Raw genomic sequence first — 72089 nt, 5'->3', positions numbered from 1 at the left:
CTGTTTGGGTTTGTTCTTATTATACAATTTCACTGTAGAACCCCAAGTCCCTCTCAAACTGCCTCAAATAGTTCCTTTGTTCCACCCCCCATACACGCCGAGACCGGCTCAATCGGTGCCTCCAGTGATGCTATCTATTTCATTGTTACCCAACGCTTAGGTTTACCTCAACTGTACTCATATCCTTCCATATCCTTTTCTGTACATAATGCCCTGAATCTTTTCTACAACGCCCGGAGAACTGCCCCCTTTATTCTATGTACCCAACACACTAGAAGACCAGTTCTTAAAGCCTTTAGTCATATCCTTATTCTAGTACTCCTCTGTTCCTCTGGTGATGTAGAGGCTAACCCAGGCCCTGCAGCCCCCAGTATCACTCCTACTCCCCAGGAGCTATCATTTGTTGACTTCTGTAACCGTAAAAGCCTTGGTTTTCTGCACGTAAATATCAGAAGCCTCCTTCCTAAATTTGAGTTATTCACTGCGTTAGCACACTCCGCCAACCCTGATGTTCTAGCAGTGTCTGAATCCTGGCTTAGGAAGGCCACCAAAAATTCTGAAATGTCCATCCCCAACTATAACATTTTCCGTCTAGATAGAACTGCCAAAGGGGGTGGAGTTGCAATTTACTGTAGAGATAGCCTGCAGAGCTCTATCATACTATCCAGGTCTGTGCCCAAACAGTTTGAGCTTCTACTTCTAAAAATCCACCTTTCCAGAAATAAATCTCTCACTGTTGCCGCTTGCTACAGACCCCCCTCAGCCCCCAGCTGTGCCTGGACACCATATGTGAATTGATTGCCCCCATCTATCCTCAGAGTTCGTACTGCTTGGTGACCTAAATTGGGATATGCTTAACACCCCGGCCATCCTACAATCTAAACTAGATGCCCTCAATCTCACACAAATTATCAACGAACCTACCAGGTACAACCCTAAATCCGTAAACATGGGTACCCTCATATATATCATCCTGACTAACTTACCCTCTAAATACACCTCCGCTGTCTTCAACCAGGATCTCAGCGATCACTGCCTTATTGCCTGCGTCCGTAACGGGTCCGCGGTCAAACGACCACCCCTCATCACTGTCAAACGCTCCCAAAAACACTTCAGTGAGCAGGCCTTCCTAATTGACCTGGCCCAGGTATCCTGGATGGATATAGATCTCTTTCCGTCAGTAGAGGATGCCTGGTTGTTCTTTAAAAGTAATTTCCTCTCAATCTTAAATAAACATGCCCCATTCAAAAAATACAGAACTAAGAACAGATATAGCCCCTGGTTCTCCTCAGACTTGACTGCCCTTGACCAGCACAAAAACATCCTGTGGCGTACTGCATTAGCATCAAATAGCCCCCGCGATATGCAACTTTTCAGGGAAGTTAGGAACCAATATACACAAGCAGTTAGGAAAGCAAAGGCTAACTCTTTCAACAGAAATTTGCATCCTGTAGCACTAACTCCAAAAAGTTTTGGGACACTGTAAAGTCCATGGAGAATAAGAGCACTTCCTCCCAGCTGCCCACTGCACTGAGGCTAGGAAACACTATCACCACCGATAAATCTACAATAATCGAGAATTTCAACAAGCATTTTGCTACAGCTGGCCATGCTTTCCACCTGGCTACCACTACCCTGGCCACCAGCTCTGCAACCTCCGCTGCAACTTGCCCATGCCCCCCCGCTTCTCCTTCACACAAATCCAGAAAGCTGATGTTCTGAAAGAGCTGCAAAATCTGGACCCCTACAAATCATCTGGGCTATACAATCTGGACCCTTTCTTTCTAAAACTAGCCGCCGAAATTGTCGCAACCCCTATTACTAGCCTGTTCAATCTCTCTTTCGTAATGTCTGAGATCCCCAGAGATTGGAAAGCTGCCGCGGTCATCCCCCTCTTCAAAGGGGGTGACACTCTAGATCCAAACTGTTACAGACCCATATCCATCCTGTCCTGCCTTTCGAAAGTTTTTGAAAGCCAAGTTAACAAACAGATCACCGACCATTTCGAATCCCACCGTACCTTCTCCGCTATGCAATCCGGTTTCCGAGCTGGTCATGGGTGCACTTCAGCCACGCTCAAGGTCCTAAACGATATTATAACCGCGATCGATAATAGACAGTACTGTGCAGCCGTCTTCATCGACCTGTCCAAGGCTTTCGACTCTGTCAACCACCGCATTCTTATTGGCAGACTAAATAGCCTTGGTTTCTCAAATGACTGCCTCGCCTGGTTCACCAACTACTTCTCAGATAGAGTTCAATGTGTCAAATCGGAGGGCCTGTTGTCTGGACCTATGGCAGTCTCTATGGGGGTGCCACAGGGTTAAATTCTTGGGCCGACTCTTTTCTCCGTGTATATCAATGATGTCGCTCTTGCTGCAGGTGACTCTCAGATCCACCTCTACGCAGACGACACCATTTTGTATACATCTGGCCCTTCATTGGACACTGTGTTAACAAACCTCCAAACGAGCTTCAATGCCATACAACACTCCTTCAGTAGCCTCCAACTGCTCTTAAACACTAGTAAAACTAAATGCATGCTCTTCAACCGAACGCTGCTTGCACCTGCCCACCCGACTAGAATCACTACTCTCGACGGGTCTGACCTAGAGTATGTGGACAACTACAAATACCTAGGTGTCTGGTTAGACTGTAAACTCTCCTTCCAGACTCACATTAAGAATCTCCAATCCAAAGTTAAATCTAGAATCGGTTTCCTATTTCGCAACAAAGCCTCCTTCACTCATGCTGCCAAACATGCCCTTGTAAAACTGACTATCCTACCGATCCTTGACTTCGGCGATGTCATTTACAAAATAGCCTCCAACACTCTACTCAGCAAATTGGATGTAGTCTATCACAGTGCCATCCGTTTTGTCTCCAAAGCCCCATATACTACCCACCACTGTGACCTGTACGCTCTTGTTGGCTGGTCCTCACTACATATTCGTCGCCAAATATAGATCCTTTAAACACCCCCAAGCAGGGAAACAGATCCCAATCAAAGGTGTTATTACATGCTCCACTAAGGCAGTTATTTATCTTATGACTTGTTCTTGTGGTAAACATTATGTGGGTAAAACAAAGCGCGAATTAGAAGTACAAATCTCGAAACATCGTAGCACCATTAGGTGCAAAAACTCGACATACCCAGTCGCTGCTCACTTTTTGGAAGTGAACCACTCGATTTCGTCCCTACGTTATATCGGCATCGAACATGTCACCCTCCCATATTGTTAAAACTAGAGGCTGCCTGGATCTTTAATTTAAAGACCCTTGCTCCCTTCAGTCTCAACTTAGACTTTGATTTGAAGCCATTCTTGTGGTTATTGTGATTTTGCTATTCATTGTAAATGTTTGTGGGCCTATGTAGCCAAGTTGTATCTATGATCGTATGCTATCCATGTTTTTGTATGTGATGTTTATATGTGAATTAACCAATGCTATTAGGCCACACCCGGCAATGATAACAGACACCTGCGTGTGTCCTTTGACACTATATAAACTAGTGACCCGCATTGGTTGTCATTATACCCTGATGAAGACAGCTTGTCTGTCGAAACGTTGGTTATTAGGTTATTAAATTACTATATCTTAGAATGCCTTCTTTATAACTTGCAAAATACACACAGTGGAAAGCACACTGAGTGTACAAAACATTAGGCTCTTTCCATGAATCCAGGTGAAAGCTATGATCCCTTATTATTCAATCAGTGTAGATGAAGGGGAGGAGACAGGTTATAGATGGCGTAGCAGTGAGGTTGTGGTTTTATTCTGTGTCCTAGTGTAAATATCCAGTTTCTTGTTTTTTTGTCTATTTTGTATATATTTCTCAATTTTACTTTTCATTCTTTAACTAAATATACTTTCCTGCAACCCGCCTCACCCAACGTGGAAAGGATTCTATTATTTCTTTATAACTTTCATCAAGAACCTTAAGCTGAAACTAGTGTAGCTGCAACTGAATGGCTACTTGCTATTAGTCACCGTTAAGCGTCTTCACCATTGTCCGTGGCCTACACTATCCACCAGCCAGCTCTAGCTCTAGCCTGGACAATTCGTCGGCCAGTCTGCACAGCGTGCTATCGACCCAGGGCATATCGGACTTTCTGCCGGAATCACTGGACCCTAGCGCCCGGATCATTGCAACCAGCTAGCTGCAACCTGTTGTTGGCTAATTACCATTGCCCCATAGCAAGCACCAGCTAGCCTCAGGCCCATCTCCCGGCTATCTACCTCTCTGTCAACCGGACAGGACCTAGCCCCGGCCCGCTAGCACAGGCAAACTACAACTGTGCTCCCTGCTAGCTGTGCTGAAGCACCAATTTGAACTGCTCTCGGACTCACATATTGCTGTTCACTGGACCGTATGATCACTCAGCTGCACAGCTGATGCCTGCTGGACTGTTCCTTTACACGGTACCCTGTCCTGTTTATTCTGTTTAGCCTCAGCCCAAACTTTATCGCTATTACCAGTTGTTGTCTTAGCTCTCTCTAATAACACCTGTGATTGCTTTATGCCTCTCTCCCATGTCAATATGCCTTGCCTATTGCTGTTTGGGTTTGTTCTTATTATACAATTTCACTGTAGAACCCCAAGTCCCTCTCAAACTGCCTCAAATAGTTCCTTTGTTCCACCCCCCATACACGCCGAGACCGGCTCAATCGGTGCCTCCAGTGATGCTATCTATTTCATTGTTACCCAACGCTTAGGTTTACCTCAACTGTACTCATATCCTTCCATATCCTTTTCTGTACATAATGCCCTGAATCTTTTCTACAACGCCCGGAGAACTGCCCCCCTTTATTCTATGTACCCAACACACTAGAAGACCAGTTCTTAAAGCCTTTAGTCATATCCTTATTCTAGTACTCCTCTGTTCCTCTGGTGATGTAGAGGCTAACCCAGGCCCTGCAGCCCCCCAGTATCACTCCTACTCCCCAGGAGCTATCATTTGTTGACTTCTGTAACCGTAAAAGCCTTGGTTTTCTGCACGTAAATATCAGAAGCCTCCTTCCTAAATTTGAGTTATTCACTGCGTTAGCACACTCCGCCAACCCTGATGTTCTAGCAGTGTCTGAATCCTGGCTTAGGAAGGCCACCAAAAAATTCTGAAATGTCCATCCCCAACTATAACATTTTCCGTCTAGATAGAACTGCCAAAGGGGGTGGAGTTGCAATTTACTGTAGAGATAGCCTGCAGAGCTCTATCATACTATCCAGGTCTGTGCCCAAACAGTTTGAGCTTCTACTTCTAAAAATCCACCTTTCCAGAAATAAATCTCTCACTGTTGCCGCTTGCTACAGACCCCCCTCAGCCCCCAGCTGTGCCTGGACACCATATGTGAATTGATTGCCCCCCATCTATCCTCAGAGTTCGTACTGCTTGGTGACCTAAATTGGGATATGCTTAACACCCCGGCCATCCTACAATCTAAACTAGATGCCCTCAATCTCACACAAATTATCAACGAACCTACCAGGTACAACCCTAAATCCGTAAACATGGGTACCCTCATATATATCATCCTGACTAACTTACCCTCTAAATACACCTCCGCTGTCTTCAACCAGGATCTCAGCGATCACTGCCTTATTGCCTGCGTCCGTAACGGGTCCGCGGTCAAACGACCACCCCTCATCACTGTCAAACGCTCCCAAAAACACTTCAGTGAGCAGGCCTTCCTAATTGACCTGGCCCAGGTATCCTGGATGGATATAGATCTCTTTCCGTCAGTAGAGGATGCCTGGTTGTTCTTTAAAAGTAATTTCCTCTCAATCTTAAATAAACATGCCCCATTCAAAAAATACAGAACTAAGAACAGATATAGCCCCTGGTTCTCCTCAGACTTGACTGCCCTTGACCAGCACAAAAACATCCTGTGGCGTACTGCATTAGCATCAAATAGCCCCCGCGATATGCAACTTTTCAGGGAAGTTAGGAACCAATATACACAAGCAGTTAGGAAAGCAAAGGCTAACTCTTTCAACAGAAATTTGCATCCTGTAGCACTAACTCCAAAAAGTTTTGGGACACTGTAAAGTCCATGGAGAATAAGAGCACTTCCTCCCAGCTGCCCACTGCACTGAGGCTAGGAAACACTATCACCACCGATAAATCTACAATAATCGAGAATTTCAACAAGCATTTTGCTACAGCTGGCCATGCTTTCCACCTGGCTACCACTACCCTGGCCACCAGCTCTGCAACCTCCGCTGCAACTTGCCCATGCCCCCCCCCCCGCTTCTCCTTCACACAAATCCAGAAAGCTGATGTTCTGAAAGAGCTGCAAAATCTGGACCCCTACAAATCATCTGGGCTATACAATCTGGACCCTTTCTTTCTAAAACTAGCCGCCGAAATTGTCGCAACCCCTATTACTAGCCTGTTCAATCTCTCTTTCGTAATGTCTGAGATCCCCAGAGATTGGAAAGCTGCCGCGGTCATCCCCCTCTTCAAAGGGGGTGACACTCTAGATCCAAACTGTTACAGACCCATATCCATCCTGTCCTGCCTTTCGAAAGTTTTTGAAAGCCAAGTTAACAAACAGATCACCGACCATTTCGAATCCCACCGTACCTTCTCCGCTATGCAATCCGGTTTCCGAGCTGGTCATGGGTGCACTTCAGCCACGCTCAAGGTCCTAAACGATATTATAACCGCGATCGATAATAGACAGTACTGTGCAGCCGTCTTCATCGACCTGTCCAAGGCTTTCGACTCTGTCAACCACCGCATTCTTATTGGCAGACTAAATAGCCTTGGTTTCTCAAATGACTGCCTCGCCTGGTTCACCAACTACTTCTCAGATAGAGTTCAATGTGTCAAATCGGAGGGCCTGTTGTCTGGACCTATGGCAGTCTCTATGGGGGTGCCACAGGGTTAAATTCTTGGGCCGACTCTTTTCTCCGTGTATATCAATGATGTCGCTCTTGCTGCAGGTGACTCTCAGATCCACCTCTACGCAGACGACACCATTTTGTATACATCTGGCCCTTCATTGGACACTGTGTTAACAAACCTCCAAACGAGCTTCAATGCCATACAACACTCCTTCAGTAGCCTCCAACTGCTCTTAAACACTAGTAAAACTAAATGCATGCTCTTCAACCGAACGCTGCTTGCACCTGCCCACCCGACTAGAATCACTACTCTCGACGGGTCTGACCTAGAGTATGTGGACAACTACAAATACCTAGGTGTCTGGTTAGACTGTAAACTCTCCTTCCAGACTCACATTAAGAATCTCCAATCCAAAGTTAAATCTAGAATCGGTTTCCTATTTCGCAACAAAGCCTCCTTCACTCATGCTGCCAAACATGCCCTTGTAAAACTGACTATCCTACCGATCCTTGACTTCGGCGATGTCATTTACAAAATAGCCTCCAACACTCTACTCAGCAAATTGGATGTAGTCTATCACAGTGCCATCCGTTTTGTCTCCAAAGCCCCATATACTACCCACCACTGTGACCTGTACGCTCTTGTTGGCTGGTCCTCACTACATATTCGTCGCCAAACCCACTGGCTCCAGGCCATCTATAAATCACTGCTATGCAAATCGCCGCCTTATCTTAGCTCATTGGTCACCATAGCAACACCCACCCGTAGTATGCGCTCCAGCAGGTATATCTCACTGGTCATCCCCAAAGCCAACACCTCCTTTGGCCGCCATTCCTTCCAGTTCTCTGCTGCCAATGACTGGAACAAATTGCAAAAATCTCTGAAGCTGGAGACACTTATCTCCCTCACTAACTTTAAGCATCAGTTGTCAGAGCACCTTACCGATCACTGCACCTGTACACAGCCCATCTGAAATTAGCCCGCCCAACTACCTCATCCCTATATTGTTATTTATTTTGCTCATTTGTACCCCAGTATCTCTATTTGCACATCATCTCTTGCACATCTATCATTCCAGTGTTAATACTAATTGTAATTATTTTGCACTATAGCCTATTTATTACCTTACCTCCATAACTTGCTACATTTGCACACACTGTATATATACACTGCTCAAAAAAATAAAGGGAACACTTAAAAAACACAATGTAACTCCAAGTCAATCACACTTCTGTGAAATAAAACTGTCCACTTAGGAAGCAACACTGATTGACAATACATTTCACATGCTGTTGTGCAAATGGAATAGACAACAGGTGGAAATTATAGGCAATTAGCAAGACACCCCCAATAAAGAAGTGGTTCTGCAGGTGGTGACCACAGACCACTTCTCAGTTACTATGCTTCCTGGCTGATGTTTTGGTCACTTTTGAATGCTGGCGGTGCTTTCACTCTAGTGGTAGCATGAGACGGAGTCTACAACCCACACAAGTGGCCCAGGTAGTGCAGCTCATCCAGGATGGCACATCAATGCGAGCTGTGGAAAGAAGGTTTGCTGTGTCTGTCAGCGTAGTGTCCAGAGCATGGAGGCGCTACCAGGAGACAGGCCAGTACATCAGGAGACGTGGAGGAGGCCGTAGGAGGGCAACAACCTAGCAGCAGGACCGCTACCTCCGCCTTTGTGCAAGGAGGAGCAGGAGGAGCACTGCCAGAGCCCTGCAAAATGACTTCCAGCAGGCCACAAATGTGCATGTGTCTGCTCAAACGGTCAGAAACAGACTCCATGAGGGTGGTATGAGGGCCCGACGTCCACAGGTGGGGGTTGTGCTTACAGCCCAACACCGTGCAGGACGTTTGCCATTTGCCAGAGAACACCAAGATTGGCAAATTCGCCACTGGCGCCCTGTGCTCTTCACAGATGAAAGCAGGTTCACACTGAGCACGTGACAGACGTGACAGAGTCTGGAGACGCCGTGGAGAACGTTCTGCTGCCTGCAACATCCTCCAGCATGACCGGTTTGGCGGTGGGTCAGTCTTGGTGTGGGGTGGGGTGGCATTTCTTTGGGGGGCCGCACAGCCCTCCATGTGCTCGCCAGAGGTAGCCTGACTGCCATTAGGTACCGAGATGAGATCCTCAGACCCCTTGTGAGACCATATGCTGGTGCGGTTGGCCCTGGGTTCCTCCTAATGCAAGACAATGCTAGACCTCATGTGGCTGGAGTGTGTCAGCAGTTCCTGCAAGAGGAAGGCATTGATGCTATGGACTGGCCCGCCCGTTCCCCAGACCTGATGTTATGTGGGCAGCTTGTCTCTCCCTTTTCTGTTTCCCTTCCTCCTTGTTTTGTCCCCTCTGTGTCTGTTGTATCTGTATGTGTGTTTGTCCCCTTTATGTGGGTGTGTCTGGAGTGGATCAGGGGGCGTGCTCAGGATCTGCCTCTCCTGTGCAGCTGCGGGTTGTTTCCAGTGATTCCTGCCTACGCAGCTGCATCCTATTCTCTAATCAACCTGCACTACTTATTCCGGGGCATGGCTCTCCACCGGCGCCAGATCGTTGTTCTTACCAGAGCGGTAACTTGGCTCACCAGTAAAGTTATTTTGTCTTTGTCTTCAGCCTGGCTCTCCACTCTCCTTAACCTGTCGTTTGTTTTGTCTTTAGTTTCGGACATACCTCCCAACCTGCCTGCCTTCCTGCCTGTCGGTCTGCCTGCCTGCCTGCCTGCCTGCCTGCCTCAGCCTCTCCTTCCTCCGGAGCCGACTAGCCCACTCTGTTCCTTTACTTCAGTTGTTTTTGGACTAAGACAATTTTAACTTTTATTAAATATTTTTGTTTCTTCCACTCCCTTTGTCGTGTTTGTTTCTCTGAGTGCTGGGTTGAACCATAGCCTAACAGAACGATCTGGCCCTGGACCCAACAGAGAAACAGCACGGGCAAACGAAGACAGCTTCCAACAAGCTATCCAGGCTCAAGGAACGTTGCTAGGACAGCATGACCAATTGATTCGGACTCTTGTGGAAGATAATCATCAATTGCTGAACCAGGTGACTCAGTTAACTACACAAGTCTCTAAATTGTCTGTTATCAGTTCTCCATCTCTCTCTGACCCCCAGTTTGATGCACCCCAAGTTGTTTCCTCTGACATTATGCAGGCGTCGTTCCGTCGGGAACCCCCTGTCACGTCGCCTGAACCGTTCAATGGAGAATTGGAAAAGTGCCGGGGATTTTTGCTTCAGTGTGACTTGATTTTTCGGCAGAGACCACTGTCGTTTTCTACTGATTCCTCTAAGGTACATTATGTTCTGGGGCTGTTAAGAGGGAGAGCTCTGGTTTGGGCTGAGGCTGTGTGCTCAGATCAAACTTTGACTGGATTGACTTTTGCTGATTTTTCTGCTAAATTGAAGACTGTTTTTGACCATCCTGACCATGTGGGTAATTCCTCCAAGATACTTTTTAATTTGAGGCAGGGTTCTAACAGTGTGGCTGAGTACTCTATTGAGTTCTGGACTTTGGCAGCGGACTCCAAGTGGAACAATGTGGCACTTCAAGGAGCATTTCTAAACGGTTTGAATGAAGCCATTAAGGATGAACTGGCTGCTCATGACGAGCCACATGATTTACATTCTCTCGTTTCCCTGTCCATTAAGCTAGACAACCGGTTGCGGGAGAGGCGTCGGGAGAGAGGCGGTCGGCCGCATCTAGGAGGACGAGTTCCCCAGCCGTCAACCACTCGAGTCTCGCCTCCCCGGAGCCGGCAGCTTCTTGTTCCTGATTCCATCCCGAGCACAGAGGAGGAACCTATGCAAGTGGGTCGAGCTCGACTACCTCCAGCAGAGCGGCAACGGCGCCTCCAGGCGGGTGAGTGCCTGTACTGTGGAGACGCCACACACATTCTGGCTACATGCCCTAAGCGGCCAAAAGACAAGGCTCGCTCGTAACGGTGGGTCTACTTGCGAGCCCAGAGTTAGATCCTGAACCCATCATTCCCCGATTACAAGTACCTGTAACCTTACGTTTCCAGAGTCATTCCCTGCCACTCTCAGCTCTCATAGACTCAGGTGCAGAAGATAACTTTATTAGCCACCAGTTCGTTACACAAGCTCGTATCCCCATGGAGCCACTACCTACCCCCATTCGGGTCACAGCCCTTGATGGGCGCCTCCTCGCGGAGATAACTCATCAAACCACCCCCGTTTCCCTAGTGATTTCTGGCAATCATTGTGAAAGCATTCAGCTAAGAGTTATGTCTGGCTCAGCTACCTCACTAATCCTTGGCTTCCCCTGGTTGGCTCTTCACAACCCACAAATTGATTGGACACGTCACACCATTCTCAGTTGGAGCACTAACTGCCATTCAGAGTGCCTTAGGTCAGCGGTACCCCCCACTAAGTGTAACCCAACTCATCCCTCAGCTCCTCTTGATCTGTCATCTGTCCCCAAAGAATACCATGACTTAGCGGAGGTTTTCAGTAAGGACAAGGCTCTGTCTCTACCACCACATAGGCCTTATGATTGCCCTATTGAACTGCTTCCTGGTGCTCCCTTGCCCTCTAGTCGCTTATACAATCTGTCCCGACCGGAAAGAGAGGCAATGGAGCAGTACATTGGTGATTCTCTGGTCTCGGGCATAATCCGTCCCTCGTCGTCTCCTTTGGGTGCAGGTTTCTTTTTCGTGGAAAAGAAGGACAAGTCGTTACGCCCCTGTATCGATTTCAGGGGTTTAAACAACATAACTGTTAAAAACAAGTATCCCCTTCCACTCATCAACTCTGCTTTTGAACCTCTGCATGGCGCCACGGTTTTCTCCAAGCTCGACCTCAGGAACGCTTATCACCTTGTCCGGATCCGTAAGGGAGATGAGTGGAAAACCGCTTTCAACACTCCACTGGGACATTTTGAGTATTTGGTCATGCCCTTTGGGCTCTCAAACGCCCCTGCTGTTTTCCAAGCCATGGTGAACGATGTTCTTAGGGATTTTTTGAACCGTTTTGTCTTTGTATACCTGGATGATATTCTTGTTTTTTCCAAGTCACCCGAGGAGCATGAGTCACACGTCCGTCAAGTCCTTCAACGGCTCTTGGAAAACAAGCTGTACGTCAAAGCAGAGAAGTGTGAGTTCCACAAACAGTCTACATCGTTCCTGGGGTTCATCATTGAGAGCGGGCAGGTGAAGGCGGACCCCGAGAAGATCCGGGCAGTGACGGAATGGCCCATACCCACCACCCGTAAGCAACTTCAACGATTTTTGGGCTTTGCTAACTTCTACCGTAGGTTCATTAAGGGTTTTAGTAAAGTGGTGGCACCCCTTACTAGACTCACATCTCCAAAGGTCCCTTTTCTGTGGTCCCCTGAGGCGGAGCAGGCGGTAGGGGGTTTTGAAGGAACTGTTTTCCACCTCCCCTGTGTTGATACACCCCAATACCTCTCTGCAGTTTGTTGTGGAGGTGGACGCGTCGGACTCAGGTGTGGGAGCCGTCCTCTCCCAGCGCTCCCCCCACTGACCAAAAGCTTCACCCCTGTGCTTTTTCTCCAAAAAATTGTCACCCACAGAACGGAATTACGACGTTGGAAACCGAGAGCTGCTGGCGGTCAAGCTAGCACTGGAAGAATGGCGGCACTGGCTGGATGGAGCTGAACTGCCGTTTGTGGTCTGGACTGACCACAAGAACTTGGCTTACATCCAAGCCACTAAGAGACTCAACTCACGCCAAGCCAGATGGGCCCTGTTTTTAGTAGGTTTAACTTTATTCTTACATACAGACCGGGGTCAAGAAATGTTAAACCAGATGCTTTGTCCCGCCAGTTTGCTGACCCTTCGGAGACCAGCGAGCCTGAGGCAGTCCTGCCTTCCTCATGCGTCGTGGCGGCTGTTCAGTGGGAGATCGAGTCTCTTGTGAAGACTGCACTTGCCACGGACCCGGGACCGGGTGATGGACCTCCCAACCTACTCTTTGTTCCCGAGACGGTCCGGTCTCAGGTGTTGCAGTGGATTCACACCTCCCGTTTTGCTGGTCACCCTGGGATGAGACGCACGTTGACGCTGCTTAGGAGACATTTTTGGTGGCCTTCAATGGAAACTGACGTTCGGGCTTTTGTGGCAGCCTGTTCAACCTGTGCTCGGGGCAAAGCCTCCCATCAGTCCCCTTCGGGCTGCTGCTACCCCTCCCAGTTCCCAGCCGTCCCTGGTCCCACATAGCCTTGGATTTTGTCACCGGCCTACCCAAGTCTGAAGGTAATGATACTATACTTACCATTGTGGACAGATTCTCTAAATCTGTTCACTATATAGCATTACCAAAATTACCGTCTGCCAGTGAGACAGCGGACCTCCTAGTCCAACATGTATTCCGTCCCCCATGGAATACCTGTGGACATCGTATCTGATAGAGGCCCACAGTTTACTTCCCGTGTTTGGAAGGTTTTCTGTTCTGCTTTGGGTGCTTCCGTTAGTCTGTCCTCAGGGTTTCATCCCCAGACCAACGGTCAAACAGAAAGAGCCAATCAAGACCTCGAAGCAACCCTTCGTTGTGTGGCTGCTCAACATCCATCATCCTGGGCCAAACATCTGCCTTGGATAGAGTACGCCCACAACTCCCTCACCACCTCTGCCACTGGTCTTTCACCCTTCGAGGTTACCATGGGTTATCAACCCCCTCTGTTTCCTGCTCAGGAGAAGGAATTGGCTGTTCCTTCGGTTCAGGAGAACCTCCGCCGCTGCCAGAGAGTGTGGCGCGACGCTCGGGAAGCGTTGCTTCGGACCACTGACAGGAACAAGATGACAGCGGATAGGAGCAGGACTCCCGCACCTGTGTTTCATCCTGGTCAAGAGGTTTGGCTGTCGTCTAAGAACGTACCTCTTCGTACCAAATCACGCAAGCTGTCTCCTCGGTACCTGGGTCCGTTTGTGGTGGAGTCCATCATTAACCCCGCTGCGGTTCGTTTGAAGTTGCCTTCAGCCATGAAGATACACCCTACTTTCCACGTCTCCCAACTGAAACCTGTGTCCTCCAGCCTTTTGTGTCCGCCGGCTGTTCCACCTCCACCTGTTCGTCTCATTGACGACCATCCGGCCTACACCGTCAGTAGGCTACTGGACTCTCGGAGGCGGGGTAGGGGTCTCCAATACCTAGTCGATTGGGAAGGTTATGGACCAGAGGAGAGGTCTTGGGTCCCGAGCGTTTTGTGTTGGATCCTCAGTTGATCACGGACTTCCATCACGACAACCCTGACAGGCCTGGTGGGTCGCCAGGTGGCGACCATTGAGGGGGGGTACTGTTATGTGGGCAGCTTGTCTCTCCCTTTTCTGTTTCCCTTCCTCCTTGTTTTGTCCCCTCTGTGTCTGTTGTATCTGTATGTGTGTTTGTCCCCTTTATGTGGGTGTGTCTGGAGTGGATCAGGGGGCGTGCTCAGGATCTGCCTCTCCTGTGCAGCTGCGGGTTGTTTCCAGTGATTCCTGCCTACGCAGCTGCATCCTATTCTCTAATCAACCTGCACTACTTATTCCGGGGCATGGCTCTCCACCGGCGCCAGATCGTTGTTCTTACCAGAGCGGTAACTTGGCTCACCAGTAAAGTTATTTTGTCTTTGTCTTCAGCCTGGCTCTCCACTCTCCTTAACCTGTCGTTTGTTTTGTCTTTAGTTTCGGACATACCTCCCAACCTGCCTGCCTTCCTGCCTGTCGGTCTGCCTGCCTGCCTGCCTGCCTGCCTGCCTCAGCCTCTCCTTCCTCCGGAGCCGACTAGCCCACTCTGTTCCTTTACTTCAGTTGTTTTTTGGACTAAGACAATTTTAACTTTTATTAAATATTTTTGTTTCTTCCACTCCCTTTGTCGTGTTTGTTTCTCTGAGTGCTGGGTTGAACCATAGCCTAACACCTGAATCCAATTGAGCACATCTGGGACATCATGTCTCGCTCCATCCACCAATGCCACGTTGCACCACAGACTGTCCAGGAGTTGGCGGATGCTTTAGTCCAGGTCTGGGAGGAGATCCCTCAGGAGACCATCCGCCACCTCATCAGGAGCATGCCCAGGCGTTGTAGGGAGGTCATACAGGCACGTGGAGGCCACACACACTACTGAGCCTCATTTTGACTTGTTTTAAGGACATTACATCAAAGTTGGATCAGCCTGTAGTGTGGTTTTCCACTTTAATTTTGAGGGTGACTCCAAATCCAGACCTCCATGGGTTGATACATTTGATTTCCATTGATAATTTTTGTGTGATTTTGTTGTCAGCACATTCAACTATGTAAAGAAAAAAGTATTTAATAAGATGATTTCATTCATTCAGATCTAGGATGTGTTGTTTAAGTGTTCCCTTTATTTTTTTGAGCAGTGTATATTTCTGTTGTATTTTTGTATGTTTTACCCCATATGTAACTCTGTGTTGTTGTTTTTATCGCACTGCTTTGCTTTATCTTGGCCAGGTCGCAGTTGTAAATGAGAACTTGTTCTCAACTGGCTTACCTGGTTAAATAAAGGTGAAATAAAAAAAATAAAAAATAAAGAACGATTTTTAAGCCTTGAGACAATTGAGACATGGATTGTGTATGTGTGCCATTCAGAGGGTGAATGGTAGTAGGTGCCAAGCGCACCTGTTTGAGTGTGTCAAGAACTGCAATGCTGCTGGGTTTTTCACGCTCAACAGTTTCCTGTGTGTATCAAGAATGGTTCACCACCAAAAGGACATCCAGCCAACAGCAGGCTGGCCAGTGGTCAAAAACGGGTCACTGATGAAAGAGGACAAAGGAGGCTGACACGAATTGTGCAGAGAAACATACAGGCTGCAGTTAGTCAACTGACAGGCATGTACAACATTGTTTCCCAAAGAATGCACAACTTGTCGTACCTTGACACGAATGGGGTATGACAGCTGACGACCTTACAGAGTTAAACTTCTTTCAGTAAAAAACAAGAAACTGCAGTTGCAGTGGGCTAAGGAAAGAAAACACTGGAGAATTGAAAAAACATTGCCTGGTCCTGCTGTTTCACGCTGATGGGAGGACTAGGGAGTACATGCATTCATCATGCCGTGTGTGAACATTGCAGGCTGGTGGTGGTGTGCGGTGTGTTTTCATGGCACACATTGGGCCCCTTGATAAAAGTGGAGCAACGTTTGAATGCTACATAATATCTGAACATTATTGCCAATCAGGTGCATCCCTTCATGGCAGCAGTATATCCATCTGCTAATTGATTTTTTTCATCAGGATAATGCCCAATGCCAAAAGGCTAGGATTGTCCAGGAATGGTTCCACAAACATGACAGAGAATTCAGCTTACTGCAGTGGCCTGCCCCGTCAACAGATCTCAATCTGGAACGAGCTATTCGGTGTAGACATCCACTACCAGCCAACTTGACACAATTGTGGGAAGCATTGGAGTCAACATGGGCCAGATTCCTGTGGAACGCTTGACACCTTGTAGAGTCCATGCCCCGACAAATTGAGGCTGTTCTGAGAGTAAAAGGGGGTGCAACTCAATATTAGGAAGGTGTTCCTAATGATTTGTGCACTCAGTGTATAGTAGTTACATTTTTGCAAACTGAGTTCCTAGTGATACTTTTTATGCATTCCCAGAGATGAGAGTGAGAAGGAATGGATTACAGTGGCAAACGAAAAAGGAAATACAGTAAGAGAAGTAAAGTGGTCGTGGAATCTAGTAAATACATACCTAGTTCTGACTAGTTTTAAGTTGGAGTGAAGGGTTTGGACTGATGGTGTTACCTGGGAGATCCATTTGACATTGCGATGAAAATTGCAGATGAGTTGGATGAGGTTGCGTCAGTGAGGATAACAAGCAGTGGGCTTATTTTTTATTTTGTTTGTGTGTCCGAGGAGCAGAAGGAGTATGCATTGCACCTGAAAAAGATTTTGGATTGGAATGTGTTGTGTGTGGATCTGCGATGCAGGGCGCCTATCAAGGGGGTTATCTCTGGAGTGGCGCTAGAAATGAGTGCAAAGGATGTAACTGAAGAAGTAGATGCAGGGGTTGGTGCATGCCGACTGACCCATATGGTGGATGGCGTGAGGAAGCCCACTCCATCTATTCTATTGTTTTTTGAAGAAGTCTCTCCCTTTGCACATTTATTTGGGATATGCCCAAACCCATGCAGTGTGATAAATGTTAAATATTTGTACATGTGTCAAGTGTATGTCGACGGGAGGAGTATCGTATGCCAGTTGAAGCGAAATACTGCAATTGTGGTGGCGAACATGGCCCGAATTCCTGAAGTGCCCTGTTAGGGTGAGAGAGATAAAGGTGGCAAGAGTAACATGTTGACCACTTGCGTTGCAAAATAAATGTACACATACATTTTATTCAATCGTTTCATCTAAACTGCTCGCGTGCGTCAACGAGTGTCTGCGTAGCCAGGCACTAAAATAGAACTTGGTTCTATTTTTGAAGCGTGACGCCACTGCAAGTCCCGCCTCTCCCATCTCCTTGGTTTTTAGGAGCATAAACCCACGTTGGTGATTGAACGATTAACTGAGGTCCACACTCCAGTCCAGTTGGTGGTGGTAATGCACCTTGAAGTTGGTTGCCAACCGACATATATAGTCCACAGAAGAAGAAGACTTCCACTGAAGGAGGAGAGATTACTAGAAACGATTCGTTTCCCCTTTTATCTGGGGATTAAATGTCGGGGTAGAGAACACACAATTTTGTGAGACTCAAATTAGGTCAAAATTCGACAAAGATCCAGAAAAAAAGGACATTGTGCATTTCAGGTAAAATAAAAACCCAATGTTAATATCCCAGGACAAATTAGCTAGCAACTGCAAGCTAGCTAGCTAAATGTCCACGAATGTTTCATGCGTTTCGACCTGTCCCCAAATTAATATAGTTGTTTCAGAGTTCGTTTCGATATTTCAACCTGCGTGTCTTGGATCGCGTCTGGTGTGGATGTACAAAATCAACATGCGTAAGCATGCCCAGTCTAGACAGCGTGTAAGAGCTGTCCAGCGTCTTCTTTCCAGAGGCGGTGAGAAGAGTGGAAGAACAGAGTAACGTGGAAGAAACCATGGTAGTTGGATTAGAGACACCAGTAAATGTTCCTCGCCTACAGGATCCTGACATGTTGCATGTTAAAAAGGTGGAATTTGTATTGTTTATTGCATTGGTTATAATCTGCATAGCGCAAACAAAGAGGAAATCTGAGAAAATAGGCATCGTTGTGAGTGTGGCTGAATGTTTTTTGGGATTCTGGGATTTTACAGCAGAGGCATTATAAGGAATCATGTAGGTTAACGTTCAGTCCTCACAGGCCCCTGAGCCTGTGTAGGGATGTGATTTGGACTATGACTGAAGGAGTGGGATGTTTTTTTTTAAAATGTATTTTATTTTAGTATTGTAAGCCTGACATTTTTTAAAAATCTTGTTCACTACCGTACCGTAGGTGGCAGCAGTACACCTCAAAGAAGAAGAAGAATAAATTAACCCAGAACTTCTTCATATGAAGAAAGTGGACGTTGTGTCATTTATAATGATAGTGATAAACAAAACTGCACAAGTTGAAAGGAAGTAAAGAATTATCAATATCATTGTTTCTGCAGCTGAACTCTTTTTGGGATTAAAACATTTCACATCTGAAGAGCTACATGGAGTACTGTCTGGTGTGGTTCCACCCTCTCAGGCCCCAGAGCCTGAGCAGGGTATTTGAGTTTTTGAAGGACAGAAGGAGTGGGACTGTATATCTTTTTGTTAGTAATATTTTTGTAGTGTGTGTGGATTAATGTTAATTTTCCCTTTCCCGTATGGTTTTTATTTTACCCCTGTCCAGTTGGTGGCGATAATACATATTTTGAGTGTAGTTCTCCATACCCCCCCCCCACACACACAAAAAAAAAAAGGCTTTTCTCTATGTGTGTGTGGATTAAATAAACAATGGATTAAGGGAAGATGGTGGGGAAAAGAGACGGCATGCGACGGCAGAGCATGGAGGTCAATGAAAGTATGTTGAGCATGACAAGAAAACAGAAAATTAAAAGATGGAAGAAGGCAACATCTACCACTACACCTGACGAGAGCGAGGATGGGAGGGAAGAAGATGAAGGAAAGGAATCCAGCATTGCAGGAAAACAGAAAAGCAAAAGGTGGAAGAAGGCAACATATACCACTACACCTGACGAGTGAGGATTAATTACTTGTGTTGGCAGGTGCGGTGAAGACCACTGAGATTGAGCCTCGTCCTGATGATGACAGATAATTCTGGCACAGTGGGAGTGAGATTTATTGAGAGAATGGATCCTTGCCTTCTGGCGGATCCATATGTGGTGTCAGGTTGGGTGGAGAAGAGGTTGAGCGATAGTGTACCGTCCTTCCAGGCTGCTGGCCTGGTGTAGGATCAGATAGGGCCAAGTAGTCAGATAGTGGTAAGTTTTTTTTTTTTTTTGGGGTGTAGGGTTTGTTGGTAGGGCAATTTTTCTACGAAGTGTGATGAACTCACACTCCAGAGCAGTAGGTGGAAACACAGAGCTAGATAAGAGGAATAGATTAATAGGGAGTCCGTGAATGGCCTCACACTCCAGTACAGTAGGTGGCGGTGTATGCACCTCACGGTTGCTATCCGCCAATACAAATTTAAAGAAGAAGAAAAAATGGACAGCCACTAGCTCAATACACAAACATTACAAAGCAAGGTAAACAGACTCGAAGATATTGTTTACACGCTATCCTCTTTTTAACAAACACAAATTCAAGCCCTACGTTTTTGCCCGTAATTTAGCTAGCATTTGTTGATGTATTTATATTCAGTCCAACGATAGATAGATAGCTAGCTAACATAACGTCTGCCCGTTAGCTGAGTTTAGCATGCTGTGTTGACGGAGCTAGCTAACATTAGCTGTTGTTCGAGCATGCCAATGTTATTAGCTTGGAGGTAGGTACCTCTTCATATCCCCACTCTTAAATACACATATTTGCTGGCTGAATTTCTAGCTACTGTGATTAATTGCTTGGCTTTTGCCCTGAGGGGAGTCCCATGTGTTGGCTTTGTGTTTTGAATGGAAACCTTGATATCTTATGCTAGCTAGGCTAACTTAAAAATCGGCATTTTAGTCATATTAAACGGGCTAATGATGGTAGCTATTCTTCCTTATAGCTAGTACAGCATGGACGTGGGCCATTATCAATAATAGTGGTAATAGCAGCGAGCTGGTCTGTCCGAGCTAGTAGTTAATGCCGCTGTCATTTTTTTTCTGGGAAGGAAAAGGAGGGAGCTGGTCGTTAAAATTTGGACGACATCCCCTTGACGCAAGGAAAAAGGCGCACTTCTATTGCGATAACCAACTGAAGACAGGTTTGAAGACTGTTTTGATCTTTTAAGGTTTTTTATTGCATATTATGAAAATTTTTTGGTGTCTCATTCTCCATTGCTATAACCTAGTATTGCATATTTGAAACCGTTATTTATGGCCACTTGTCAGCCCAATGTAAACTTAGCTAATGGTAGCTAGCATGCAAATTTACAGCAACTGCTTATGGCTAGCTTAATTTAGAAGTCTATTTGATTGCCTGCTGAAATGATGTAGCTAGCTAGTTTGCCAGCTTAATACTGTTACTGATGAACTGCTCCTGGTGTGTATAAATAATCAGCAAGCTGTTATTCTAAACCAGTTAGGAGAAAAAACAGTAAAGCTGCAAGGTTACTTTGTTGTTGATAAACAGTACCAGTCAAAAGTTTGGACACACCTACTCATTCAAGGGTTTTACTTTATTTTTACTATTTTCTACATTGTAGAATAATAGTGAAGGCATCAAAACTATGAAATAACACATATGGAATAATGTAATTATCCTTAAGGTCTATATGTTCAGGCTTTTTGAAACTTTTAAGTAGGAAATTGTATGAATTTTGACCATTACAGGAGGCCAAGTCTCAAAGATATTTCAGTCAATTGTATTTCATGGCTTTTTAGAAAGGGTTCACAGGGGGGGGGGTGGGGTAGTGGGCATGGACATGGCTTAAGGTTGGGCGGTATCCAGATTTTCATACTGTGTTTCCCCTATATGCATTCAGCAGCGACACAACACTGCTGCTAAATCATGGCCACCACTGCAAAAATGTATTTATTTATTTATACTGAACAAAAATATGTAAAGTGTTGATCCAATGTTTCATGAGCTGAAATAAAATATTTTCCATATGCACAAAAAATGTATTTCTCTAAAATGTTATGCACAAATTTGTTTATATCCCTGTTAGTTAGCATTTCTCCTTTGTCAAGATAATCCATCCACCTGACAGGTGTGGTATATCAAGAAGCTCGCAGTACGTCCAACCGGCCTCAACCGCAGGCCACGTATATTGCGTCGTGTGGGCGAGCGGTTTGCTGATGTCAATGTTGTGAACAGAGTGCCCCATGGTAGCAGTGGGGTTATGGTATGGGCAGGCATACAGTGAGGGGAAAAAAGTATTTGATCCCCTGCTGATTTTGTACGTTTTCCCACTGACAAAGAAATGATCAGTCTATTATTTTAATGGTAGGTTTATTTGGACAGTGAGAGACCGAATAACAACAAAAAAATCCAGAAAACGCAATGTTATAAATTGATTTACATTTTAATGAGGGAAATAAGTATTTGACCCCCTCTCAATCCGAAAGATTTCTGGCTCCCAGGTGTCTTTTATACAGGTAACGAGCTGAGATTAGGAGCACACTCTTAAAGGGAGTGCTCCTAATCTCAGTTTGTTACCTGTATAAAAGACACCTGTCCACAGAAGCAATCAATCAATCTGATTCTAAACTCTCCACCATGGCCAAGACCAAAGAGCTCTCCAAGGATGTCAGGGACAAGATTGTAGACCTACACAAGGCTGGAATGGGCTACAAGACCATCGCCAAGCAGCTTGGTGAGAAGGTGACAACAGTTGGTGCGATTATTCGCATATGGAAGAAACACAAAATAACTGTCAATCTCTCTCGGCCTGGGGCTCCATGCAAGATCTCACCTCGTGGAGTTGCAATGATCATGAGAACGGTGAGGAATCAGCCCAGAACTACACGGGAGGATCTTGTCAATGATCTCAAGGCAGCTGGGACCATAGTCGCCAAGAAAACAATTGGTAACACACTACGCCGTGAAGGACTGAAATCCTGCAGTGCCCGCAAGGTCCCCCTGCTCAAGAAAGCACATATACAGGGCCGTCTGAAGTTTGCCAATGAACATCTGAATGATTCAGAGGAGAACTGGGTAAGATGAGACCAAAGTCAAGCTCTTTGGCATCAACTCAACTCGCCGTGTTTGGAGGAGGTGGAATGCTGCCTATTACCCCAAGAACACCATCCCCACCGTCAAACATGGAGGTGGAAACATTATGCTTTGGGGGTGTTTTTCTGCTAAGGGGACAGGATAACTTCACCGCACCAAAGGGACGATGGACGGGCCATGTACCGTCAAATCTTGGGTGAGAACCTCCTTCCCTCAGCCAGGGCATTGAAAATGGGTTGTGGATGGGTATTCCAGCATGACAATGACCCAAAACACATGGCCAAGGCAACAAAGGAGTGGCTCAAGAAGAAGCACATTAAGGTCCTGTAGTGGCCTAGCCAGTCTCCAGACCTTAATCCCATAGAAAATCTGTGGAGGGAGCTGAAGGTTCGAGTTGCCAAACGTCAGCCTCAAAACCGTAATGACTTGGAGAAGATCTGCAAAGAGGAGTGGAACAAAATCCCTCCTGAGATGTGTGCAAACCTGGTGGCCAACTACAAGAAACGTCTGACCTCTGTGATTGCCAACAAGGGTTTTGCCACCAAGTACTAAGTCATGTTTTGCAGAGGGGTCAAATACTTATTTCCCTCATTAAAATGCAAATCAATTTATAACATTTTTGACATGCGTTTTTTTTCTGGATTTTTGTTGTTGTTATTCTGTCTCTCACTGTTCAAATAAACCTACCATTAAAATTATAGACTGATCATGTCTTTGTCAGTGGGCAAACGTACAAAATCAGCAGGGGATCAAATACTTTTTTCACTCACTGTAAGCTACGGACAACAAACACAATTGCATTTTATCGATGGCAATTTGAATGCACAGAGACACTGTGTTGAGATCGTGAGGGCCATTGTCGTGCCATTCATCCGCCACCATCATCTCATGTTTCAGCATAATGCACGGCCCCGTGTCGCGAGGATCTGTACACAATCCCTGGAAGCTGAAAATGTCCCAGTTCTTCCATGGCCTGCATGCTCACCAGACATGTCACCCATTGAGCATGTTTAGGGTGCTTTGGAACGTGTACGACAGTGTGTTCCAGTTCCCGCCAATATCCAGCAACTTCGCACAGCCATTGAAGAGGAGTGGGACAACATTCCACAGGCCACAATCAACAGCTTGATCAACTCTATGCAAAGGCGATGTGTCGCACTGCACACCAGATACTGACAGGTTCTGACCCACACCCCTACCTTTTTTAAAGTTATCTGTGACCAACAGATGCATATCTGTATTCACAGTCATGTGAAATTCATAATTATGGCCTAATGAATTTATTTGAGTGAGCATTTGTCCACTGAAGTCAGTTACGACGCCGAACTGCAGTCAGGTCAAGACCCTGGTGAGGACGATGAGCTTCCTTGAGACGGTTTCTGACAGTTTGTGCAGGAATTCTTTGGTTGTGTAAACCCACCAGCTGTCCGGGTGGCTGGTTTCAGACAATCCCGCAGGTGAAGAAGCCACATGTGGAGGTCCTGGACTGGCGTGGTTACACGTGGTCTGCAATTGTGAGGCCGGTTGGATGTACTGCCAAATTCTCTAAAACGAGTTTGGAGGCAGCTTATGGTAGAGAAATGAACATTCAATTCTCTGGCAACAGCTCTCCATCAACTTGAGACATCTGTGGCATTGTGCTGTGTGACAAAACTTCACATTTTAGAATGGCCATTTATTGTCCCCAGCACAAGGTGTAATGATCATGCTGTTTAATCAGCTTCTTGATATGCCACACCTGTCAGGTGGATGGATTATTTTAGCAAAGGAGAAATGCTCACTAACAGCGATGTAAAACTTGTACGCAACATTTGAGAGAAATAAGCTTTTTTTGCGTATGGATAATTTCTGGGATCCTTTATTCAGCTCATGAAACATGGGACCAACACTTTACATGTTGCATTTATATTTTTGTTCAGTATACATGTCATGTCTCAAAATGTATATCTATCTTACCTCTATATCCGGATTTGAGAAGAAAGGTAAGTTCAACAGTGAGCCTGTCAGTTTGCCTTAGTTCTCGCACAGCATCCTGCTCTTTTCCAGATTTTTGACCACATTTCTTCTCTGGCCTCCGTTGATTTAGTCACCCTAATCTTGGCAATCCTACAAGAGTAAAATCTCCAATAACATTTTAATGGATTATGATAGAGACATGCGGTTTGGAACATTGGCTTTCTTAGAGGAGTATCTACACAGTTAACATACCCATTGCTCAAAAGAGACTGTAACATCAATAACGGTAATTTTTGCTTTATTTCTCCAACATGCCAATATTTAGAAGTCAGTTATTTTGGGGGTATACACTTCCCCTAAGGGGTACTATAGACATCCACATCAAAACTTTAATTTCTATTTTGTTTGTCAAATCTGTTTAGAAATTCAAGTTTTGATTTTGCGTGCAAATGTAATGTCCATAATACTGGAATCACCCTTAATAATAATAACCCTTAAGGCTAACCAGGCTAGCACTAGTATAGGCTTCAGCAGACTGGCTTCTTGAACACAATGTACAAGAAAGATCCAAATTGGACCTAAATTCTGACCTAACATGAAGAGTGAAGTATCAAATAGTTTGTGTTTACTTCAATGTTGTTTTCCCCTCTCGTTTCCCTTCTTTAGAGAGTGGACTATTGTGTCTTGAACTTAGTCAGTATTACTGGAGCATGAGGAAGCCAGTGCCACAAAAAGGTAATGTAATGTTGCAATGAAGAAATGGAATGCAATTGTCCATTTGAAAAGCGCAATGTACATCTTCTAATGATGCTGCTCGAGAAGGGTCCTCTATTTAGGCTACTTTAATGTGTGTATAGAAGTCTCAGATGCTGATGTGATAGTTTGGCCTCACACATCTCATTGACTGTTGCTAATGATCAATTGTATTTCTTCTAGTTATTAATAGATAGTTGATTAATAGAATGATTGAATGGTGTCGGCTAGCCTTTGAGGTTAAGTGTGTCTCTGAAACATTGTGCCCTGCTCTGTCCTCTAGCTATTGAGTGGAAAGATGGCAGGCGGATCAAGCATGCCCGAAGTGGCCGTCCCTCCCGGGTCCCATCGCAGTACCACGGAGGTACAGTACCAGTCAAAAGTTTGGACACACCTACTCATTTAAGGGTTTTTCTTTATTTTTACTATTTTCTACGTTGTAGAATAATAGTGAAGACATCAAAACTATGAAATAACACAAATGGAATCATGTAGTAACCATTTTTTTAAAAACAGATCAAAATATATTTTAGATTCTTCAAATAGCCACCCTTTGCATTGATGACAGATTTGCACACTCTTGGCATTCTCTCAACCAGCTTCACCTGGAATGCTTTTCCAACAGTCTTGAAGGAGTTCCCACATATGCTGAGCACTTGTTGGCTGCTTTCCGACTCATCCCAAACCATCTCAATTGGGTTGAGGTCAGGGGATTGTGGAGGCCAAGTCATCTGATGCAGCATTCCATCACTATCCTTCTTGGTAAAATAGCCCTTACACAGCCTGGAGGTGTGTTGGGTCATTGTCCTGTTGAAAAACTAATGATAGTCCCACTAAGCACAAACCAGATGGGATGGCGTATCGCTGCAGAATGCTGTGGTAGCCATGCTGGTTACGTGTGCCTTGAATTCTAAATAAATCACAGAAAGTGTCACCAGCAAAGCACCCCCACACTATAACACCTCCTCCTCCATGCTTTACAGTGGGAGATACACATGCAGAGATCATCCGTTCACCCACACCGCATCTCACAAAGACACGGCGGTTGGAACCAAAAAATCTCCAATTTGGACTCCAGATCAAAGGACACATTTCCACTGGTCTAATGTCCATTGCTCGTGTTTCTTGGCCCAAGCAGGTCTATTCTTCTTATTGGTGTCCTTTAGTAGTGGTTTCTTTGCAGCAATTCGACCATGAAGGCCTGATTCCCACAGTCCCCTCTGACCAGTTGATGTTGAGATGTGTCTGTGACTTGAACTCTGAAGCATTTATTTGGGCTGCAATTTCTGAGGCTGGTAACTTTAATTAACTTATCCTCTGCAGCAGAGGTAACTCTGGGTCTTCCATTCCTGTGGCGGTCCTCATGAGAGCCCGTTTCATCATAGCGCTTGATGGTTTTTGCGACTGCACTTGAAGAAATGTTCTTGAAGTTGTCCGTGTTGACTGACCTTCATGTCTTAAAGTGATGATGGACTGTCGTTTCTCTTTGCTTATTTGAGCTGTTCTTGCCATAATATGGACTTTTGCCAATCTTCTGTAAACCCCCTACCTTGTCACAACACAACTGATTGGCTCAAACGCATTAAGAAGGAAAGAAATTCCACAAATGAACTTTTTAAGAAGGCACACCTGTTAATTGAAATGCATTCCAGGTGACTACCTCATGAAGCTGGTTGAGAGAATTCCAAGAGTGTGCAAATCTGTCATCAAGGCAAAGGGTGGCTATTTGAAGAATCTCAAATATACAATATCTTTTGATTTGTTTAACACTTTTTTGGTTACTACATGATTCCACACACACACACACCAACTTTCTCAGATGAATCACTGCTGAATGGAAAACAACATCCTGAATCAAACACATTCATATTCAGTTATAACAAGGGGTTGGAACTAAAATTATTTTCCAATTGTTTCGTTCTGAACAGAACACTTTTTTTTTTCTTTTCGTTCCACTGTTCCGACCAGCAACAAAGTTCTGAACTGGTTCGAACCCCAAAAAAAGTACCGGTTTATATTGTTATTTTCTGTTCCTTTTTTAACCTGTTAAATCAACTATTTTTTACATTTAGCTCATTAAATTACTGCGACTGAAATTTTGCAGGGTGGGGAGAGCGTGAGAGAGGGTTGAGGAGGAGGCTTGAAGCACTGGGCATCTTATTAGGTCCACAGAATTATACCTAGGAGGAGCGGCTTCTATAGAGGAACTTTGAATGTCCTTTGACCTATCTTGCTAACAAGCTTGAGCTAGATAGCTAACAAGCTTGTGTGTGTAGAGCTGCACCAGAGTTAAAAACATGTCTTACCTTTTTGTAGTTAATAAATCTGACGCCAAACGTGATAACTAGTTCTAAAGTATCCTTAACTAGCATTGTAGAAGGTTAATCCATTCTTCTCTAGCTAATTAAAAATCTCTCTCCGTATCTTCTGAATCACGCTTGTAACGTCAGTACAGTAGCCTATGCTTTGGAGGGGCAGGTAGGCTAAACACACAGGCAAAGATTTTCAGCTTGCAAGCAGACACTGGAATATGTTTCTGATTGAGGGCTTTGCTTAGATTTTCCTTGTGGAACTACCAAAAAATGCCTGGTTCCCATGTTTTTAAAATAACGGTTCTGTTCCGGAACAGTATGGATCACTTTCGAACCCGGTTCCGTTTCTGTTCCTTTAAAAATGTTATTTTCCGGTTTTTGGTTCTGTTCCCTGCACCGGTTCCAACCCCTGGCTATAACACTGTTCCAAAGGCGTCAGCATGCTTCAGTTCGGCTGGCGGCTAGCCGAAGTCGGCGAACCGAACGAGTGTGCTAAGCATTCTACCTTAAAAGACCTTAGCTTGAAAAATTAGAAAAAAACGGCAATAGTACTGTTTATCCATTTTGAGACACTGTAGCCATTATACATTTCCTGAAAATAGTCAGAATTAATCTAACTCAAGAAATCTGTCATTCATTTTGAAGTTTTTGACGAGGAGATCTAAGTCGCGCAATTTTACATCTAACTAAGATGTTTGGTGCATTATTCCTCAATGAAAAAATGTGAATGAAAATGAGTTGTCTCTTGTTGAATGACAGCAAAGACTTTACTGAAGAATCCCTACTGTTCACCGACGAAGGGGCGTAGACTTCGGCTACCGACTTCGGCTTCCCTCAAGGAAAAAAATGTGCCTGAAAAACCAAATAAATAACGTACCCAAGTCCAAAACGAACAAACACGTCCCAAAATGTTGTCATAATACAGGTGCAGCTCAATAAATTAGAATATTGTGGAAAAGTTAAGTAATTTCACAAAAAAATTAAAAAATTCAGTATCTCAGAAAATTAGAATATGACATAAGACCAGTGAAAAAAGGAAATGTAATACAGACATGTCGGCCTTCTGAAAAGTACAGTGGGGGAAAAAAGTATTTAGTCAGCCACCAATTGTGCAAGTTCTCCCACTTAAAAAGATGAGAGAGGCCTGTAATTTGCATCATAGGTACAGGTCTACTATGACAGACAAAATGAGGAAAAATAATCCAGAAAATCACATTGTAGGATTTTTTATGAATTTATTTGCAAATTATGGTGGAAAATAAGTATTTGGTCAATAACAAAAGTTTCTCAATACTTTGTTATATACCCTTTGTTTGCAATGACACAGGTCAAACGTTTTCTGTAAGTCTTCACAAGGTTTTCACACGCTGTTGATGGTATTTTGGCCCATTCCTCCATGCAGATCTCCTCTAGAGCAGTGATGTTTTGGGGCTGTCGCTGGGCAACACGGACTTTCAACTCCCTCCAAAGATTTTCTATGGGGTTGAGATCTGGAGACTGGCTAGGCCACTCCAGGACCTTGAAATGCTTCTTACGAAGGCACTCCTTCGTTGCCCGGGCGGTGTGTTTGAGATCATTGTCATGCTGAAAGACCCAGCCACGTTTAATCTTCAATGCCCTTGCTGATGGAAGGAGGTTTTCACTCAAATCTCATGATACATGGCCCCATTCATTCTTTCCTTTACACGGATCAGTCGTCCTGGTCCCTTTGCAGAAAAACAGCCCCAAAGCTTGATGTTTCCACCCCCATGCTTCACAGTAGGTATGGTGTTCTTTGGATGCAACTCAGCATTCTTTGTCCTCCAAACACGACGAGTTGAGTTTTTACCAAAAAGTTCTATTTTGGTTTCATCTGACCATATGACATTCTCCCAATCCTCTTCTGGATCATCCAAATGCACTCTAGTAAACTTCAGACGGGCCTGGACATGTACTGGCTTAAGCAGGGGGACACGTCTGGCACTGCAGGATTTTAGTCCCTGGCAGCGTAGTGTGTTACTGATGGTAGGCTTTGTTTCTTTGGTCCCAGCTCTCTGCAGGTCATTCACTAGGTCCCCCCGTGTGGTTCTGGGATTTTTGCTCACCGTTCTTGTGATAATTTTGACCCCACGGGTGAGATCTTGCGTGGAGCCCCAGATCGAGGGAGATTATCAGTGGTCTTGTATGTCTTCCATTTCCTAATAATTGCTCCCACAGTTGATTTCTTCAAACCAAGCTGCTTACCTATTGCAGATTCAGTCTTCCCAGCCTGGTGCAGGTCTACAATTTTGTTTCTGGTGTCCTTTGACAGCTCTTTGGTCTTGGCCATAGTGGAGTTTGGAGTGTGACTGTTTGAGGTTGTGGACAGGTGTCTTTTATACTGATTACAAGTTCAAACAGGTGCCATTAATACAGGTAACGAGTGGAGGACAGAGGAGGCTCTTAAAGAAGAAGTTACAGGTCTGTGAGAGCCAGAAATCTTGCTTGTTTGTAGGTGACCAAATACTTATTTTCCACCATAATTTGCAAATAAATTAATAAAAAATCCTACAATGTGATTTTCTGGATTTTTTTTCTCAATTTGTCTGTCATAGTTGACGTGTACCTATGATGAAAATTACAGGCCTCTCTCATCTTTTTAAGTGGGAGAACTTGCACAATTGGTGGCTGACTAAATACATTTTTTCCCCACTGTATGTTCTTGTACATGCAGGCAGTACTTGGTTGGGGCTCCTTTTGCATGAATCACTGCATCTATGCGGCGTGGCATGGAGTCGATCAGCCTGTGGCACTGCTGAGGTGTTATGGAAGCCCAGGTTGCTTCGATAGCAGCCTTCAGCTCGTCTGCATTGTTGGGTCTCGTGTCTCTCATCTTCCTCTTGACAAACCCCATACATTCTCTATGGGGTTCAGATCAGGCGAGTTTGCTGGCCAATCAAGCACAGTAATCCCATGGTCATTGAACCAGGTATTGGTACCTTTGGCAGTGTGGGCAGGTGCCAAGTCCTGCTGGAAAATGAAATCAGCATCTCCATAAAGCTTGTCAGCAGAAGGAAACATTAAGTGCTCTAACATTTCCTGGTAGACGGCTGAGTTGACTTTGGACTTTATGAAACACAGTGGACCAACACCAGAAGATGACATGGCTCCCCAAATCATCACTGACTGTGGAAACTTCACACTGGACTTCAAGAAACTTGGATTCTGTGCCTCTCCACTCTTCCTCCAGACTCTGGGACCTTGATTGCCAAATGAAATGCAAAATGTACTTTCATCTGAAAAGAGGACTTTGAACCACTGAGCGACAGACCAGTTATTTTTCTCCTTAGCCCAGGTAAGACGCTTCTGACGTTGCCTCTGTTTCAGGAGTGGCTTGACATGAGGAATGCGACAGTTGTAGCCCATTTCCTGGATACGTCTGTGCGTGATGGCTTTTGATGCACTGACTCCTGCCTCAGTCCACTCCTTGTGAAGCTCCCCCACATTTTTGAATGCCCTTTGCTTGACAATCCTCTCAAGGCTCTGGTTATCCCTGTTGCTTGTGCACACTTTCCTACCACACTTCTTCCTTCCACTCGACTTTCCATGAATATGCTTGGACACAGCACTCTGTGAACAGTCAGCTTCTTTAGCAATGATCTTTTGAGGCTTCCCCTCCTTATGGAGGGTGTTGATGACTGTCTTCTGCACAACTGTCAAGTCAGCAATCTTCCCCATGATTGTGAAGCCTACTGAACTGGACTGAGACCATTTAAAGGCTCAGGAAACCTTTGCAGGTGTTTTGAGTTAGTTAGCTGATTAGAGTGTGACACCTTGAGTCTACAATATTGAACTTTTCCACAATATTCTAATTTATTGAGCTGCACCTGTGTATGCACGAACTCTTCTGAACTGTTTTGGCTGGGAAGCATGCAGACACCTTCACTCTAGCACATACCATAACACTGAACCCCAAAACCACACACATTCACACAAAAACATATAACGGTAGACAACAAAAAGCAGCCATTTACTTTTTCTGTCCCACAGGGCACTTTAGTTGGGACAAATACCTGATGGAAACAGGTGCTAGTGCGGCACCTGCCCACTGCTTCAGACAGGTAAGCCCCCCTAATCAGACTACAGTATATCCTCCTCACCTAAATCTCGTGTCAGGGCATGCTACTACCCTATGTAAAACTTTGGCTCCTGAAATTATTCTAAGCCGTTCCAAACCATGGCATTTACAGAGTTTGTAAGAATTATGACCGACCAAGCAATATGAGATAGAAATTAACCCTGGCAGCCAAAGTCTGACCACTGAAAATGAGCGGCATCTATATGTAGCTCAGGAAACCAACGTCTTAACCAATGTTCCCTCTAAGCTGCTTGGCCGCGCAACACCAGGACTGCCGCACTGATGAATTGCCAGGCGTTGCAGAGACCCACAAATAGCTAATTTATCAGCAATGGGGGAGTGATTGCTTCCTACAAGTGCAGAAAACCTGTATATTTCTAGTCCTCTTTGAAAAGTGGGTCAGTGTTGTATTTTGAGACAAGCTTGAATATGCAAAGAAGCCAATAGGTAGCCTGCATTTTTGTCTGTTTCTCTGTATGCTAATAATAATGAATGTTATTTTGTAAAGTGGTTTCTTCCATCATACAACACAATATTCAGTCACCTATTTGGCCCATGGTGTTTAGGCTACAGACCATTTATTATTTGGTGATTTCAGCTTTTGGACAGGTACAAAATCTGTCCTACTGGTCTGAAGGACGAGTTGCTAAAAGGTGAATGTCAAGCCCTGCATAATGTTTAATGACTGTAGGATATACAGTGCCTTTGGAAAGTATTCAGACCCATTGACCTTTTCCACATTTTGTTACGTTACAGCCTTATTCTAAAATTGATTAAAATAAAACAAAATCCTCAGCAATCTACACACAATACGCCATAATGACAAAGCGAAAACAGGTTTAGAAATGTTTGCAAATGTATTAAAAAGAAAAAAACATACCTTATTTACATAACAATTCAGACCCTTTGCTATGAGACTCGAAATTGAGCGCATTCTGTTTCCATTGATCATCCTTGAGATGTTTCTACAACTTCATTGGAGTCCACATGTGGAAAATTCAATTGATTGGACATGATTTGGAAAGGCACACACCTGTCTATATAAGGTCCCATAGTTGACAGTGCATGTCAGAGCAAAAACCAAGCCATCAGGTCAAAGGAATTGTCCGTAGAGCTCTGAGACAGGATTGTGTTGAGGCACAGATCTGGGGAAGGGTACTAAAACATTTATGCAGCATTGAAGGTCCCCAAGAACACAGTGGCCTCCATCATTCTTAAATGGAAGAAGTTTGGAACCACCAAGACTCTTCCTAGGGCTGGCCGCCTGGCCAAACTGAGCGATCGGGGGAGAAGGGCCTTGGTCAAGGAGGTGACCAAGAACCCAATGGTCACTCTGACAGCGCTCCAAAGTTCCTCTGTGGAGATGGGAGAACCTTCCAGAAGAACAACCATCTCTGCAGCACTCCACCAATCAGGCCTTTATGGTAGTGGCCAGATGGAAGCCACTCCTCAGTAAAAGGCACCTAAAGACTCTCAGACCATGAGAAACTAGATTCTCTGGTCTGATGACACCAAGATTGAACTCTTTGGCCTGAATGCAAAGCGTCACGTCTGGAGGAAACCTGGCACCATCCGTACGGTGAAGCATGGTGGTGGCAGCATCATGCTGTGGGGATATTTTTCAGCGGCAGGTACTGGGAGACTAGTCAGGATCGAGGCAAAGATGAACGGCACAAAGTACAGTGAGATCCTTGATGAAAACCTGCTCCAGAGCGCTCAGGACCTCAGACTGGGGCGAAGGTTCACCTTCCAACAGGACAACGTCCCTCAGCACACAGCCAAGACAATGCAGGAGTGGCTTCAGGACAAGTCTCTGAATGTCCTTGAGTGGCCCAGCCAGAGCCCAGACGTGAACCCGATTGAACATCTCTGGAGAGACCTGAAAATAGCTGTGTGGCAACGTTCCCCATCCAACCTGACAGAGCTTGAGAGGATCTGCAGAGAAGAATGGGAGAAACTCCCCAAATACAGGTGTGCCAAGCTTGTAGCGTCATACCCAATAAGACGCAAGGCTGTAATCGATGCCAAAGGTGCTTAAAAAAAGTACTGAATAAAGGGTCTGCATACTTATGTAAATGTAATATTTTAGTTATTAAGATTTTTATAAATTAGCAAGAAAATCTAAAAACCTATTTTGGCTTTGTAATTATGGGGCATTGTGTGTAGATTGATGAGTGGGGAAAAAAACAATTTAATCAATTTTAGAATAAAGCTGTAACCTAACAAAATGTGGAAAAAGTCAACGGGTCTGAATACTTTCCGAAAATATTATAGGATGCATTTGCTCCATTGGTTTTGTTGGTAGGCCACTGATAGGCCTATATTATGCCCTAATAGCCTGCTTGGCCACTGACTAAAACTATAATTAATGCGGGTACAGCCAGTGTTCACAGTAAACATGTGCAAGTTGCACAGAATGCTCACAACTTTCAAAGTGGCAGGTTTTTTTTAGGGAACCATTAGGCTAAGATTAAGTTCTCTCTTGGGTCGAGGGGTGACACTGATTTGAAGTTGTATGCAGGGCTACCTCATCACCACAGCGTGAGTTCAACTCACCTTCGATACCTAGTCTTTCTTGCTTGACGCTGTTTTCCTATCTCAGCCCGTTGAATCTGTCCAGCATCATTGCATGCCTCTGACCTTACCCTACCTCTCCAGGGCGCAACGCCTCCAGTGAATGAGTTCAAGGCGGGCATGAAGCTGGAGGCACAAGACCCTCGGAACACCACGTCCACCTGCATTGCTACAGTGGTGGGCCTGACGGGATCGCGGCTGCGCCTGCGCCTCGACGGCTCCGACAACAAGAACGACTTCTGGCGCCTGGTGGACTCGTCGGAGATCCAGCCTATCGGCAACTGCGAGAAGAACGGGGGCATGCTGCAGCCGCCATTGGGTGAGGAGGAGAGAGAAATACATTTTCGCACAGTCACACACACACAGTTGCACACTCAGATACTACATACACATTATGGATATGATGTGGCTATTTTTTTTTCTTCTTGGATCTTTAAATTGTTTGCTATCAGACAGCGCTACTTACATTCCTCAGTTAGATTTACACCAGACTGATGTATACTGGGGTATATTTATTAGTGCACACTGTAGCGAAACGTTTTGCAACGGAAAATATTTTGTAATGAAACGAGAGTTGCTTATTGGACAAATTAATGTAAGTGTAAATTTGGTGCAATTCTCTAAATGTCCACTAGGTGTCAGTGAATATCAGATGTCTATGGCCCACCTCCATGCACATTACTATGGCCTACCCCATGCACATTACTGAAGGGTCTCGTCTACTGTGTATGGATGAGAGTTTTTTTGACAGCGTCTGTACTTATCCCACAGGCTTCCGTCTGAACGCGTCCTCCTGGCCCATGTTCCTTCTAAAAACACTCAACGGTGCCGAAATGGCCCCAGCACGCATCTTTCACAAGGTACCTCTCACAAAGCAGCACACACTCTCGATATAGACCTGTTTATAACACATACAGTGGGGAAAAAAAGTATTTAGTCAGCCACCAATTGTAAGCAGCTTGGTTTGAAGAAATCAACTGTGGGAGCAATTATTAGGAAATGGAAGATATACAAGACCACTGATAATCTCCCTCGATCTGGGGCTCCACGCAAGATCTCACCCCGTGGGGTCAAAATGATCACAAGAACGGTGAGCAAAAATCCCAGAACCACACGGGGGGACCTAGTGAATGACCTGCAGAGAGCTGGGACCAAAGTAACAAAGCCTACCATCAGTAACACACTATGCCGCCAGGGACTCAAATCCTGCAGTGCAAGACGTGTCCCCCCTGCTTAAGCCAGTACATGTCCAGGCCCGTCTGAAGTTTGCTAGAGTGCATTTGGATGATCCAGAAGAGGATTGGGAGAATGTCATATGGTCAGATGAAACCAAAATATAACTTTTTGGTAAAAACTCAACTCGTTGTGTTTGGAGGACAAAGAATGCTGAGTTGCATCCAAAGAACACCATACCTACTGTGAAGCATGGGGGTGGAAACATCATGCTTTGGGGCTGTTTTTCTGCAAAGGGACCAGGACGACTGATCCGTGTAAAGGAAAGAATGAATGAGGCCATGTATCGTGAGATTTTGAGTGAAAACCTCCTTCCATCAGCAAGGGCATTGAAGATGAAACGTGGCTGGGTCTTTCAGCATGACAATGATCCCAAACACACCGCCCGGGCAACGAAGGAGTGGCTTCGTAAGAAGCATTTCAAGGTCCTGGAGTGGCCTAGCCAGTCTCCAGATCTCAACCCCATAGAAAATCTTTGGAGGGAGTTGAAAGTCCGTGTTGCCCAGCGACAGCCCCAAAACATCACTGCTCTAGAGGAGATCTGCATGGAGGAATGGGCCAAAATACCAGCAACAGTGTGTGAAAACCTTATGAAGACTTACAGAAAACGTTTGACCTGTGTCATTGCCAACAAAGGGTATATAACAAAGTATTGAGAAACTTTTGTTATTGACCAAATACTTATTTTCCACCATAATATGCAAATAAATTCATAAAAAATCCTACAATGTGATTTTCTGGATTTTTTTTTTCTCATTTTGTCTGTCATAGTTGACGTGTACCTATGATGAAAATTACAGGCCTCTCTCATCTTTTTAAGTGGGAGAACTTGCACAATTGGTGGCTGACTAAATACTTTTTTTCCCCACTGTACCTGTACACATATACACACTCCCTTTCCCAGCATATACACCTATGTAGCTAAACTGTCCATTGATGGCCATTTGTATTTATTAAGGATCCCCATTAGCTGCTGCCAAGGCACTCTTCCTGTGGTCCGTTAAAATTAAGGCAGTTATACAATTGAAAAACATCACAATACATTCATTACAGAATTTACAACACACTAAGTGTGTGCCCTTAGGCCCATATTCCACTACCACATATCTACAACACAAAATCCATGTGAAGTGTGTGTACGTGTGTGTGCATGCATGTGTCTGTGCCTATGTTTGTGCCTATGTTTGTGTTGCTTCACAGTCCCTGCTGTTCCATAAGGTGTATTTGTATCTGTTTTTTATATCTGATTCTACTGCTTGTGTCGGTTACCTGATGTGGAATAGCGTTCCATGTAGTCATGGCTCTATGTAGTACTGTGCGCCTCCCGTAGTCTGTTCTGGACTTGGGGACTGTGAAGAGACCTCTGGTGGCATGTCTTGTGGGGTATGCATGGGTGTCTGAGCTGTGTGCTAGTCGTTTAAACGGACTGCTCGGTGCTTTCAACATGTCAATACCTCTCACAAAAACAAGTAGTGATGAAGTCAATCTGTCCTCTACTTTGAGCCAGGAGAGATTGTCAATATATGAACCAAGATGGCGTAGCAGTGCGGTTGTGATCTTTGTTGTGTGTCCATGTTAATAGCCAGTTTATTTTTATTTTTTGTTTTATTTTTCGTACATATTTCCCTATCACACTTTTCATCCTTCTACTAAATATACTTTCCTGCAACCCGCCTCACTCAATGTGGAACGGATTCTATTATTTACTCACCTTTATCTAGAATCTCCGGTTGAAACTAGCTAGCCAGCTAACTAGCTACTTGCTATTAGCCACCGTTAGCGGTTTTCACCCAGAACATCGGATTTTCTGCCGGAATAACTGAATCACTGGACCCTAACACCGGATCGCAACTAGCTAGCTGCAACCGAATGAATGTTGCTGTAGGCTAATCACCACTGCCCCCGAAGCAAGCACCAGTTAGCCTTGAGCCAGGCCCATATCCCGGCTATCTACCTCTTTGTCTACCGGACGGGAGTAGCCAGCTAACTAGCTACTTGCTATTAGCCACCGTTAGCGGTTTATCACCATTGTCCTTGGCCTGCACTACCTACCAGCCAGCTCTAGCCTGGACTATTATCGGCCAGTCTGCACTGTCTGCACAGCGCGTTATCGACCCAGAACATATCGGATTTTCTGCCAGAATCACTAAATCACTGGACCTTTAACACCTGATCAATCGCAACTAGCTAGCTGCAACCAAATGGATGTTGTTGTTGGCTAATCAGCCTTGAGCTAGCCTCGAGTCAGGCACATCTCCCGGCTATCTACCTCTCTGTCAACCGGACGGGACCTCCTAGAGTCGACACTGAGCCCCGCCGATCCATCACGACTGGTCTGCTGACGTCATCGTCTGTGGTTTCAACAGGCTTCCCGTTGCGACGACCACGAAGATCCATCTGCTAGCCCCGGCCCGCTAGCACACGCAAATAACAGCCGTGCTTCCTGCTCGCTGTGCTTTAGCACCAATTCGAACTGCTCTCGGCCTCACATATTGCTGTTCACTGGACCTTATGATAAATCATCTGCACAGCTGATGCCTGCTGGACTGTTCCTTTACACGGTACCCTGCCCTGTTTGTTCTGTTTAGCCTCAGCCCAAACTTTATCGCTATTACCAGTTGTTGTCTTAGCTCTCTCTAATAACACCTGTGATTGCTTTATGCCTCTCTCCCATGTCAATATGCCTTGCCTATTGCTGTTCCAGTTAGTTCTTATTATACAATTTCAATATAGAAGTATAGAAGTCATTCTCAAACTGCCTCAAATAGCTCCTTTGTTCCACCCCCCATACACGCCGAGACCGGCTCAATCGGTGCCTCCAGTGATGCTATCTCTTTCATTGTTACCCAACGCTTAGGTTTACCTCCACTGTACTCATATCCTTCCATATCCTTGTCTGTACATAATGCCCTGAATCTATTCTACAACGCCCGGAAATCTGCCCCCTTTATTCTCTGTACCCAACGCACTAGAAGACCAGTTCTTAAAGCCTTTAGCCGTATCCTTATTCTAGTCCTCCTCTGTTCCTCTGGTGATGTAGAGGCTAACCCAGGCCCTGCAGCCCCCAGTATCACTCCTACTCCTACTCCCCAGGAGTTATCATTTGTTGACTTCTGTAACCGTAAAAGCCTTGGTTTTCTGCACGTTAACATCAGAAGCCTCCTTCCTAAATTTGAGTTATTCACTGCGTTAGCACACTCCGCCAACCCTGATGTTCTAGCAGTGTCTGAATCCTGGCTTAGGAAGGCCACCAAAAATTCTGAAATTTCCATCCCCAACTACAAAATTTTCCGTCTAGATAGAACTGCCAAAGGTGGTGGAGTTGCAATCTACTGTAGAGAGAGCCTGCAGAGCTTTAGCATACTATCCAGGTCTGTTCCCAAACAGTTTGAGCTCCTACTTCTAAAAATCCACCTTTCCAGAAATGTCTCTCACTGTTGACGCTTGCTACAGACCCCCCTCAGCCCCTAGCTGTGCCCTGGACACCATATGTGAATTGATTGATATATCCTCAGAGTTCGTACTGCTTGGTGACCTAAACTGGGATAACACCCCGGCCGTCCTACAATCTAAACTAGATGCCCTCAATCTCACACAAATGATCAAGGAACCTACCAGGTACAACCCAATGTGGTCCTCTGTAGCTCAGCTGGTAGAGCATGGCGCTTGTAACACCAGGGTAGTGGGTTCGATCCCCGGGACCACCCATACACAAAAATGTATGCACGCATGACTGTAAGTCGCTTTGGATAAAAGCGTCTGCTAAATGGCATTATTATTATTATTATTATTATTATTATTTATTATTATTATTATAATTATTATAATAACCCTAAATCCGTTAACATGGGCACCCTCATAGATATCATCCTGACTAACTTACCCTCTAAATACACCTCCGCTGTCTTCAACCAGGATCTCAGCGATCACTGCCTTTTGCCTGCGTCCGTAACGGGTCCGCGGTCAAACGACCACCCCTCATCACTGTCAAACGCTCCCTAAAACACTTTAGCGAGCAGGCCTTCCTAATTGACCTGGCCCAGGTATCCTGGATGGATATCGATCTCATTCCGTCAGTAGAGGATGCCTGATTTGTTCTTATAAAAGTGCTTTCCTCTCCATCTTAAATAAGCATGCCCCATTCAAAAAATTCAGAACTAAGAACAGATATAGCCCCTGGTTCTCCTCAGACTTGACTGCCCTTGACCAGCACAAAAACATCCTGTGACGTACTGCATTAGCATTGAATAGCCCCCACGATATGCAACTTTTCAGGGAAGTTAGGAACCAACAAGCAGTTAGGAAAGCAAAGGCTAGCTTTTTCAAACAGAAATTTGCATCCTGTAGCACTAACTCCAAAAAGTTTTGGGACACTGTAAAGTCCATGGAGAATATGAGCACCTCCTCCCAGCTGCCCACTGCACTGAGGGTAGGAAACACTATCACCATCGATAAATCTACAATAATCGATAATTTCAACAAGCATTTTGCTACGGCTGGCCATGCTTTCCACCTGGCTACCACTACCCCGGCCGCCAACTCTGCACCCTCCGCTGCAACTTGCCCATGCCCCCGCTTCTCCTTCACACAAATTCAGACAGCTGATGTTCTGAAAGAGCTGCAAAATCTGGACCCCTACAAATCATCTGGGCTAGGCAATCTGGACCCTTTCTAAAAAAAAAATATCCGCCGAACTTGTCGCAACCCCTATTGCTAGCCTGTTCAACCTCTTTCGTAACGTCTGAGATCCCCAGAGATTGGAACGCTGCCGCGGTCATCCCCCTCTTCAAAGGGGGTGACATTCTAGATCCAATCTGTTACAGACCTATATCCAACCTGCCCTGCCTTTCGAAAGTTTTTGAAAGCCAAGTTAACAAACAGATCACCGACCATTTCGAATCCCACCGTACCTTCTCCGCTATGCAATCCGGTTTCCGAGCTGGTCATGGGTGCACCTCAGCCACGCTCAAGGTCCTAAACGATATTATAACAGCGATCGATAATAGACAGTACTGTGCAGCCGTCTTCATCGACCTGGCCAAGGCTTTCGACTCTGTCAACCACCGCATTCTTATTGGCAGACTAAATAGCCTTGGTTTCTCAAATGACTGCCTCGTCTGGTTCACCAACTACTTCTCAGATAGAGTTCAATGTGTCAAATTGGAGGGCCTGTTGTCTGGACCTATAGCAGTCTCTATGGGGGTGCCACAGGGTTAAATTCTTGGGCCGACTCTTTTCTCCGTGTATATCAATGATGTCGCTCTTGCTGCAGGTGACTCTCAGATCCACTTCTACGCAGACGACACCATTTTGTATACATCTGGCCCTTCATTGGACACTGTGTTAACAAACCTCCAAACGAGCTTCAATGCCATACAACACTCCTTCCGTAGCCTCCAACTGCTCTTAAACACTAGTAAAACTAAATGCATGCTCTTCAATCGAACGCTGCTGGCACCCGCCCACCCGACTAGAATCACTACTCTTGGCAGGTCTGACTTAGAATATGTGGACAACTACAAATACCTAGGTGTCTAGTTCGACCGTAAACTCTCCTTTCAGACTCACATTAAGCATCTCCAATCCAAAGTTAAATCTAGAATTAGCTTCCTATTTCGCAACAAAGCCTCCTTCACTCATGCTGCTAAACATGCCCTCGTAAAACTGACTATCCTACCGATCCTTGACTTCGGCGATGTCATTTACAAAATAGCTTCCAACACTCTACTCAGCAAATTGGATGTAGTCTATCACAGTGCCATCCATTTTGTCACCAAAGCCCCATATACTACCCACCATTGTGACCTGTACACTCTCGTTGGCTGGCCCTCACTACATATTAGTCGCCAAACCCACTGGCTCCAGGTCATCTATAAATCACTTCTAGGCAATTCCCCGCCATATCTTAGATCATTGGTCACCATAGCAACACCCACCTGTAGTATGCGTTCCAGCAGGTATATCTCACTGGTCATCCCCAAAGCCAACACCTCCTTTGTCTGCCGTTCCTTCCAGTTCTCAGCTGCAAATGACTGGAACGAACTGCAAAAATCTCTGAAGCTGGAGACACTTATCTTCCTCACTAACTTTAAGCATCAGTTGTCAGAGCAGCTTACCGATCACTGCACCTGTACACAGCCCATCTGTAATTAGCCCACCCAACTACCTCATCCCCATATTGTTATTTACATTGTTATTTATTTTGCTCATTTGCACCCCAGTATCTCTATTTGTTAATACTAAATTGTAATTATTTTGCACTATGGCCTATTTATTGCCTTACCTCCATAACTTATTACGTTTGCACACACTGTATATAGATTTTCTATTGTGTTATTGACTGTACGTTTTGTTTTTGTTTATTCCATATATAACTCTGTTGTTTTTATCGCACTGCTTTGCTTTATCTTGGCCAGGTCGCAGTTGTAAATTAGAACTTGTTCTCAATTGGCTTACCTGGTTAAATAAAGGTGAAATAAAATAAAATACTGTTGTATCAATATGTATTGACCATGACAGTTTACAATCCAGGGTTACTCCAAGCAGTTTAGTCACCTCAACTTGCTCAATTTCCACATTATTTATGACAAGATTTAGTTGAGGTTTAGGGTTTAGTGAATGATTTGTCCCAAATACAATGCTTTTAGTTTTTGAAATATTTAGGACTAACTTATTCCTTGCCACCCATTCTGAAACTAACTGCAGCTCTTTGTTAAGTGTTGCAGTAATTTCAGTTGCTGTAGTAGCTGACATGTATAGTGTTGAGTCATCCACATACATAGACACACTGGCTTTACTCAAGGCCAGTGACATGTCTTTAGTAAAGATTGAAAAAAAGTAAGGGGCCTACACAGCTGCTCTGGGGAATTCCTGATTCTACCTGGATTATGTTGGAGAGGCTTCCATTAAAGAACACCCTCTGTTCTGTTAGACAGGTAACTCTGTATCTACAATATAGCAGGGGGTGTAAAGCCATAACACAAGTTTTTCCAGCAGCAGACTATGATCGATAATGTGAGAAGCCGCGTTGAAGTCTAACAAAACAGCCCCCACAATCTTATCATCAATTTCTCTCAGCCAATCATCAGTCATTTGTGTAAGTGCTGTGCTTGTTGAATGTCCTTCCCTATAAGCATGCTGAAAGTCTGTTGTCAATTTGTTTACTATAAAATAACATTGTATCTGGTCAAACACCATTTTTTCCAAAACTTTACTAAGGGTTGGTAACAGGCTCATTGGTCGGCTTTTTCAAATCGAATCAAATTTTATTTGTCACATACACGTGTTTAGCCGATGTTATAGCGGGTGTAGCGAAATGCTTGTGCTTCTAGCTCCGACAGTGCAGTAATATCTAACAATTTCACAACATATACTTAATACACACAAAACTAAGGAATGGAATTTAAGAAAATATACATATATGGCCAAGCAATGACAGAGCGGCATGGACTAAGATACAGTAGAATATTATAGAATAGAATGCAGTATATACATATGAGATGAGTAGTGCAAACATTATTAAAGTGACTAAACATTATTGAAGTGACTAGTGTTCCATTTCTTAAAGTGGCCAGTGATTTCAATAGGCAGCAGCAGACTCTAATGTGCTAGTGATGGCTGTTTTTCATTCTCTCGGTCCCAGCTTTGATGCACCTGTACTGACTTTGCCTTCTGGATGATAGCGGGGTGAACAGGCAGTGGCTCGGGTGGTTGTTGTCCTTGATGATCTTTTTGGCCTTCCTGTGACATCGGGTGCTGTATGTGTCTTGGAGGGTGGGTAGTTTGCCCCCGATAATGCGTTCGGCAGACCGACAGTTTCCGTACCAGGTGGTGATACAGCCTGACAGGATGCTCTCAATTGTGCATCTGTAAAAGTTTTAGGGTTTTAGGTGCCAAGCCGAATTTCTTCAGCCTTCTGAGGTTGAAGAGGCTCTGTTGCGCCTTCTTCACCACACTGTCTGCGTGGGTGGACCATTTCAGTTTGTCGGTGATGTGTACGGCAAGGAACTTGAAGCTTTCCACCTTCTCCACTGCGGTCCCGTCGATGTGGATAGGGGGGTGCACCCTCTGCTGTTTCCTGAAGTCCACGATCATCTCCTTTGTTGTGTTGACGTTGAGTGAGAGGTTATTTTCCTGGCACCACACTCCCAGAGCCCTCACCACCTCCCTGTAGGCGGTCTCGTCATTGTTGGTAATCAAGCCTACTACTGTTGTGTCGTCTACAAACTTGATGATTGAGTTGGAGGCGTACTTGGCCACACAGTCATGGGTGAACAGGGAGTACAGGAGGGGGCTGAGCACGCACCCTTGTGGGGCCCCAGTGTTGAGGATCAGCGAAGTGGAGATTTTGTTTCCTACCTTCACCACCTGGGGGCGGCCCGTCAGGAAGTCCAGTACCCAGTTGCACAGGGCGGGGTTCATACCCAGGGCCCCGAGCTTAATGATGGTACTATGGTGTTGAATGCTGAGCTATAGTCAATGAACAGCATTCTTACATAGGTATTCCTCTTGTCCAGATGGGATAGGGCAGTGTGATGGCAATTGCATCGTCTGTGGATCTATTGGGGCGGTAAGCAAATTGAAGTGGGTCTAGGGTGACAGGTCAGGTAGAGGTGATATGATCCTTGACTAGTCTCTCAAAGCACTTCATGATGACAGAGGTGAGTGCTACAGGGCGATAGTCATTTAGTTCAGTTACCTTTGCTTTGGGGCCGGGGGCTCCTGCCAGTAAAGGGAGCTTTACTATTCTTAGGTAGTGAAATGACTTTTGCTTCCCTCCAGGCCTGAGGGAACACACTTTCTAGTAGGCTTAAATTAAAGATATGGGAAATAGGAGTGTCAATATCGTCTGCTATTATTCGCAGTAATTTTCCATCCAAGTTGTCAGTCCCCGGTGGCTTGTCATTGTTGATAGACAACAATACTCTTTCACCTCTTCCACACTCACCATTGGGATCACAACATCATATGTGATCATATACATTTGCCAATGAAGTGAAGCTTCTGAACAATTTCACATTTCATCTGGATAATCCCACATTTACCCACTCCCTTGTCACTGACCTCTCCCATCCCTGCCACCTCCCTTCCCCTACTACCCCAGCAGGAGCCCCCGGCCCCAGAGCAGAACTCCTTCCAGGTGGGCATGAAGCTGGAGGCGGTGGACCGCAAGAACCCCCACTTCATCTGCCCGGCCACGGTGGGGGCGCTGCGCGGCGTGGAGGTGCTGGTCACCTTCGACGGCTGGCGGGGTGCCTTCGACTACTACTGCCGCTACGACTCCCGGGACATCTTCCCCGTGGGCTGGTGCTCTCTCACCGGGGACAACCTGCAGCCGCCCGGCACCAAAGGTCTGTGTGTCTGTTTGTGTCCCCCTGTAGACTTGTCAGCTATTGATATAGTGGTCATTGATGTAGCCTAATACCTGTGGTATTCACTTTAACGTTATTGATTCATGTAAAATCACATTTGACAGAAACTGAAGGAATTCAAATCTGAAGTTAAAGGCTCTGAAATGTCATCTGAATGAGATGAGTGGATTATTAGGTCAATAGAATGCACCTTTGAAATTCCTTCTCTTGTGTTGGAGGAAGACAGAATGTGAGTGAATGAGTGAGGAAGGACAGAAGGGAGAGAAAGAGGAAGGGTCACTTTTGTAAGAGTGATGACCTTGGCACAGGCCTGTGAAGGGGGGGATTGGGCAGAGCTGTGTGAGTGTATGCCCCACTCTGTGGGCCTCATGCTGGCACTAAAAGGGGCCAAGGCAAAGGGGGCATCCAGGATAACCAGAGACTGAGAGAAAGTAGGAGAAAAACCGATAGGGAAAAGGAGCTGTCTGTGAAAGGCGGGCTGTTTACGTTGTCTTGTCAGCAGAGGGGAGGAGAGTGAAGGAGGGCAGGAAAGGAGAGAAGAGGAGTAAGAGCTGGAAAAGAGTAGAGGGTGAAGGAGAGGACAGCAGCGCAGCAGAGTGAGGCTGGGTTTTCCACTGCTGAAGAGTAAGTTGAAATAAATACAGGGCGATCAAAAATATTTGAGGCCCTCATGTTAGCCGCAGCGAAAAAAAATGTCTGTTTTAAAGCTAATTTCCTGCAATTCTACACATTTTGCCATGGCTTATGCTATCTCAGTCACTCCAACATTATAAGGAAATCAATGCCATGACAAAAATACTCCTGAATGCATAATTTTTTGAATTTTAGATTCTCCATGACTGTCAAGCTTGTATTTAGGTGATTGTTAGTTCTCAAAGGAGATCTTATTAAAAAATATATAGGTCCATTATCTTTTCTAAATACAGTGCTTTCAGAAAGTATTCAGACCCCTTGACTTTTTCCACATTTTGTTACGTTACAGCCTTATTCTAAAATTGATTAAATTGTTTTTTCCCCTCATCAATCTACACACAATACCCCATAATGACAAAGCAAAAACAGGTTTTTATAAATTTTTGCAAATGTATAAAAAATCGAACTTAAATATACATTTACATAAGCATTCAGACCCTTTACTCAGTACTTTGTTGAAGCACTTTTTGACAGCGATTACAGCCTCGAGTCTTCTTGGGTATGACGCTACAAGCTTGGCACACCTGTATTTGGGGAGTTTTTCCCATTCTTCTCTGCAGATCCTCTCAAGCTCTGTCGGATTGGATGGGGAGCGTCACTGCACAGCTATTTTCAGATCTCTCCAGAGATGTTCGATCGGGTTCAAGTCCGGGCTCTGGCTGGGCCACTCGAGCATTCAGAGACTTGTCCCAAAGCCACTCCTGCGTTGTCTTGGCTGTGTGCTTAGGGTTGTTGTCCTGTTGGAAAGTGAACCTTCGCCCCAGTCTGAGGTCCTGAGAATCTTGTTTCTCATGGTCTGAGAGTCATTTAGGTGCCTTTTGGCAAACTCCAAACGGGCTGTTGTGCCTTTTACTGAGGAGTGGCTTCCGTCTGGCCACTCTACCATAAAGGCGGAGTGCTGCAGACATGGTTGTCCTTCTGGAAGGTTCTCCCATCTCCACAGAGGAACTTTGGAGCGCTGTCAGAGTGACCATCGGGTTCTTGGTCACCTCCCTGACCAAGGCCCTTCTCCCCCGATTGCTCAGTTTGACCGGGCGGCTAGCTCTAGGAAGAGTCTTGGTGGTTCCAAACTTCTTCCATTTAAGAATGAAGGAGGCCACTGTGTTCTTGGGGACCTTCAATTCTGCAGAAATTGTTTGGTACCCTTCCCCAGATCTGAGCCTTGACACAATCCTGTCTCGGAGCTCTACGGACAATTCCTTCGACCTCATGGCTTGGTTTTTGCTCTGACATGCACTGTCAGCAGTGGGGCCTTATATACAGTGAGGGGAAAAAAGTATTTGATCCCCTGCTGGTTTTGTACGTTTGCCCACTGGGGGGGGGGGGCAGGGTCAAAATCTAAAGTAACAGTCTGTATCTGGTGTGGCCACCAGCTGCATTAAGTACTGCAGTGCATCTCCCCCTCATGGACTGCACCAGATTTGCCAGTTCTTGCTGTGAGATGTTACCCCACTCTTCCACCAAGGCACCTGCAAGTTCCAGGACATTTCTGGGGGGAATGGCCCTATCCCTCACCCTCCGATCCAACAAGTCCCAGACGTGCTCAATGGGATTGAGATCCGAGCTCTTCGCTGGCCGTGGCAGAACACTGACATTCCTGTCTTGCAGGAAATCACACACCGAAAGAGCAGTATGGCTGGTGGCATTGTCATGCTGGAGGGTCATGTCAGGATGAGCCTGCAGGAAGGGTACCACATGAGGGAGGAGGATGTCTTCCTTGTAACGCACAGCGTTACGATTGCCAGCAATGACAACAAGCTCAGTCCGATGATGCTGTGACACACCGCCCCAGACCATGACGGACCCTACACCTCCAAATCGATCCCGCTCCAGAGTACAGGCCTCGGTGTAACGCTCATTCCTTCGACGATAAACGCGAATCCGACCATCACCCCTGGTGAGACAAAACCGCGACTCGTCAGTGAAGAGCACTTTTTGCCAGTCCTGTCTGGTCCAGCGACGGTGGGTTTGTGCCCATAGGCGACGTTGTTGCCGGTGATGTCTGGTGAGGACCTTTCTTACAACAGGCCTACAAGCCCTCAGTCCAGCCTCTCTAAGCCTATTGCGGACAGTCTGAGCACTGATGGAGGGATTGTGCGTTCCTGGTGTAACTTGGGCAGTTGTTGTTGCCATCCTGTACATGTCCCGCGGGTGTGATGTTCGGCTGTACCGATCCTGTGCAGGTGTTGTTACACGTGGTCTGCCACTGCGAGGACGATCAGCTGTCCGTCCTGTCTCCCTGTAGCTCTGTATTAGGCGTTTCACAGTACAGACATTGCAATTTATTGCCCTGGCCACATAAAATAAATAAATTGGTCATTTAGCAGACTCTCTTATCCAGAGCGACTTACAGGAGCAATTAGGGTTAAGTGCCTTGCTCAAGGGCACATCGACATATTTTGCACCTAGTTGGCTCGGGGATTAGAACCAGCGACCTTTCGGTTACTGGCACAACGCTCTTAACCACTAAGCTACCTGCAGTCCTCATGCCTCCTTGCAGCATGCCTAAGGCACGTTCACGCAGATGAGCAGAGATCCTGGGCATCATTCTTTTGGTGTTTTTCAGAGTCAGTAGAAAGGCCTCATAGCTGTGACCTTAATTTTCATAGCTGTGACCTTAATTGCCTACCGTCTGTAAGCTGTTAGTGTCTTAACGACCGTTCCACAGGTGCCTGTTCATTAATTGTTTATGGTTCATTGAACAAGCATGAGAAACAGTGTTTAAAACAATGAAGATCTGTGAAATTATTTGGATTTTTATGAATGATCTTTGAAATTATATATTAATTGTTTTACTGTTTGGACATAGGCAGCCCGAAAAAAACACTTAGGCGTCCCGCCCAAACCTTTCTTTGCAGAAGAAACCCTGCCATCTGAGGAGAAGAAAAATAAATAAAGTATGTTGAGGGGTGTCTGACCCTACTGAGCTCCTTCACAATGTTTAGTCCATGGCAGTTGTGGTGATAGTGAGCTCTTTAGTTTTTAGGAGGTGAAATAGCAATGGTTGACATTGTGTATCTTTTATGTATAATAAATGTATGTGTGTGTGTGTTTATTAGTATGTGTGTGTGTTTGTAAGTACGTATTTTGTTTTTCAATACTGTCTCACTTGCTGCTTTGTGTAAAGTGCCTATCATAAGTATTCACCACCCTTGGATTTCTTCACATTGTTACAAAGTGGGATTAAAATGGTTTTAATTGTCATTATTTGTCAACAAAATACTCTGTCAAAGTTGAAGAATTTTGTAAAAATACAATAATGAAACATAAAACACTAAAGTATCTTGATTAGGGGGTATTCACTGTGTTGCAGTTGCCATACTAGGCGGTGATCCATCCCGACAGAATGCTCTCAATGAGCTAAAAGATGTGATGGATAAAGTGATGCGCATAATCAACTTTGTCAGGGGGACATCGAGCACCCAACACCATCTTTTCCGCAAGCTTGTGACAGAATTGCTGGCTGAGTAAAGGAAAAGCGCTGGAGCGGTTCTGTGAGCTGCATGACCAGGTTGTGGATTTTCTCAGAAAAAGCTAAATATGGGCAGCAGCTGATCACCTTTGCATTCTGGAAAATGAGGATTTCCTCTCCGTTCTTTTTTTGGCTGTCACTTAAACAGGTTAAATCTGCAGTTACAAGGAAGAGGTAAAACAGTCGTGGACATGGTGGAAAAACTTGAGGCCTTTACTAGGAAGCTTGAGTAGTTCGATTTGGACTTTTCATCTGGAAGGCTGCACTTCCACACGTTGAAGAATCAGGAGTGCCGAGTCCCTGAGTGCGTTTTGGGTGGCAAGCTCAGAGGAATACAGCACAATAAAGAAACTTGCATTTTATGTGCTACCAATGTTTGGATAAACTTACACCTGCAAGTCCTCCTTTTCCTCTATGAACGCAATCAAGACTCACGACAGAAACCGGCTTTCACATAAGTCAATCGAGGACTGCCTGCGCATCAAAATCACATCCATCTCATCTCAGAAATGCAACTTTTCCAATTGAGTAAGTAACTTAGTAGCCTATATGACTGTATTTAACAAATACTAAATACTTATCCAAGGCTATTTAGGGCTCATGCTGACAGTATTTTCTGTCTGTACATTTGCAGACATCACCTTTTTTTCTTTACATGATTGTTTTATGTAGGATGCTACATTGTTGTCCAGTTGCCATTGTAAGCAGGCCTAATAGAAGTGGGAGTTTTTCAATTAGGCCACATTTTTTTATTGTGAAAGATGCTGTTAAGCCATAGCCTACCTCAGCCAGTTAAGTTATTTAATGTAAGGCTCGGAAGAAATAGGCTGCAATTAAGCCCTCTTGTTTTATAAAGTCAAATTTAAAATAAAGATTATTGTTGAAATGAATTACTCAACTGGTGTAGTTTTTCTTTATCTTTTCCTGTGCGCCACTTGCATAACAAGTTAGCTAGGCTATAATTTCAACACCAGGCGCTGTTCATGTCCTATTGATTGCGCTGCGGTCGCAACTTTACATTTCAGCACCACAAAATGGTCCTCTGCCTGCTTTATTAGTTGACTGTCTACTCTCTCCTCATGAATGTAAAAATGTAACTTTTGCATTATTTAGGTGGGGTAACTTCCTTCTTGGGATATTGCATTTGGGACTTTTTGCATCGCGGGTCTGAGGGGGGTGTGTTCGGGTAAGGTGGAGGTAATATTATCCTTAACTAGCCTCCCAAAGCACTTCATTACATTTACATTTTAGTCATTTATCAGACGCTTTTATCCAGAGCGACTTACAGTTAGTGAGTGCATACATTTATTATTTTTATTTTTCATACCCCCCCGTGGGAATCGAACCCACAACCCTGGCGTTGCAAACACCATGCTCTACCAACTGCGCTACATCCCTGCCGGCCATTCCCTCCCCTACCCTGGACGAATTGTGCGCCGCCCCATGGGTCTCCCGGTCGCGGCCGGCTACGACAGAGCCTGGATTCGAACCAGGATGTCTAGTGGCACAGCTACCTTAGACCACTGCGCCACTCGGGAGGCCAAAAGTAATGATGACTGAACTAAGTCCTGCTGGGCAATAGTCATTTAGTTCAGTTACCTTCACTTTCTTCGGTACAGGAACAACGGTGGACATCTTGATGCAAGTGTGGACAACAGACTGGGATAGGGAGAGATTGAATATGTCCGTAAACACTCCAGACAGCTGGTCTGCACGTGCTCTGGGTGTATTGATACACCATCCAAAGCCTAATTAATAACTACACCATGCTCAAAGGGATATTCAGTGTTTGTCTTGTAAAACATTGACCCATCTACCTATCGGTGCCTTTCTTTGCGAGGCATTGGAAAGGTCCCTAGTCTTTTTGGTTGAATTTGTGCTTAGAATTCACTACTCAACTGAGGGACCTTAAAGATAATTGAGTGTGTGGAGTACATTCACTATATATACAAAAGTATGTGGACACCCCTTCAAGGTAGTGGATTTGTCTATTTCAGCCACACCCGTTGCTGACAGATTTATAAAATCGAGCACACCGCCATGCAATCTCCATAGACAAACATTGGCAGTAGAATGGCCTTACTGAAGAGCTCAGTGACTTTCAACGTGGCACCGGCATAGGATGCCACCTTTCCAACAAGTCAGTTCATCAAATTTCTACCCTGCTAGAGCTCCCCGGTCAACTATAAGTGCTGTTATTGTGAAGTGGAAACGTCAAGGAGCAACAACGGCTCAGCCACGAAGTGGTAGGCCACACAAGATCATAGAACAGGACCGCCAAGTGCTGAAGCGCGTAGCACGTAAAAATCGTCTGTCCTCGGTTGCAACACTCACTACCGAGTTCCAAACTGCCTCTGGAAGCAATGTCAGCACAATAACTGTTCGCCGGGAGCTTCATGAAAAGGGTTTCCATGGCCGAGTAGCCGCACACAAGCCTAAGATCACCATGCGCAATGCCAAGCGTCGGCTGGAGTGGTGTTACGCTTGCCGCCATTGGACTCTGGAGCAGTGGAAACGGGTTCTCTGGAGTGATGAATCACGCTTCACCATCTGGCAGTCCGACGGACGAATCTGGGTTTGGCGGATGCCAGGAGAACGCTACCTGCCCCAATGCATAGTGCCAACTGTAAAGTTTGGAGGAGGAGGAATAATGGTCTGGGGCTATTTTTCATGGTTCGGGCTAGGCCCCTTAGTTCCAGTGAAGGGAAATCTTAACGCAATAGCATACAATTACATTCTAGACGATTCTGTGCTTCCAACTTTGTGGCAACAGTTTGGGGAATACCCTTTCCTGTTTCAGCATGACAATGCCCCCATGCACGAAGCGAGGTCCATACAGAAATGGTTTGTCGAGATCGGTGTGGAAGAACTTGAATGGCCTGCACAGAGCCCTGAAATCAACCCCATCAAACACCTTTGGGATGAATTGGAACGCCGACTGCGAGCCAGGCCTAATCGCCCAACATCAGTGCCCGACCTCACTAATGCTCTTGTGGCTGAATGGAAGCAAGTCCCCGCAGCAATGTTCCAACATCTAGTGGAAAGCCTTTGCCAGAAAAGTGGATGGCTGTTATGGCAGCAAAGGGGGGACCAACTCCATATTAATGCTCATGATTTTCGAATGAGATGTTCGACGAGTAGGTGTCCACATACTTTGGGTCATGTAGTGTAGATGGTGTAGTCATTCAAAAATCATGTTACTCCCTTTATTGCACACAGACTGAATCCATGCAACCTATTATGTGATTTGTTAAGCACATTTTTACTCCTGAACTTATTTAGGCTTGCCATAACAAATGAATACTTATATAACCAAGATATTGTTGTTATTTATTTTGTATTAATTTGTAAACATTTATAGAATTTTCTTTTCACTTTGACATTAAGGAGTATTTTGTGTAGATCGGTGACAAAAAAAATCACAATTAAATCCATTTTAATCCCACTTTGTAACACAACAAATGTGAAGAAAATCCTAGGGGGGGGGGGGGAATACTTTTGATAGGCACTGTATCTGATACTGAGGTGTACATGTGCCTAATTATAACTTTCAGATTTTACTTCGGTGCGTGCCATTATGGGTGTGTGTATTTTACAAACCTGGGTTCAAATACTATTTCAAATATCACAATTACTTCCACAAACATTCAATGTACCTCTGGTCTCATGGCCCTCCCAACCCTACGGGAGGGCAGCTTCTCTGTCCTTGCACCACAATGGTGGAACCAGCTTCCCCCTGAAGCTAGGACAGCATTGTATTTTCCTAAAACATGTGAAACCCTACCTCTTCAAAGAGTATCTGCTAAATGATTAAAATGTAAATGAATTAAGTATTCAGATATATTGAATTTGAAAAGACAAGTAGTTGAATATTTTAATGTATTTGGAAATACTCTTGGAAAGTATTTGAAAATACACTGACTACCTCAAATACACTCCCATGCATTTAACCCAGGTATTTGAAAATAGTATTTGGATATATATATATATATATATATATATATATATATATATATATATATATATATATATATATATATATATATATATATACACACATACATACAGTGGGGGAAAAAAGTATTTAGTCAGCCACCAATTGTGCAAGTTCTCCCACTTAAAAAGATGAGAGAGGCCTGTAATTTTCATCATAGGTACACGTCAACTATGACAGACATAATGAGGAAAAGAATTCCAGAAAATCACATTGTAGGATTTTTTATGAATTTATTTGCAAATTATGGTGGAAAATAAGTATTTGGTCAATAACAAAAGTTTCTCAATACTTTGTTATATACCCTTTGTTGGCAATGACACAGGTCAAACGTTTTCTGTAAGTCTTCACAAGGTTTTCACACACTGTTGCTGGTATTTTGGCCCATTCCTCCATGCAGATCTCCTCTAGAGCAGTGATGTTTTGGGGCTGTCGCTGGGCAACACGGACTTTCAACTCCCTCCAAAGATTTTCTATGGGGTTGAGATCTGGAGACTGGCTAGGCCACTCCAGGACCTTGAAATGCTTCTTACGAAGCCACTCCTTCGTTGCCCGGGCGGTGTGTTTGGGATCATTGTCATGCTGAAAGACCCAGCCACGTTTCATCTTCAATGCCCTTGCTGATGGAAGGAGGTTTTCACTCAAAATCTCACGATACATGGCCCCATTCATTGTTTCCTTTACACGGATCAGTCGTCCTGGTCCCTTTGCAGAAAAACAGCCCCAAAGCATGATGTTTCCACTCCCATGCTTCACAGTAGGTATGGTGTTCTTTGATGCAACTCAGCATTCTTTGTCCTCCAAACACGACGAGTTGAGTTTTTACCAAAAAGTTCTATTTTGGTTTCATCTGACCATATGACATTCTCCCCAATCCTCTTCTGGATCATCCAAATGCACTCTAGCAAACTTCAGACGGGCCTGGACATGTACTGGCTTAAGCAAGGGGACACGTCTGGCACTGCAGGATTTGAGTCCCTGGCGGCGTAGTGTGTTACTGATGGTAGGCTTTGTTACTTTGGTCCCAGCTCTCTGCAGGTCATTCACTAGGTCCCCCCGTGTGGTTCTGGGATTTTTGCTCACCGTTCTTGTGATCATTTTGACCCCACGGGGTGAGATCTTGCGTGGAGCCCCAGATTGAGGGAGATTATCAGTGGTCTTGTATGTCTTCCATTTCCTAATAATTGCTCCCACAGTTGATTTCTTCAAACCAAGCTGCTTACCTATTGCAGATTCAGTCTTCCCAGCCTGGTGCAGGTCTACAATTTTGTTTCTGGTGTCCTTTGACAGCTCTTTGGTCTTGGCCATAGTGGAGTTTGGAGTGTGACTGTTTGAGGTTGTGGACAGGTGTCTTTTATACTGATAACAAGTTCAAACAGGTGCCATTAATACAGGTAACAGTGGAGGACAGAGGAGCCTCTTAAAGAAGAAGTTACAGGTCTGTGAGAGCCAGAAATCTTGCTTGTTTGTAGGTGACCAAATACTTATTTTCCACCATAATTTGCAAATAAATTCATTAAAAATCCTACAATGTGATTTTCTGGAGAAAAAATTTCTCAATTTGTCTGTCATAGTTGACGTGTACCTATGATGAAAATTACAGGCCTCTCATCTTTTTAACTGGGAGAACTTGCACAATTGGTGGCTGACTAAATACTTTTTTTCCCCACTGTATGTATATATATATATATATATATATATATATTTTTACAAATAACCATTCAAATACTCAAAAGTACTTCTTTTAGGCTGTGTATTTGAAAATACTCAAATACACAGAAAAAAGTATTTTCGATACCAGATACTCAAATACACATGTATTTGAACCAGGTCTGGTATATTGCCCCACAGGCTAAGTCATGTGTTAATCGCTCAGTCCGGTCACCTTGTAAAAGTATTCAAGGTGGATCCAGGACAAATAGCTCTGTGCAACACCATGCTGACTGAACTGGTGTGCGTGTGTGCGACTTTGTACGTGTGTCCGCGTTCATGTGTGACTTTGTGTGCTGCACATATTGTCATCGTGGTTGCTTCGTACACTAGGCAGTGCGTGATTTAGACTTTGCCTGGCCCCTAAGAACGGAAGGGTGTGTACTACAGGGTGGGAGGTTTAAAGATACATTTAAACACCATATCTGACAGCAGTTTGTGTCTTTATTGCTACTACTCTTATTTCCCAGGCAGTGTCAGCATGTTCTGCTTGATGGGTATCTGTAGGCTACTGGTTTGCTTTTTCTTCTGGTGAGTCTTGCACAGAGATTACAACGAGCGAGAGTAATTGTCTGCGGTTTATGAGGAATTTGGTCTTGTCCGGTCCCCATTGGCGAGTCCTTGCAAGTGTATCAAAATTCAAGGGAGGAAGGAAGTGTGCAGAGAGGACGAGTCACACGGGTACCTTAGTGCAGAGGAACTCCTGTCTACTTTCACTGTCTTTGTATTTGTCTGTCTGTCTGTGCTTGATTGGCTGTATCAGAACCACTTCACAAAGCTTAAGAGCCTCTCTGTTGTGCAAGGTCTGTATTTGTTTGTCTCACCCTTTATCGTGTGTGCATGAAGTGAGCTGATTGCTTTGTATCACTCATTGCAAGTTCTGCCATTGATATCTGTCTCAGTGAAGAACTCTCTCTCGATTCCATTCAAAGGGCTTTATTGGCATGAGAAACATACTGTATGTTTACATTGCCAAAGCAAGGAAATAGATAATAAACAAAAGTAAAATAAACAATCAGAAAAGAACAGTAAACATTAAACTCATCAAAGTTTCAAAAGAGTAGAGACATTGCAAATGTTATATTATGGCAATGTACGGAGTTGTAACAATGTGCAAATAGTTGAAGTACAAAAGGGCAAATAAATAAACATAAATATGGGTTGTATTTACAATGGTGTTTGTGTTTCACTGGTTGCCCTTTTTCTTGTGGCAACAGGTCACACGTCTTGCTGCTGTGATGGCACACTGTGGTATTTCACCTAATAGATATGGAAGTTTATAAACGTTTTGATTTGTTTTCGAATTTATAAAAATTTGATTTGTTTTCAAAATCTTCGTGGGTCTGTGTAATCTGAGGGAAATATGTCTCTAATATGATCATACATTTGGCAGGAGGTTAGGAAGTGCAGCTCGGTTTCCACCTAATTTTGTAGCCTGTCTTCTCTCGAGAGCCAGGTCTGCCTACGGTGGCCTCTCAATAGCAAGACTATTCTCACTGAGTCTGTACATAGTCAAAGCTTTCCTTAATTTTGGGTCAGTCACAGTGGTCAGGTATTCTCCCGGGCTCCCGAGTGGTGCAGCGGTCTAAGGCACTGCATCTGTGCTTGAGGCGTCACTACAGACCCCCTGGTTCGATTCCAGGCTGTATCACAACCGGCCGTGATTGGGAGTCCCATAGGGCGGCGCACAATTGGCCCAGCGTCGTCCGGGTTTGGCCGGTGTAGGCCGTCATTGTAAATAAGAATTTGTTCTTAACTGACTTGCCTAGTTAAATAAAGGTTAAATAAATATAAAATTCTGGGCCAAATATCATTCCAGTTTGCTCAGTTTTTGGTAAATTCTATCCAATGTGTCAAGTAATTATCTTTTAGTTTTCTCATGATTTCATTGGGTCTAATTGTGTTGCTGTCCTGGGGCTCTGTGGGGTCTGTTTGTGAACAGAGCCCCAGGACCAGCTTGCTGAGGGGACTCTTCTCTAGGTTAATCTCTCTATAGGTGATGGTTTTGTTATGGAAGGTTTGAAAATCGTGACTGGGGGTATTGATACACCATCCAAAGTGTAATTAATATCTTCACCATGCTGAAAGGGATATTCAATGTCTGCTTTTTCTTTTTGCCCATCTACTAATTGGTGCCCTTTGCGAGGCATTGGAAAATCTCCCTGGTCTTTGTGGTTGAATCTGTGTTTGAAATTCACTGCTCGACTGAGGGACCTTACAGATAATTGTATGTGTAGTCATATTATTATTTTTTAAACACTATTATTGCACACATGCAACTTATTATGTGACTTGTTAAGCAGATTTTTTCTCCTGAACTTATTTAGGCTTGCCATAACAAAGGGGTTGAATACTTATTGACTCAAAATATTTCAGCTTTTCAAAAGTGACCACAAATGCGATTATGCATGTAATGCTTTTATTATAAAGGTGCATTTGAATGGGGAAAATTATCTTCCCCAAACTTGAAACTCACACGCTGCTTATATATACCAGTTAGGCTCTACACCCCTTGTAAAGCGGATTAATGTGCTTAATTTTAAGAAGTTATTTGGCCACTTTAGTTGTGATACAAACCTTATTGAAACATATAGGCCTATGGGCTAGGCTACATGAGGTGTGCGACTATAATTCGAAAAAGTAGCCAAAAAAAGGCATTGTTTCTTATGCTGGGCATCATTCACAAGTGATAGGCTAATATTGTCACCCATAAGACTATTTTTGATTTAATCTTGTCTTTACATATACTAAATAATATGTGTGACATTTGTTTTGATTTAGAATGGACCATTATCATGCACCTGTATCGAAAACGGGCAGTGGGGAAAAATACATGTCATCTATGCACTTAAATAGCGAATGGAGGACGCTTTTCGCCGTGGTTTATTTTCACGCCAGCGAGGTAGGCTATACTCCTGTTGTAAATATAAGCAATGTGCTTAATATTAGGAAAGTTAAGAAATAAATATAGTAGGCCTAGCCTATAGAAAGCTAATGGGATTCTCGTATTTTTATTAACGGCCATCTCTCTGTTTTCTCCCGCAATTGCATAGCCTATAGAAATGTTGCGCAATATGAACTCATGGGCTCTCATGAAGTGTTTGATTAGATTTTCGAATACATTTGCATTGATGTCAGAGTGATTAGAGGGATAATAGAGTGCAAGTACCAGGCAGTTAGCAAGTTTGGTAGGCTACTAATGACCAGCAGTGGTCCTGGCAACTCTCTTTCTCTCTCTGTCTCTCATCCTTCCCTATGAAGGCAGGGCAGTAAGAGAGTGTAACACAACTTGCCTCTTTGTTCTGCAGCTGAAAGCATACTGTGGCCCTCCTTAACACAAAAGCTGTCTGGGTCTATTTACACTTGTGTGTGGCTGGTTCTACCACTCCTGCTGTGTTATGTTGTTAGAGGCATTATTGCCTATCACTTGATCAGTGACTGTTTATGTCATTGAGTCTGTCATGATTTTGATTAAGTCGCTGCTCTTTCCTGGTTTGTTATTGTGTATTACCAAACAGTCATGGGCTCAATTTGATGTTACTTCCTGAGTCTGACATTCATTGTTTCCTGCCAGGCTGCATTTGAATGAATGAAGGAAATAATGAATTACATAACTTGAATGAATATATTGATCTCTAGACTAGAGGTTAAATTTGATTTTTTTGATTCCTTAACATCCATTTTGAACTTTTATTTACACTCCCCCTATCTCTCGTTCTCTCTCTGGGGACAGCAGTGCTACCCAAGACCCTCGGATGCCTTTCAGACGGTAGCGAGGGAACAGCCATGCACGCCATGCCAGGACAGCCGCCTGGCCAACGGGGACGCAAGCCAGGCCGCAGGAAAACCAAGCTGACAGGGCCCTGGGGCCTGAAGGGGGCCGGAGTAGGACCGCAGGCCCCCCCGCCCGGAAAGGGACTGGAGCCTATCAAGGTCCCCAAGAAGAGAGGCCCCAAACCGGGGAGTAAGGTACAGACCAAGGACCCAGGTTGGGGAGTCATGGTTGGGGAGGGTTTGTAGGGTAGGGTTGGATGTTTCATCCTGTGTCGCAGCACCCAAACACTCTTTTATAATAACAACCTTATTGGTCAAAAGTCAACAATTCACTTCTATTCTAATTCCACTGCTACTGAGAAAAGTCATGTTTGCCCTCCAATTGACAACTAATGTGGTTGACCTAACCCTAACATTGTCCTCTCCCTCCTTCTCTGTGTTTAGTTGGGCTGGGCGAAGAGAGCAGGCTGGCTGGAGGGTGCCATGGCAGGCCCAGGGCGACCTGTGTCCCGGCCCAGAGGGAGGCTGCCAGCCAACTGGGCCCAGAGGATGGCCCTGCAGGAGGGTCAAGTGGAGTCCATCAAGATCCCAAAAAAGAGAGGGCCCAAGCCCGGCAGCAAGGTAACCACACACATACACAATTTATATATTTTTAGGTACAATGTAACTAATCCAGCACCTGGGACAAGTGTTTCTTATGGATGAGCACATACCACCCCACTAAACGTTGTGTGTGTGTGTGTCTGTGTGAACAGAGAAAACCGCGGGTGGTGCCCAACCCCGTGCCCGTTTCCCCCACCAGCAGTATGCCAGAGCCAGACACCAGCACGGTGCCCCTGGACAACGCCACCATCCCCAGCGCTGCCTTGCAGGCCGCCACAGGTACACACACACACACACACACACACACACACACACACACACACACAAAGTAGTGCTCCATCACTGCAATTAACCCTCATATGGATTTCTGTGGAGCGCAATGCAACTTTTATTATGAATACTTGTATGCACTCGGACATCCTTGTGAGTCAGTCATTGATGAAAATGTAATATTTGTTTAAAGAAATATGTTTGGAGCATTAAGTCGAATCTGCCCTTTTCAGCCGGAGTGGTATACATGCTGAATGTTAAATGCCTCTGTTGTTTGTGTGCGTGACTGCCGGCATCTACTTACGTGTCCCACAGTGTGTGTATACCTGAACAAGTATGGGAAGGTGGGCCCCCACTTGGACGGCCGGCGGGTGCAGCAGCTGCCCGACCACTTTGGTCCAGGCCGGGTTTCCTCGGTGCTACAGCAGTGTGTCCAGGCCTGTGTGGACTGTGCCCACAACCAGAGCTCTGTCTTCTCCTGCCTCAAGCCAGGTCACGGAGGAGAGGTCATATCAGGTAAGGTCTGGGACTGGTACCTGCTTTCTGTATGGGCTATGTTTTCTGTAAGCTTTATTAGAAGTTTGGTTATAGAGATAATCAAAGGGTCTTTGCATTTCCTTAAAAAATATGATTTTTCCTTCATTTATTTCAAGCATCCCTGTGCACTACATCAGGACCAGTTGTTAAAACAGACTGGTAGATCCTTTTTTCCTGAAATTGATCAAACCAAAAGCTCTATATCTCCTTTTCACTTGGCATTGCTGCTAAGTGTGAGGAACAGTATTGGCTGTCTGAGCCTAACCCTTGCCCTCTGTGACCCATGCAGCCCACTTTGACCAACAGCACCATACCCTCACCCTGCCCACGGTCAACAGCGTCACGTACGTCCTGCGCTTCCTGGAGAAACTCTGTCACAACCTCTACTGTGACCCTCTGTTTGGCAGCCAGCCCGTCCCCCGTGGGGGCCTGCATTACGACAGCCACACCTACCCAGGTCAGCACACACACACACACACACACACACACACACACTGTACTGGGGCATAACCTTGGCTTTTCTGTTGGTTCAGGACAGAAAAGGGTTGTCTGTTTTGTTTTTGGCCTTTTCACCATTGTAACAGTGTCGATTTGAGGCAAGTATGTAGGTATTTACTTTTCACCCCTCAGTTTTTATTTTCTGTTACTACACCCTCCAGAAAGGAGAAGTTTTAGGGAGGGGCTCACGACAGGTCCAGGCAGAGGCTCCAAGCGGTTCCTTCAAGACTCCTACTACAGCCCCATCCCCCACAAGCTGGCCAAAAACCTCTGCTTCTCCTCGGAAGGTACAGCTCCTTAGGAACTCCTTAGGAAATCCTTAAAGCTCCATTTAGAATAACTTGATTGATAAAAATAGAAACATGCACCTGTAATGGGACAAACAAATGGAAAACATTTGTGTACAAGCAAAAACTCTTATTTTAGGGTGTAGCTAGGACTGTGGAGGTCATGACATTTTGTTAGCCGGTTTTTGTAATGCAAAAGTCTGCCGGTCTCACAGTAATTGACCGTTAATTAACATAAACATGTTTAGCATCTCCAGGCCTCCACGAATACAAGCTGCATACAAGCCGCGTACAAGCTGCTGATGCGCGCGCCTTTGGAACATCTACAAGTCTAAGATTATACTTTTTTAAATGTAGATGTTCCAAAGGCTCGTGCATCAGCAGCTTGTATCTTGTCAGCTAAGTGAACAATCCTACAGCCTATGGCATGGAGCATAGCCAGATAACATACAGTAGGCCAACTCATATTCTGTTCTTCTGAAATACATTTTCTTCATATCATAATGTTACTTTAGACCTGACTATAATGGATTTATTGTGATGGTGTATATTACATCTAATATACACCATCACAACAAATCCATTATTAATTTTAGTCAGGTCTAGAGAAACATGATATGAAGAAAATGTATTTCAGAAGAACAGAATGTGAGTTGGCAATACTGTATGTTATCTGGCTATGCTCCATGCCAAAGGCTGTAGGCTTGTTCATTTAGCTGACAAGATATGCTTATACAGTAAGGGGAAAAAAGTATTTGATCCCCTGCTGATTTTGTACGTTTGCCCACTGACAAAGAAATGATCAGTCTATAATTTTAATGGTAGGTTTATTTGAACAGTGAGAGACAGAATAACAACAACAAAATCCAGAAAAACGCATGTCAAAAATGTTATAAATTGATTTGCATTTTAATGATGGAAATAAGTATTTGACCCCCTCTCAATCAGAAAGATTTCTGGCTCCCAGGTGTATTTTATTTATACAGGTAACAAGCTGAGATTAGGAGCACACTCTTAAAGGGAGTGCTCTTAATCTCAGTTTGTTACCTGTATAAAATACACCTGTCCACAGAAGCAATGAATCAATCAGATTCCAAACTCTCCACCATGGCCAAGACCAAAGAGCTCTCCAAGGATGTCAGGGACAAGATTGTAGACCTACACAAGGCTAGAATGGGCTACAAGACCATCGCCAAGCAGCTTGGTGAGAAGGTGACAACAGTTGGTGCGATTATTCGCAAATGGAAGAAACACAAAATAACTGTCAATCTCCCTCGGCCTGGGGCTCCATGCAAGATCTCACCTCGTGGAGTTAAAATGATCATGAGAACGGTGAGGAATCAGCCCAGAACTACACGGGAGGATCTTGTCAATGATCTCAAGGCAGCTGGGACCATAGTCACCAAGAAAACAATTGGTAACACACTACGCCGTGAAGGACTGAAATCCTGCAGTGCCCGCAAGGTCCCCCTGCTCAAGAAAGCACATATACATGCCCGTCTGAAGTTTGCCAATGAACATCTGAATGATTCAGAGGAGAACTGGGTAAAAGTGTTGTGGTCAGATGAGACCAAAGTCGAGCTCTTTGGCATCAACTCAACTCGCCGTGTTTGGAGGAGGTGGAATGCTGCCTATTACCCCAAGAACACCATCCCCACCGTTAAACATGGAGGTGGAAACATTATGCTTTGGGGGTGTTTTTCTGCTAAGGGGACAGGATAACTTCACCGCATCAAAGGGACGATGGACGGGGCCATGTACCGTCAAATCTTGGGTGAGAACCTCCTTCCCTCAGCCAGGGCATTGACAATGGGTCGTGGATGGATATAACCAGCATGACAATGACGCAAAACACACGTCCAAGGCAACAAAGGAGTGGCTCAAGAAGAGGCACATTAAGGTCCTGGAGTGGCCTAGCCAGTCTCCAGACTTTAATCCCATAGAAAATCTGTGGAGGGAGCTGAAGGTTCGAGTTGCCAAACATCAGCCTCGAAACCTTAATGACTTGGAGAAGATCTGCAAAGAGGGGTGGGACAAAATCCCTCCTGAGATGTGTGCAAACCTGGTGGCCAACTACAAGAAACGTCTGACCTCTGTGATTGCCAACAAGGGTTTTGCCACCAAGTACTACAGTGGGGGAAAAAAGTATTAAAGTATTTAGTCAGCCACCAATTGTGCAAGTTCTCCCACTTAAAAAGATGAGAGAGGCCTGTAATTTTCATCATAGGTACACGTCAACTATGACAGACAAATTGAGAAATTTTTTCTCCAGAAAATCACATTGTAGGATTTTTAATGAATTTATTTGCAAATTATGGTGGAAAATAAGTATTTGGTCACCTACAAACAAGCAAGATTTCTGGCTCTCACAGACCTGTAACTTCTTCTTTAAGAGGCTCCTCTGTCCTCCACTCGTTACCTGTATTAATGGCACCTGTTTGAACTTGTTATCAGTATAAAAGACACCTGTCCACAACCTCAAACAGTCACACTCCAAACTCCACTATGGCCAAGACCAAAGAGCTGTCAAAGGACACCAGAAACAAAATTGTAGACCTGCACCAGGCTGGGAAGACTGAATCTGCAATAGGTAAGCAGCTTGGTTTGAAGAAATCAACTGTGGGAGCAATTATTAGGAAATGGAAGACACTGATAATCTCCCTCGATCTGGGGCTCCACGCAAGATCTCACCCTGTGGGGTCAAAATGATCACAAGAACGGTGAGCAAAAATCCCAGAACCACACGGGGGGACCTAGTGAATGACCTGCAGAGAGCTGGGACCAATGTAACAAAGCCTACCATCAGTAACACACTACGCCGCCAGGGACTCAAATCCTGCAGTGACAGACGTGTCCCCCTGCTTAAGCCAGTACATGTCCAGGCCCGTCTGAAGTTTGCTAGAGTGCATTTGGATGATCCACAAGAGGATTGGGAGAATGTCATTTGGTCAGATGAAACCAAAATAGAACTTTTTGGTAAAAACTAAACTCGTCGTGTTTGGAGGACAAAGAATGCTGAGTTGCATCCAAAGAACACCATACCTACTGTGAAGCATGGGGGTGGAAACATCATGCTTTGGGGCTGTTTTTCTGCAAAGGGACCAGGACGACTGATCCGTGTAAAGGAAATAATGAATGGGGCCATGTATCGTGAGATTTTGAGTGAAAACCTCCTTCCATCAGCAAGGGCATTGAAGATGAAACGTGGCTGGGTCTTTCAGCATGACAATGATCCCAAACACACCGCCCGGGCAACGAAGGAGTGGCTTCGTAAGAAGCATTTCAAGGTCCTGGAGTGGCCTAGCCAGTCTCCAGATCTCAACCCTATAGAAAATCTTTGGAGGGAGTTGAAAGTCTGTGTTGCCCAGCGACAGGCCCAAAACATCACTGCTCAAGAGGAGATCTGCATGGAGGAATGGGCCAAAATACCAGCAACAGTGTGTGAAAACATTGTGAAGACTTACAGAAAACGTTTGACCTGTGTCATTGCCAACAAAGGGTATATAACAAAGTATTGAGAAACTTTTGTTATTGACCAAATACTTATTTTCCACCATCATTTGCAAATAAATTCATAAAAAATCCTACAATGTGATTTTCTGGAATTTTTTTTCTCATTTTGTCTGTCATAGTTGACGTGTACCTATGATGAAAATGACAGGCCTCTCTCATCTTTTTAAGTGGGAGAACTTGCACAATTGGTGGCTGACTAAATACTTTTTTTCCCCACTGTAAGTCATGTTTAGCAGAGGGGTCAAATACTTATTTCCCTCATTAAAATGCGTTTTTCTGGATTTTTTTGTTGTTATTCTGTCTCTCACTGTTCAAATAAACCTACCATTAAAATTATAGACTGATCATTTCTTTGTCAGTGGGCAAACGTACAAAATCAGCAGGGGATCAAATACTTTTTTCCCTCACAGTAAGTCCTGTGCCATTATTTTGTATTAAATGATTTTATATAATTGAACTTAGCTGAATAAAATAGAAAGGATATTTTTCCCATTCCAGAGCGAGTGCGCATATGAAGTGGTTGTGTTGAGCGTAAAAGTGATCATTTGAAACAGATCCTATACGCTAGGTTTAGAGTTATTTGGCAACTTTAGTTGTGAATGATACAAACCTTAGAATGTCTTACAAATCAAAACATATGGGTTGCATGATGCAACTATTTATCATTTGAGAGTGTCACACAAAAAAGCTTGCACTGTTCCTTGCCTCAGGCTGCACAGCTGTTCTCTCATCAAGTGACCATATTTTCACCCACCAGACTATTCTCAATTTAATCTTGTCTTTACTAATATGTAAAAAATGGGCAGGAACAGGGGCAGGGGAAAAAGACATGTCACCTGCATGCACTCGAATAGCGAATGGAGGCCTTGCGCTTTCCCGCCAATCCGTTTTTCAATTATGCCTGGTAGGCTACTTCGGTTTTATAGCGGAGCTGTGCTTAATATGAGCAGCTGAGAAATAAATATAAGAACACTTATTTCACTCCATGAATCAACCACTGTTTGAGGAGCATGCTCTTCCTGCGCGACAGGTGATATTCCGCCAAAACTCTGTATGCCATGGGCTCTCCAACCCTGTTCCTGCAGCTGCCCGGTGCTTAAGTGAAATCTGTTCGGGAACATCGATGGTAACATGTTTTCGCAACAAAACATATTCCACTAAACTGTTGACAGCCCCTCTGCACGCTCGAGAAAGGAATAAAGGAGAGAGAGGAGGAGATGGAAATGCATGGTGGTGAGGTAGTCTGTATAGCGAAAGGTAATGTGTCACCTAATTAATTATGCAAATATAAAAAATGCCATATTACTAGGCTATTCAAAATCAAATACAAATTCACTTTAATTGTAGGCTTATCTGTAAGCCACCCTGCACAACCAACAGCATCGCCTAGGGCTATATTTTCTCTCCCAGACTCGTGGATTGACATTTTGGAGCGTAGCATAATAGGTAACCAGTCCATCCAGTATGCATAATAATACAGTCCATACTCAAAGGCGATTACTCAAATGTGTTTAATTTTGGAGTATAGGCTAGACCAATATCCAAAACATCTTAAAACAGTTTTGTTTTATGTTTTTTTGCCATGTGTAATATGTGGTAGGCTATGTATTGTGTAACGGCACAATCATCATTTTAATTCAGGTATTTTTCGGGCTTGCGATCATAAGCCTATGCATAAGCTCAAATGCGTATTGTGGTTTTGAATAAATCACCTTAGAAGCGCTGTCCATTTTGTTGTGTTAGGCTTTGAAACAACATCCACAACGACCATGTTTTAAACAGTTTCAACCTGCTGTTGAACTTCTTTCTTCAAATTGATCATCACAGTGAGGTGAGTTTTAAAAGCACGATACTGTTTTGAAGTGTTTGATGTGATTTTCGATTTCATTTGCATTGATGTTAGAGGGACAATAGAGCCCTGAGTACCAGGCCATTAGGTCCTGATGGTCGTTAGCAAGTTGGGTACTACCAAAGCATGTCCAGAGTGCATAAGAGGAGATTACCGTGACTCAGCGGTCACATGGAATTTTACTGCGGTCATAACTCATGACTGCCGGTGTGGCGGTAATACGGTCACCGCAACAGGCCTAGGTGTAGCCAGTAATGTCCCACTAAGCAAACTTTTTGACTACAGTTAAACTACAGGCTACAGGTGTGTCACTTGGGCCTTGTCATTGACTCTCCTCTCCATGTTGTTCCAGGTGAGCCCTTCCTCATGGAGAACGGTGTAGGGGAGTCGGAGCACTTAAAGAAGAGCCCCCTGTCCCCAGGCTCGACAGGGCAGCGGTCCCCCACCAAGTTGCTAAATCTCAAGTCTTCAGGTAGGGGATCATCTTTAATGCAGTGCATGTCATTAAAGGCAAAAATGATATTGTCCAGTGGATTTGTTTAAATTTTTAGCCAAGCTGAAAATTACGATTATTTATGGTTTGTGTATGGCTTTTCGGTAACACTTTAAATGGAGTTGCTCCTCATCCCATAATAACGAAACCCACTGGTGATTGGTGACTAATATTCCTCTGTATCTCTACTCTGACCCGCCATCCGACACAGGCTCTGAGCGTTTAAGAGAGAGCCCTCGGCCCAGTGACCAGGACCCCAACCTGTGGACGGTGGAGGACGTCATGCAGTTCATCAGAGACATAGACCCCCTACTGGCCCCCCACGCAGACCTCTTCAGAAAACATGTACGTATCCACAGAATTTAATAGAACAGTAGTATCCTATTGTATCTCTATGTACGTATCAGCCTGACAGAACACTCAGCATAGAAGGACACTTAAAGTACATTCGGAAAGTATTCACACCCCTTGACGTTAAAGCCTTATTCTAAAATTGGTGAAATTGTTTTTTTTCCCCCTCATCAGTCTACACACCATACCCCATAATGACAAAGCAAAAACAGGTTTTTATAAATTTGCAATATTACATTTACATAAGTATTCAGACCCTTTACTCAGTACTTTGTTGAAGCACCTTTGGCAGCGATTACAGCCTTGAGTCTTCTTGGGAATGACGTTACAAGCTTGGCACACCTGTATTTAGGGAGTTTCTCCCATTCTTCTCTGCAGATCCTCTCAAGCTCTGTCAGGTTGGATGGGGAGCGTCGCTGCACAGCTATTTTCAGGTCTCTCTAGAGATGTTCGATTGGGTTCAAGTCCGGGCTCTGGCTAGGCAACTTAAGGACATTCAGAGACTTGTCCCGAAGCCACTCCTGCGTTGTCTTGGCTGTGTGCTTAGGGTCGTTATCCTGTTGGAAGCTGACTCTTCGCCCCAGTCTGAGGTCCTGAACGCTCTGGAGCAGGTTTTCATCAAGAATCTCTCTCTACTTTACTCTCTTCATCTTTCCCTCGATCCTGACTAGTCTCCCAGTCCCTGCTGCTGAAAAACATCCCCACAGCATGATGCTGCCACCACCATGCTTCACCGTAGGGATGGTGCCAGGTTTCCTCCAGACATGACGTTTGGCATTCAGGCCAAAAAGTTCAATCTTGGTTTCATCAGACCAGAGAATCTTGTTTCTCATGGTCTGAGAGTCTTTAGGTGCCTTTTGGCAAACTCCAAGCGGGCTGTCATGGAAGCCATTCCTCAGTAAAATGCACGTCTGGCCACTCTACCATAAAGGCCTGATTGGTGGAGGGCTGCAGAGATGGTTGTCATTCTAGAAGGTTCTCCCATCTCCACAGAGGAACTCTTGAGCTCTCTGTGACCATCGGGTTCTTGGTCACCTCCCTGACCAAGGCCCTTCTCCCCCGATTGCTCAGTTTGGCCGGGCTGCCAGCTCTAGGAAGAGTCTTGGTGGTTCCAAACTTCTTTCATTTAAGAATGAAGGAGGCCACTGTGTTCTTGGGGACCTTCAAACTGCAGACATTTTTTGGTACCCTTCACCAGATCTGTGCCATGACACAATCCTGTCTCTGAGCTCTACGGACAATTCCTTCAACCTCATGGCTTGGTTTTTGCTCTGACATGCACTGTCAACAGTGGGACCTTATATAGACAAGTATGTGCCTTTCCAAATTATGTCCAATCAATTGAATTTACCACAGGTGGACTCCAATGAAGTTGTAGAAACATCTCAAGGATGATCAGTGGAAACTGGATGCACCTGAGCTCAATTTCGAGTCTCATAGCAAAGGGTCTGAATACTTATGTAAATAAGGTATTTCTGTTTTTGTTTTTTAATACATTTGCAAACATTTCTAAAAAGCTGTTTTCGCTTTGTCATTATGGGGTATTGTGTGTAGATTGAGGAGTAAAAAAAATAATTGAATCCATTTTAGAATAAGGCTGTAACGTAACAAATGTGGGAAAAGTCAAGGGGTGTGAATACTTTCCGAATGCACTGTATGTTATGCCATTGTTTTTAGTGGAAGGATTTTTTCAGTCGTTTGTTGAGTTTATAACCTCCATAGCAAATGAACATAGCATATCCCTCCATAGCAAATTAAAATGTTATCCCACTCCAATGTGTTGCAGGAGATTGATGGCAAAGCCCTCCTGTTACTACGCAGCGACATGATGATGAAATACATGGGCTTGAAGCTCGGGCCTGCCCTCAAACTCACATTCCACATCGACAGGCTCAAACATGGACGCCCTTATTGAGCTCATCAGCATCCCCCCACCCCACCCCACTACTACGACTCACGCCTTCTCCCCTCTACAGGATATAATGCACTGCATACTACTGGACTGACCATCACATGTAGCATCCGCCACTAGGCTACGATACCTGGTGTCATATATCCCCCCTCCCCTTTCTCTGCCGCATCTAAGAAGCCCTGTGGCAAACTTCTCTTTTTTACATTTTATTTCTGTTGTGGCACAATCCAGCCCTACGGAAGCATGGGATATGCAGACTGACTGACTCGCCCACATCTCCTCATCCATCATGTTACTCGCCTGTTTTTCTATTCCATATTCTCTTACAACAACCTCTACCAATGATGCCCTCCCTGTGTGTAGCCATTTCTTACTGTAATTGCCATTTTAGGGCAGAGTCTTTATTACATTGTTTTTGATCACATTCTTTTTGTTTGATCAAGTACCTTTCATTTTTTGTACCCTCCCTGAAAATAAGGACTTGCCGTTTTGTACGAAATATGTATACTGAACAAAAATATAAATGCAACATGTAAAGTGTTGGTCCCATGTTTCATGAGCTGAAATAAAAGATCCCAGAAATGATCCATACGCACAAAAAGCTTATTTCTCTCAAATGTTGTGCACAAATTTGTTTAAATCCTTGTTAGTGAGCATTTCTCATTTGCCAAGATAATCCATCCACCTGACAGGTGTGGCATATCAAGAAGCTGATTAAACAGCATGATCATAACACAGGTGCACCTTGTGCTAGGGACAATAAAAGGCTGCTGTTTTGAGGGAACGTGCAATTGGCATGCTGACTGCAGGAATGTCCACCAGAGCTGTTGCCAGATAATTGAATGTTAATTTCTCTACCATAAGCCGCTTCCAACGTCATTTTAGTGAATTTGGCAGTACGTCCAACCGGCCTCACAACCACAGACCACGTGTAACCACGCCAGTCCAGGACCTCCACATCAGACTTCTTCACCTGTGGGATCGTCTGAGCCCAGCCACCCGGACAGCTGATAAAACTGTGGGTTTGCACAACCGAATAATTTCTGCACAAACTGTCAGAAACCGTCTCAGGGAAGCTCATCTTTGTGCTCATTGTCCTCACCAGTGTCTTGACCTGACTGCAGTTCGGCGTCGTGTCCGACTTCAGAGGGCAAATGCTCACCTTCGATGGCCACTGGCACGCTGGAGAAGTGTGCTCTACACAGAGGGTTTCAACTGTACCGGGTAGATGGCAGATAGAGTGTATGGTGTCGTGTGGGCGAGTGGTTTGCTGATGTCAATGTGAACAGAGTGCCCCATGGTAGCATTGGGGTTATGTATGGGCTGGCATAAGCTACGGACAATGAACACAATTGCATTTTATCATGACGAGATCCTGAGGCCCATTGTCGTGCCATTCATCCGCCGTCATCACCTCATGTTTCAGCATGATAATGCACGGCCCCATGTCGCAAGGATATGTACACAGTTCCTGGAAGATGAAAATGTCCCAGTTCTTCCATGGCCTGCATACTCACTAGACATGTCACCCATTGAGCATGTTTGGGATGCTCTGGATCGACGTGTACGACAGCGTGTTCCAGTTCCCACCAATATCCAGCAACTTCACACAGCCATTAAAGAGGAGTGGGACAACATCAACAGCCTGATCAACTCTATGCGAAGGAGATGTCTCGCGCTGCATGAGGCAAATGGTGGTCACACCAGATACTAACTGGTTTTCTGATCCACGCCCCTACTTTATTTGTATTTTTTTTAAGCTATCTGTGACCAACAGATGCATATATGTATTCCCAGTCATGTGAAATCCATAGATTAGGGCCTAATGAATTTATTTCAATTGACTGATTTCTTTATATGAACTGTAACTCAGTAAAGTCTTTGAAATTGTTGCACTTCTATTTTTGTTCAGTGTAATTAATTCCAGAAAAAAACACTAGGTGTTTCCCAGCTGTTTGGGATTTGTTCTGAATTAAGTTTCGTTTGGAGGCATGGTTTTCAAACAGCATGACATTATACATTATCAAAACACATTATACTGTGCTGAAGAAATACTGACATGATATACTATGTTGCTTTTATCTTGTTATGGATGTTTACAATGACTGTCGTTATTTGTACTTTTTTTATTTTTATACTATATTATTAGAGTTCATACATTGAGAGCTTTATCATACGCATTAATGTTCAATAAAGATATAACTGTTGGTCTCTGTCAGTCATACTTTCTTAATTTGTAAACAATATTGGCATTGCGGTTTTTTGGCGGTGTCGGAGGTGGAACTGTGTTAGAGCTGTCAAATCCACAAGCGGCTCCTGGCGTTATATCTATAGCGGACATTGCCATTACGATAAATCCTGTGAAGCCTTGTTTACAAGTTCGAACACTGGAATGTGAGATGTAATTTACATTTTCATTTGGAGTGTAATTTCCATATAGCCTACACTTTCTCGTTCTGAACTTCTAACAAATGGGATGGGTGTGGCTTCATGAACAGCTGCTCACCGATTTGACATCTCCTACACAGTTACACCTCAGTTATCGACATTAATGCTTGATCTGATTAAATCTAGGCCAAAGTCTCAAGATGAGTAAATAGCATGAAGAGTTATGCAGTAATTGTTTTTGTACATTTTCAGTTTTGGTATAGTGGCTCAAGATTGAGTGAATATTGAAATCATACTCTTCATTGCTCCAGGAAATTTTAGATGGACGACAGTTGGCCAACAGGGGGCAGGTGAGCTCCATCCATCCAGATTTACTCAGTCCTGTCCCCTTGCTTCCTCTCCTTGAGGCTCATGCACATGTTCTGCCATGAGTAAGTTAGTCGGAATTAGAAGCCCAATTTAACTCACAATCATGTTATTTACAGAGGACATACTATTTGCATACAGTTTTTGCCTTTGAGGTGTCCCAAGTGATGCTACAACTTAATTAGCCCATATGTTGCATAACACCTGGGTGCTTATTGAATCTAGTACCTCTTTTCCAACTGGTGAGCTAGATTCTCCAAAGCAAATTTTAACATAATGCTTACATCAAAGGTAGCCTATTATTTTCACATTTCACTGACAAAATAGCTTACTAGGAAAGTGATATTCATTTGAAGTGATAGGTCTTCCAATGAATTAAAGTGTGAATGAGAGTTAGGCCTGTGTGCATGACATGTATTGTTTGTAGCAGAAGCATTAAAAGTGCGGCTGTAACCACATCCTCACAGCAAAAACAGGAAAGTGCATGTGAGGGTTAACTGACCGTGCCGATTAGGGAGGTGTGTGTGTATGTGCGTGCGTGTCTGTTAGACTGTTCCTGTGTGTGTATTTGTGTGCCTGTGTGCAAGGCTCATCCAAGGGCTATGTTTGTTGATGTCTAATAGTAGCCACTGTGTCATTCATGAAAATAGGGCTATTTATAGACCTCCCAGCTCCTTGCTCTTTATGTTGTGCTCACATCATGTGAGTTTCATAAACACTGAACAAACATGAGTGAGTCAGGTTTAAACTGCTGACAGGGAGGTGAGCAGAGACTGTGACGTTAACAGAATGCCATCTGACTCACCCACAGGTTTAGCTAACTGATGGTGATATTCTAGTGGGGATGCCAGAGACTTGGCGGAAAGACCCGACTAGGAAATTCCCTGCCCATTGAGCAAAATTACGTTGAAAATATGTATTTTAGACGTATTTTCCAGACGTTTAAATCAGGTTCATTTTCAGTTCTGATCAAAGCTGAAAATATGTATTTTCCAAACGTTGAATATATGTATTTTCCAGACATTG

General features: G+C 44.6%; 1 protein-coding gene and 1 long non-coding RNA gene across 7 annotated transcripts; both read left to right on the top strand.

Moving 5' to 3' along the window:
- The first annotated feature begins 17422 nt into the window (after positions 1-17422).
- On the top strand, positions 17423-18444 carry LOC121543517. Its single transcript, XR_005996023.1, has 2 exons — positions 17423-17575; positions 18244-18444. It is a non-coding gene; the product is annotated as an uncharacterized LOC121543517 (long non-coding RNA).
- Positions 18445-18676: 232 nt separating this feature from the next.
- LOC121543516 (polycomb protein SCMH1) lies at positions 18677-68731 on the top strand. Of its 6 annotated transcripts, none has more exons than XM_045208836.1 (17): positions 18678-18976; positions 20053-20145; positions 24681-24749; positions 25051-25131; positions 31088-31158; positions 33834-34068; positions 34521-34609; positions 44086-44332; positions 57959-58191; positions 58441-58617; positions 58752-58878; positions 59185-59385; positions 59696-59863; positions 60066-60191; positions 65906-66025; positions 66258-66391; positions 68184-68731. In XM_045208836.1, exons 1-17 carry the CDS (start codon positions 18880-18882, stop codon positions 68310-68312), a joined length of 2397 nt encoding a protein of 798 aa, XP_045064771.1. In that variant the 5' UTR covers positions 18678-18879; the 3' UTR covers positions 68313-68731. The 6 variants fall into 6 exon arrangements, with proteins under 6 accessions (XP_045064772.1, XP_045064771.1, XP_041709364.2 ...); XM_041853430.2 differs by having other exon boundaries at positions 57956-58191; XM_041853428.2 differs by having other exon boundaries at positions 18884-19486; positions 57956-58191.
- Positions 68732-72089: the final 3358 nt, after the last annotated feature.

Source organism: Coregonus clupeaformis, chromosome 28, assembly GCF_020615455.1.
Source record: "Coregonus clupeaformis isolate EN_2021a chromosome 28, ASM2061545v1, whole genome shotgun sequence".
Lineage (NCBI taxonomy): Eukaryota > Metazoa > Chordata > Actinopteri > Salmoniformes > Salmonidae > Coregonus > Coregonus clupeaformis.
The sequence above is the reverse complement of the archived record's forward strand: the minus strand, read 5'-3'. Positions and strand labels throughout refer to the sequence as shown.

Coding starts and splice junctions, on each gene's coding strand:
- LOC121543516 (XM_041853430.2), top strand. CDS start 18,880: ATGGGAGGGAAGAAGATGAAGGAAAGGAATCCAGCATTGCAGGAAAAC. Junction 58,192..58,440: donor GCCCCAAACCGGGGAGTAAG/GTACAGACCAAG, acceptor CTCTGTGTTTAG/TTGGGCTGGGCGAAGAGAGC. Junction 59,864..60,065: donor CGACAGCCACACCTACCCAG/GTCAGCACACAC, acceptor TACACCCTCCAG/AAAGGAGAAGTTTTAGGGAG.